General features: G+C 36.1%; 6 protein-coding genes across 14 annotated transcripts; 2 read left to right on the forward strand and 4 right to left on the reverse strand.

The window, feature by feature from the left end:
• The first annotated feature begins 2,717 nt into the window (after positions 1 to 2,717).
• Positions 2,718 to 9,162, forward strand: LOC122282869 (dihydrolipoyllysine-residue succinyltransferase component of 2-oxoglutarate dehydrogenase complex 2, mitochondrial-like). Its single transcript, XM_043094928.1, has 15 exons — positions 2,718 to 2,876; positions 3,313 to 3,378; positions 3,507 to 3,581; positions 3,925 to 3,985; positions 4,068 to 4,095; positions 4,777 to 4,847; positions 5,397 to 5,471; positions 5,583 to 5,638; positions 5,766 to 5,810; positions 5,944 to 6,213; positions 6,338 to 6,432; positions 6,932 to 7,022; positions 7,480 to 7,590; positions 8,375 to 8,569; positions 8,758 to 9,162. The coding sequence occupies exons 2-15, from the start codon at positions 3,325 to 3,327 to the stop codon at positions 8,947 to 8,949; spliced, it is 1,419 nt and encodes a 472-aa protein (XP_042950862.1). The 5' UTR covers positions 2,718 to 2,876; positions 3,313 to 3,324; the 3' UTR covers positions 8,950 to 9,162.
• An 882-nt stretch (positions 9,163 to 10,044) lies between these two features.
• LOC122282051 (imidazole glycerol phosphate synthase hisHF, chloroplastic) lies at positions 10,045 to 16,871 on the reverse strand. The gene is made up of 19 exons (XM_043093970.1): positions 16,589 to 16,871; positions 16,390 to 16,472; positions 16,084 to 16,178; positions 15,583 to 15,686; positions 14,844 to 15,013; positions 14,629 to 14,743; positions 13,660 to 13,715; positions 13,527 to 13,565; positions 13,328 to 13,426; positions 12,944 to 13,006; positions 12,790 to 12,852; positions 12,604 to 12,686; positions 12,353 to 12,461; positions 12,200 to 12,253; positions 11,861 to 11,948; positions 11,333 to 11,370; positions 10,915 to 11,020; positions 10,463 to 10,629; positions 10,045 to 10,296 (listed from the first exon to the last, which is right to left on the reverse strand). The coding sequence occupies exons 1-19, from the start codon at positions 16,779 to 16,781 to the stop codon at positions 10,237 to 10,239; spliced, it is 1,785 nt and encodes a 594-aa protein (XP_042949904.1). The 5' UTR covers positions 16,782 to 16,871; the 3' UTR covers positions 10,045 to 10,236.
• Positions 16,872 to 17,823: 952 nt separating this feature from the next.
• On the forward strand, positions 17,824 to 18,629 carry LOC122282113. The gene is made up of 2 exons (XM_043094068.1): positions 17,824 to 18,169; positions 18,303 to 18,629. Exons 1-2 carry the CDS (start codon positions 17,887 to 17,889, stop codon positions 18,413 to 18,415), a joined length of 396 nt encoding a protein of 131 aa, XP_042950002.1. The 5' UTR covers positions 17,824 to 17,886; the 3' UTR covers positions 18,416 to 18,629.
• Positions 18,630 to 19,587: 958 nt separating this feature from the next.
• LOC122280835 (mitogen-activated protein kinase kinase kinase 18) lies at positions 19,588 to 22,532 on the reverse strand. Its single transcript, XM_043091895.1, has one exon. It carries the CDS (start codon positions 21,809 to 21,811, stop codon positions 20,414 to 20,416), a length of 1,398 nt encoding a protein of 465 aa, XP_042947829.1. The 5' UTR covers positions 21,812 to 22,532; the 3' UTR covers positions 19,588 to 20,413.
• A 2,227-nt stretch (positions 22,533 to 24,759) lies between these two features.
• Positions 24,760 to 30,925, reverse strand: LOC122281420 (aspartic proteinase-like). 6 transcript variants are annotated; one of them, XM_043092881.1, is made up of 14 exons: positions 30,771 to 30,925; positions 28,692 to 29,071; positions 28,528 to 28,588; positions 27,924 to 28,018; positions 27,714 to 27,826; positions 27,445 to 27,613; positions 27,312 to 27,351; positions 27,096 to 27,160; positions 26,502 to 26,615; positions 26,258 to 26,322; positions 25,970 to 26,126; positions 25,747 to 25,866; positions 25,269 to 25,357; positions 24,760 to 25,098 (listed from the first exon to the last, which is right to left on the reverse strand). In XM_043092881.1, the coding sequence occupies exons 2-14, from the start codon at positions 29,061 to 29,063 to the stop codon at positions 25,014 to 25,016; spliced, it is 1,545 nt and encodes a 514-aa protein (XP_042948815.1). In that variant the 5' UTR covers positions 29,064 to 29,071; positions 30,771 to 30,925; the 3' UTR covers positions 24,760 to 25,013. The 6 variants fall into 6 exon arrangements, with proteins under 6 accessions (XP_042948815.1, XP_042948816.1, XP_042948819.1 ...); XM_043092882.1 differs by having other exon boundaries at positions 28,692 to 29,078; positions 30,771 to 30,903; XM_043092885.1 differs by lacking the exon at positions 30,771 to 30,925 and adding an exon at positions 30,740 to 30,755.
• A 904-nt stretch (positions 30,926 to 31,829) lies between these two features.
• LOC122281560 (VPS35 endosomal protein-sorting factor-like) lies at positions 31,830 to 48,359 on the reverse strand. Of its 4 annotated transcripts, none has more exons than XM_043093155.1 (23): positions 48,156 to 48,359; positions 47,052 to 47,258; positions 44,285 to 44,315; positions 43,928 to 44,112; positions 43,405 to 43,564; positions 41,757 to 41,853; positions 41,175 to 41,344; positions 40,315 to 40,481; positions 39,798 to 39,986; positions 39,386 to 39,475; positions 38,882 to 38,962; positions 38,480 to 38,632; positions 38,238 to 38,320; positions 37,539 to 37,671; positions 37,342 to 37,425; positions 36,334 to 36,495; positions 36,169 to 36,256; positions 35,305 to 35,379; positions 34,451 to 34,517; positions 34,255 to 34,354; positions 33,240 to 33,356; positions 33,108 to 33,164; positions 31,830 to 32,242 (listed from the first exon to the last, which is right to left on the reverse strand). In XM_043093155.1, exons 1-23 carry the CDS (start codon positions 48,261 to 48,263, stop codon positions 32,090 to 32,092), a joined length of 2,757 nt encoding a protein of 918 aa, XP_042949089.1. In that variant the 5' UTR covers positions 48,264 to 48,359; the 3' UTR covers positions 31,830 to 32,089. The 4 variants fall into 4 exon arrangements, with proteins under 4 accessions (XP_042949089.1, XP_042949087.1, XP_042949090.1 ...); XM_043093153.1 differs by having other exon boundaries at positions 37,539 to 37,677; XM_043093156.1 differs by having other exon boundaries at positions 37,539 to 37,677; positions 38,480 to 38,623; positions 48,156 to 48,358.
• Between the last annotated feature and the right edge of the window lie 2,212 nt (positions 48,360 to 50,571).

A 50,571-nucleotide genomic window follows, 5' to 3' on the forward strand; every position in this document is an offset into this window, starting at 1 on the left:
AATATGGAGGTTTGGGAGATGTTGAGCCAGAGTTTTTTCTTGAGATCAACAGTAACATGTCCAAGATCCTTCTGTATTTGCAATTCATTTATCCAGCATCGTGAATAGCAACAATACTTATTTTAAATCATAATAGTTGCAAGTACTGGATTTTAAATCTGGTATCCGATTCTCATACCCATAACCACCTTATGGATTGGGTGATGCGGTTTAAGGACCAAATAAAATATAATATAAAAATTGCATCCGAAATCTAGTTATCCGAATTTCATACCATGCCAAAAAAAATCTGTCCCAATTGAACAGTCTTACATTTAACAATGCTAGATAAATTAGTCTCAAATATAGAAGGATCTTGGACACGTTGTCGTTGATCTAGAGAAAAAGCTCTAGCTCAACGTCTCCTAAACCTCTATATTGCACTCATCCTCATCTTTGTCTTCGACCATCTCATTCTCTTCACGTTTAGCCGAGGGGGTGGCGGCTCCAAGGCTTCTTTACAATGGCAGTGTCGTCTATGGTCAAGTCCACCAAAGATACCAATTCAAGCCTCGTCCTACATGCATATAATAAATATATAAATAATTGAATATATGTATTATATCTCTATGTAGCTTTCGTAGAGAAAATTAAAGTAACGGGGATTTATATCTCGAGGTATCATATGAGCAATGGTGGTGATGGCCCAATTGGAGTTATGGGAATCCATATTACCTTTTTTTTTTTCGTGTGGTTAACTACTTAATAAATAATGCATACATCGTGCAGATAGTATACAACTCGTAAAATGGTGTTTTTGGGCATATTTTATTTATTTTTATTTATTTGATGGTAGAATGTGTATATTGTGCAATGTAGCCTTGTAAATAGTGTTTGGGGTAGATTATTTTTATTAATTTTACTGTTTCTAGAAACTTCAAGAACTTATAATTTCAACTCCCTCTCTCTCTCTCTCTCTCACATACTGTACACAATCACCTTTTGTTTTCAATCATACCATCTCTTTAATTTATTGTTCTGACTATACTAAAAAGCTACGGGGATTCTAGTTTGAGGTTTATGGCTTGTTTCTTTGTTCCAATATCTCACTTTAGAGTCAATTTAATGAGCATAATCTCCTCGTCAATCATGCAAGCATGAACAAACACATGGGCGAGAGCGAACAATGACAAAAATGAGGTCATGATTTTTTGAGAGGAAATATTGCACAATAGTAGAAGAGGCAAATCTAGATCTCGAGACTAACAACACATTGTCGTAAATTTTGGTATCGGATTTTCGAGTTTTAAAAATCTAAATCTTACCAAGTATCAATCTAGGTTCTTGCTTGGATTAATTCGAACTAGAACCCGGATTGCATTTGACAACCAAGGTCTAGTCTAGATATCTGGGTTTGCACCCAATGAACAGCCTTACGTGAATGACAACAAGACTTTTTAAATCATAATAGTTGCAAGTATTGAATTTTAAATCCGATACCTAGTTCTCATACTCATAACCAGTCGAGGTAGGGGTAGGTTAGGCGATGTAGTTTTCAGTTCGGAACGGGATAAAATCTGGCCCGGTTGAACAACCTTAATTAAGGAGATATTTGGAAACAATTTTCGTTTCATCTAAATTCATATCATCTCATTTTTTTCACAAATATCATTTAAATAGAAATACTTTCAAACTAATTATTACAACTTTTTCAAACTAATCATTACAATTTTTCCAAACTTCCAAATTAAAACAATTCAATTTTTTAAATCTCAAAAATAAATTATATAAAAAAAAGTATATTATAATAATATTTTAATTTTATAATAATTTGCATTCAACTTTTTATCTTTAATTTTTCAAAATCTAATAAATACTTAACTTGAATTATCTCACTACTATTAACATATTATCTAATTACTATTTACAAAATTATAATCTCATCTCATTCCCAAAATATCATTTAAAACTCTAATTTCCTCTACCTTCTTACATTTGTGTTTTAAAACTTTTAATTTCTTTTAATAAACCACGTGACACCACATTAAATAGACAAAATGAATGATATTAATTATGGGATATAGTAGCATTATTATTTGTTTATTGCCGAGTTTTGCTTGTGATAGTTAATGATCTATAAGCCTATCTGAAGGCTGATTATCAAAGTTTGTATGGGGCACGTACATTAATATTAATTGTACCATTATCAATGTAACACTCAGGTGGTATCAATAATGTGACATATATGTACTATGTTATAGTTTAATCCTCGAATTTTAAATCTGTTTTTTCAACACGTGCCTACCACATCAATAATGTTGTCTAGATATATAACATTGGTGATGTTACAAATATACTTATTTTTATTTGTTAAGGTTTATCTTATGTGAAATATAGGGAATCTCGAAATAACAAAACTACAATCCTAAATCTATTAATATTACTTTTGAATTAAAAAAACTATTATTATTATTATTTTAATATTTTTTCATCACTCCCTATTATAATTTCAAAAGATTAAAAACTATATTATTTATAATAACACAATTTGTTGTCATCACTTTTTTGTTTATAAAAAATACACAACAATTTCTCAATTTTGTTTGAAATGGATGGCATTTTTATGGAATAATAATATTCTTATAATCTTAATTTATTAAAAATTAAATATATTAGTAGGATGGTAAGAAAGGTTGGATTTGGATCTCCGGAAGCTTCCAAACGAAAGCGAAAAGAGAGAGAGAAAAGATACGCTTAAAAAAAACAAAAAAAAAAAAGCAACGGAAGACGTGCTTGAACTGCTGAACAGCTTCGCGGCTGGCTCTCTGTGACTGTGCGTGTGGAAACCCTATCTTTGATCCACTGCGTCCGAAGAAATCTCGGTAGTTTTCAATCAGGTCGAGCCTATAGAATCACTGATTCTCTCTGGCATTGTTTTATGCAATACTGGGATGGTTTTTATTCTCTTATTCCCCTGTCTGGTTACTAATAAGAAACTGAGGAAAAATTAAAAATTTCAATTTTTTTCGTTTCTTTTAAGTGGAAAAAGTTATACCTCAGCTAAACCGGACAGTTCATATGCACGGTTTCGATTGCGAAGGCTCTTCTTTTCATATATTGGAAGATTTCAGATTCAAACTTTCGATTTATTTCATGTTCCTACGTTTCCTCAGTAACTAAACAGTACGACAATAATCCTTTAAATGATTTAAAAAAAAAAATAGAAATCATTTATATATTCACGTATACTAATAGACATGCACAGATTCATTTCTTATGAGCTTGTGTTTATATTTTCATCGATGTTGATAAACTCGTTTACCCTGGAAACAGAGATCAACACAAATGATGTTGGGTGTGATAAGGCGAAGAGTCTCTTGCGGTGGCTCATCTGCTTCGGTAACAGCTGTCAATGTTTCTGTCATTTTTTAATTCATAACTCCTTGTTATGGTTTTTACTTCAATAGTTTGGGTCATTGCTTAGATTTTGACTCATTTTTCAAATCCAATGTGCTTCCGTGTTTCAGTTTTTGGGGCAGTCATTGCGGGCGGGTCGGTTTGTGGAGTTTACTTCTAGACATTCATCCATTGTGGAGAAAAAGGTACTTATTTATTTGCAGCTGCTATTTCTCTTAAACTTTCTTATCAACTCTAATCGTTCATGGTGTCTGTAGTTCAATCCATAGAAACTAAAAACAGCGATATGTTTCGTTTATGAAGAAATTGAAATTTATGGTAACTTGTGCTAGTGATATGTTGTTTTGGCATGACCGATGTTTGGTTTCTGAGGTTTATTTTATTATATTTTTTCAGCCATGATTGATTTATTAGATATTTAGCTCTTATATTTTTCCTTCCTGCAAATTAGTATTGATGTTATGGTGTTATCTTTTCAATTATTTGCCTAGAGAGATCCCAAGAACTATTTTTCGATTTTTTGAGCAGATTTTGCTTCAGCCAAGAGGAATTGGGCATGTCCGGGATTTTTGTCACCTCATTTTACCAAGTAATCTTTTGTGTTCTTTATGCCATTTCATCACCTTATTTTCTTTGTGATTAGTGCCTTTAACAATTTCTTGTCATTACAGGTTGTGCCGTTAGTTTAAGGCCAACAAGGTTAGTGACTCCATTCTGTCCCTTCACTAATTTAAGTTGTCATGAGGATTAATTTTTTTTGTTGGCATCGGGTGTCTGGAAACAACGTCCCGACTAATCTTGGGATGTACAGGCCCTTAGTAAGGAGTTTCCCTCAAGTGCACATTGGATAATTTAATGAAAAAATCCCTTAATCCAATGGCTTCTAGAGATTGTTTGCAACCATAGAGATTTGAACCTTAGACCTGGGGGGAGCATACCACCAAGCCCAAGGCCTTTACCACTTGAGCTAGGCCCTAGTTGTGTCCTGAGGATTAATAAAGTGAATGGTAATGTGATGGGCTTGGGGCCGTAGTAAAAGTTTAAAAAAATATGTTTGTACACACTTGCATAATCTGTAGTGTAAGAAGTTGTGTGTGGAAGGTAATAAACAATGCAGCCGCTAATATGAGTTGCCCAGAATAAACTTCTTTGGAGACTTGCCTGGATTAAAAATTTCTAATGCACTCCTGACTGGTTTTTGATTCCATGACCCAACGAGGGTGGACAGGATTTGTTTCCTGCTTATAATCATATGTGAACAGAATTCTTAAAAGTTTCTATCGTTAAAGGAGGACTCAAATAAATAATTTTTCTGCAAGTTGAACTGCTACTCTTGGTTTCTTATAAGGATTTTTTTCTTTGAACTTTTGTGGGGTACAGGGAAGTTGTTACTGGGATTCAGCGAGAAGCTACAATGCAAATTTGGAGTAGGCCATTCTCTTCAGACAATGGTGTGATATTGACACGTTTCTCCTGGAGATTTTCTTGATTGGTTGATTTGTAGTGTTCTTTACATCTGCTATTGTTTAAGGATTGATATGTACCTTGCCTCCTTTTGGAATAATTTTATTGTTGCCAAAAATAGGATGTAGACTTTGTTATTTGGAGAAGCAGTACATCACCTATAAATGTTGTTAAATAAAATCATTTCGTAATGAGAAATTGGCCAATTGGATTACTGTGCTAGGTGATGTCTTGTCCTTGCATTTTTTTCTTTCATCTAGAAGTTAGATATTGAATGGCCGGTCTTTGTCAGGAAGCTTGTATGCATGACCGTTTGTCGATACCTATGAGTCAAGACCAAAAAAAATTTGATGGAACGACTGAACAACTAGTGCCAAAAATAAAATTATGGTGCATGCCTTGGAGAGTGTAGAATCCTGATATTTGCACTGCACCACTTGAGAGTGTCAATCTTGGAGCGTTTCTAAACTTCCGTTGCTTGTATTTATTTTATTGTTGTTATATATGATAACTTCTCATATTTTTGTGTGATTAAGGGGATTTGATTGATGCTGTCGTCCCTTTCATGGGTGAATCCATCACTGATGGGACTCTGGCAAAGTTTTTGAAGAGTATGTTGTCCAAGTATTAGCTTCCCAATTCTATCATTTACTAAAGTTTTCATTTTCATTCTTTGTGAGTTTAGCAATTAATTGTATGTTCTACTTGTGTTTTGAGAGCAGATCCTGGTGACAAAGTAGAAGTTGATGAACCGATTGCTCAAATTGAAACAGATAAGGTGCTCACGGGATGAAATGTTTAACTGTGTTTGAATCTTTCTACAGGCACAGATTGTTATTTTCTTCCCATGGAACGGTAATAGGGGATATGATTTTGATACTTGAATCTTTTAACTTTTCCATCAGGTGACAATTGATGTTGCTAGTCCTGAAGCGGGTGTGATCCAAAAGGTTAGATGATAATGGCTTGATTTTACTTATTAGCTACTTTTACAAGTGCATGACTGCTATTTCTTTGCTTCTCAGAAACAGATACAATGTGAATGCTTGTCTTGGCTTCTGAATTTAATTTAAATGTTGGCAGTTTGTAGCCAAGGAAGGAGATACTGTGGAACCTGGTACAAAGATTGCTGTGATTTCAAAGTCTGCTGAAGGTGTAGCTCAGGTTGCTCCATCTGAGAAGACATCACAGAAAGCTGCTTCCTCACTGTCTCCCCCTACTGAAAAGATTGAGACGCAAAAGCAGAAATTGGAAACTGCTCCTGTTACTAAAAAGCCTAAATCATCTTCCCCACTACCTCCCAAACACGCAGCTACAGAACCTCAGCTGCCCCCTAAAGAAAGGGAAAGAAGAGTAAGTATTTTCTTGTTCTCAGTACCAAAATGCTGTTCTTTGAATGTTTTCTTATTGTGTATAAGATTTGATGTAAAGAACAAAGTTTGTCTTCCTAAATTGTATAGAACCTGCCCAATTGCAGGTTCCTATGACGAGACTCCGAAAACGGGTTGCTACACGACTGAAAGATTCTCAAAACACATTTGCAATGTTGACAACATTCAATGAGGTTGATATGTAAGTACAATTAAATTGTGATGTGTACTGAAAGCATATGAGTTTCCCCTGCTTTTAGGCTTTGCTGGTAGTAGGGCCATTTATCTATTGACTTGGTCCGACTATGCTCAACCTGGAATTGAACTGATTGGTATTGAATCTTATTTTCTCTATTTGCATTGATATAAATAAAGGACAAAGTAGGCTTAATTCAAGCTACTAAATAACGTGAATAAACTTGAATGGATTTTAGGTTGGTTTTTAGCGTGCTAATCTGGGTTTGAAACCTGGTGCTCAGAGAACTTAGTTCCCAATTATTTCTTGGCTTGTAACACAAAGTTTTCTTTTAGTTGATGATTAATCCCCCGTTTTCAATCAAATTACTGACAACTATAACAATATGAGAAAAAGAAAATAACTAAATATTTAAAGTATTAATGGACTACTTTTATTTTATCTGTCACGGGTTTTGTGCACTCCTGCTCTACTCCTTCAGCTAAATGATTGCTGCTTCTTGTAGGACAAATTTGATGAAGCTCCGTTCTGATTACAAAGAAGCTTTTGTTGAAAAGCATGGAGTCAAGTTGGGATTTATGTCGGGATTTGTGAAGGTATGAAACTTGCAATATGTGTGGATTTTAACATCTTTTACTTACCAAAAAACTACTTAAACAAGTAATGCTAGTTCAAGCCCCAAATAGACAAGTGTTATACAAACCATTTGTAAAAAAGTGGGTCCCACTAACCCTGAGGGGTAGCTTAGTTGGTCAGATCTTGAGTTTGCTCTCCAATGGTCACTAGTTCAAGTCTCTTCAGGGCCACTGGAGGTTTACCTGGCCGTTAACTTCAGGGCCCCGTGAGATTAGTAGAGGTGCGCACAAGCTGGCCTGGACACTCACGGATATCAAAAAAGAAAAAAAAAAGTGGGTCTCACTAATAAAGAATAGTTTTTTTTACACTTTTTAAACGTGGGGTCCACTTTTTAAAAGGACTTACATGGAGCTTGTCTATTTGGGACTTTTAAAAATCATTTCTCATTTATTTTATTCTTTTTCTCCTCATATTCAGGCTGCTGTCAGTGGGCTCCAAAATCAGCCTATTATAAATGCCGTCATTGATGGGGATGATATCATATATAGAGATTACGTAGATATTAGTATAGCTGTTGGTACACCAAAGGTTTGTCATCATTTCTATGTTATATTGGCTATTGAATATATAATGGTCACCTTCGTTTCTATACCTTTCTTTCTGTCCTTTAGTAAATTTTTAATTAGTTATTAGATAATATGATTTTAATTATTTCTTGAATCTTTTTTGCATATAGCTGTGCCGCCTTGTTTGAATAAGTGAAATTATAAAATGGTGATTCATAAGCTATGTTAGATCATAGGGCCTTAGTTGAGATGAATGGAGGTTTGGATGGTGAGTTGAGATGAGATGAGAAGAGTTGGTTATATGAGGAACAAGGGGCTGTGGCTGGGGCTGGGAAGGTGTGTTCCATTCTAATTCGGGCTTGGAGTTGTTTGGTAGTGTTTCACGGGCTCTCTAGTATGGGCTAGGTGTTTTCTTGTATACGTTTAGTGTACTTGGTTACTTCTATTGATTTATATAGTATTTTTACTTATAAAAAAAATATTGTTAGAAGATAATTTTTTAATATTATTTTTATTTTGAAATTTTAAAAAATTGAATTGTTTATCATTTTTTGCTTAAAAGTTTGGAAAAGTTGTAATGATGAGATGAGATAAGAGTATTTTTGAATCCAAACATGCCCCAGTTTTTTCATAAAATCCTCTGTGGCATGAATACACTTATTCACCCTGAATTTATACTATGAATACATGAATAGATTGAAAGCACAATAGGGAGCTTCTTACTTAGTAGGAATGTCACTGTCTCAAATCATAAACCTTGTATATGTTAATTGCTACTTAAGTATGTTCAAATTTTCTCCTTCTAGGGCCTTGTTGTGCCAGTTATCCGCAATGCTGACAAGATGAACTTTGCTGAGATCGAGAAGGAGATCAACACACTAGCAAAGAAGGCAAATGATGGATCTCTATCTATTGATGAGATGGCCGGAGGTTCATTTACAATATCTAATGGTGGTGTTTATGGAAGCCTTTTGAGTACCCCCATCATCAATCCCCCTCAGGTCTGTGCGATTAATAACATGAAGTTTGATGATCTTTAATTTATTATAATTAGCTTTTCCTCCTTTGTCTATTGGGCGTTCGTAATGTGTGCATGCCATTCCTTTGTATCTGCCTTCTTTCTAGTCAGCTACTTTTTTATGTGGTTAAAAAGAGAAGAGTTTCACAATTATGAACCTTTCATTTGCAGTCGGCAATATTGGGTATGCACTCGATAGTGACCCGTCCCATGGTTGTGGGAGGCAACATAGTCCCAAGGCCAATGATGTACATAGCTCTAACCTACGATCATAGGTTGATTGATGGAAGAGAGGCAGTTTTCTTCTTGCGTCGTATCAAAGATATTGTAGAGGATCCTCGCAGGCTGCTTCTTGACGTATGAGCACCAAACTGCAGCTGGTATATGATCATGGTTTTCGGGTATACCTTGAATTGGATACAATTTGAATTTATAAAAACAAAAATAAATTTCCCCATATTCAAGTTTTGTAGGTCTCATTAGTTAGCTTGACACCCCCAATAGTGGGTTCTACACATGCGGCTTCTTATAATTAAATCGGTAATGAGATTTTTCTGTTGTAATGTTTTTATTGAACAGGGATATCAAGTTTTGGCCAAAAAAAGTTGTACGGAACTAATATAAGAATCATTTTTATGGAATCATCCCAAAATAACTTTACAAAACTCATCAATGTTCTTTGGGCTTTGAAATGCGTCGATGTTTTTGGTAGAACCAAAGCTCATTTTTCTGTGTCCTGGCAGTATTTGTTTATGAAAAAATCTTCCCATCACCCCACTTTTTTACAATTTTTTTAATATTTTTTTTTAATTTATTCTTTTTAAATTAATTTAATTATTTTATTCATTATTTATATATTAAATATTTGATAAAAGATAAAATAATAAAAATTAAAAAAAATGTGGGGTGTTGGGATGTTGTGTAGCAAAACCCATTTTTGGTGATAAACTGGCGAAACAGAGGCGTTAGGTACTCGAGAAATCAAGAATGCATGGTATTTTGAGTCAAATATAAACTCTAATACTCGTGGATTGACGCGTTTTACAAGGGCCTAATAAAACGACTTGTCGTTAGAAATTGATTTAAGCCTGTGTCACATTAGAGAATCATTCCCTATCATATTCTAAATACTAAAGATATTTTTATTAAAAAAATTATATATAATACTTTAAAAAATAATAATTACGAAATTAACAGGTCGAACTTATAAGAGTTTGATATGTTTAATAAACGATCCTAAACTTTCGTTCAAACTTTCATTTATTAAATGAACCAAACTCTAGTTGAGTTTATATAAGTTAAGCTCGAGTTATTCATGAACAACCCTTTTGTACAGGCTTTCAACCTGTAGTTTCCACAAGGCTTTCAATTACACATCATGCTTTTACTTCTTGCAAAGTCCCCCAGCCGCATAGAGCACCTTATTTATGAGTAGATAAGGGAACTGACGAAAGTGAATTGTGTAATGAAAGGAACCTTTGGCAACTAATATTTTTAAATCATACTGAAGATTACAGAAGCAAAAATCTTCAAACTACTGCATTGATTGGTCCGCGATAACTTAATTATTGAGGATGAATATAAAACATGGCCAATTATAACCTCAAAGTCCCATCTCGTTTAGGCAGAAAACTCTTCTCAAAGATTGGATTAGATTCTGACCTCTATGCCTTCCTTCGACAAATGCTCTTTAACAGACCGTAGAGGCACCTGCAGCAACCCCCATATATATATATATATATATCAGATAATATGAACCATTATTGCAGGTAAGAGGAAGAAATACAAGCTGTGCTCGTTGAATGCTTTTAATGTGTTAAGACGGTTATCAATTTGTTATAAGTCAAGTCAAGAGAAACATTTGTACAGTTGTTACCTCCTTCCTATGGAAGATGCCAGCAGCAAGGGCAGCAGATGCACTTGTTTTCATGAACACCTCTGAGAAGTGATCAGTCGCACCAGCACCACTACTTGCAATCACAGGGATGCTCACAGCATCTGAGATCAACTTTATTAGATCTATATCAAAACCTTTCCCTTGACCTGAAAAGGAGGAAACTTAACCATGAAACAGGAAGAGTAATTTACGACTGAACCAATCACAATTATGAATGTTGCTAATAGAAATTCCATCTGATAAATTGATCAAATCACTCTTTAAGATATCAAAAACCACATGCACAATCTGTTTTTTAAAAATGGGATCAACATAACACATAAATATATATTGTAAATATCAATGAAGGAAAAAGGCACTCAAATGGTGATTTGATGCTCGAAATCATAATAATGGGGGGATTTTATAAAATGAACAAGAGTTAGATTCACCATCACAATCAATGCAGTTTAGTAGTATTTCTCCAGCTCCCAGCTCTTCAACTGCTTTGGCAAGTTCATAAGCTCCAATCGGTCGACCTTCTCGCCCACCGTTCACCTTATTAACAAACAACTTAACTTGTTTACTAGATTTAAAAAAATCTTTAAAGATGGAAGCAGCCTGGCAAAAATTTATAATTGCCATGTACAATGACATAAACATGCAGTAATCACAAACTACAAATGCCACTGTACCATCACCAATGAAGACACTTAGTAGTCCTGGTGTTATGGCATAGTGATCGCCTGATAGATTGAGGCCAATTGGAATGAAGCAAAAATTATGCGTGATAGCTAGTTCGTCAACACATTTCATGGTTGAAATGTCTCACCAAAGAGTGCACTCATGCAGAAAGAAAAGTAGGCTTACCGTACACTGATACCAGGCATACTCTTCTCCATTTGGACCTAAACCAACATAAGACAGATGGTTATAAACAACCTTGGAAAATTATGAAAAAAAGAAGGATTTCTTCTCCATTTGGACCAGCTCAGCCCTCTCTCTAAAGCATGGACATAGCTTCCACCAGCAATGGAAACTAACAATCCCACCACGCTATGGGGTGCAGAGAAAGTGTTAAGAATACCAAGTTTCCTTTTTCTGCAGTGAAAACTAATCATTTTAACCACTCAATTTGATAAAGAATCTACTAGGTACACCGATAATGTTGACTAGCAGTTACTTATAAAAAAATAATAATGTTGAATAGCAGTTTCCTGGAAGATTTGCAAAATTTTGTACCGACACCGAGCCAGACAAGGGGATCCAATAAGAACCTAGCACTAGGATGTACAAACCCATATCAGATTTTCTGAGCATGCAGTTAAATTTTGAATTTATATAGCAAACTGAGAACAAAATTTTTTTTTAAAAAAATCTTAATTCATTTCCTTTTACCTGACTTTGTCAACCTTACAGCCTTGAACTCCACATCATTGGGATTCTTGAGGTACACCCTACGAGGATCAATACTTACAACTACTGCCTGAAAAGTGAATAAATAAAGCAACCCCAATCAAAACTTCTTCATTTGTCTTCCCTTTCCATGTTACCTTTATAGATCAGCTTAAAGAATACATACAAAGAAATGCAGAAAAATCAATGGATTGATTAAATGTGGAATTAGTCTGCCGAGGATATTTTTTTTCTTTGACTTGTGCAGATTAGCCTCAGAAAATGTACATACATGGAAGAGAGGTATGGACATGCATGCATCAACAATGGAGACATAAGTACCTGATTTCCATAAACCCTAGATATCTGCTCTAAGCTACTCTTTCCAGTCTTTACCTGAAATAGGTCCAAAATTATTAGAAGGGATACACATGCACAACCATATGCATAGGCATGCATATATCTGCTAAGGAATTAAATAATGGGGAGGCATACTCCAGTTCTTAGATATTCTTCCGCAGCGTATACAGCATCACTTCCAATGGAAATTTTATCAGCCCCAGATCTGAAATATTCTGAAGCAACTTCCAAACTAGTATAGTGCCTTCAAAAGAAAAAGAATTCGTTGTAATTCAAGACTTCACAACACTGTGAATGGTCAAATAAATAATATTGACAACTACATATCAAGATCATTTCCAAAGAATCCATTGGAAAGTGAAATATATAATCGTAACACTAAGTACCTGCCGTTTGCATCTGTGAAATCTCTAATGCCACCTCCAACAGTTAACGGTACAAAAACATTTTCTGAAGTGTATCTCAATACCTACAATAGCAAGAAAACAGAATCAACATGTAGGGTTTGTAGTAAAGGCAATATTACTTTTTATAGGTTCACATCAAAAGATTAATGTTGGACAGTGACAGACCTGCAGCATTGGCAAATCACCTAGAGGGAAGTCTCTGAAACCGGTAATGTTCAAAAAAGTTACCTGCGGTTTAATTTTGATGCTTGATTTAGAATCTATGCTGAGCATAGAACAAAGAATAAGCACTCGATTCTGTAACTCTGTTCAATCCTACCTCATCAGCCCCATCTTTGTAATACTGTCCAGCAAGCTCAACTGGTTTGCCAAGGTTTCTCACCTATAGAAGTTCAGGATTTTTTTTTTTTTTTTGGATAAGACAAAAGTTTAGATCTTCTTTTTTTTTGATAAATAAACAATTTATATTGATCAATGGCAAAGCCAGTATTACAACTCTAACGCCCTAACTAGGTAGGCACATTAGAGACAAGAAACAAAAGTCTAGAACATTGTGATTACATTATAGCAAAACACAACTGATTTAAGAGGGAGGAAGAGGCAGCTTCAGTAATGGTTGAATTACTTCTCTTCGCTTTGATAATGACTCATTCAGTGCCAGTGTCCGTAACCACCAATCATATACCAAAAAAAATCCCAATACCTCATTCTCTTTTGTATGCTCTCTCACGTCATATTGGTCCCCTTTGGTTACAACAAGATCCCCTTTATCATTTGTCCTCACATCAAGGCAGGCAATTACCTAGACATAATTAAGCATGGGACCCTTTTGTCAAAATATCAAAATTATAATGTGATGGCATAGCCAGAAGAGGAAAAGGTTTAGGTTCAACTACTATTACCCTTTTTGCAAGTTTTGAAGCTTTCCCTTCATTAGGCTTCTGTCTTCACATCAACATTTGAGGATGTTAAATAGTTTAACCGAGAGGTTGAGAAACAAATGAGATGCATACACATCAAAAGTATGAAGGCTACCGTCGTTATGGTTGACTTAGGATACAAGAATCTTCTCAATATTGAAAGACCAACATCTGAAAAATTCATTTCAAGTATTACCGATGTCAATGGAAAGATCCACACATTTATGACTCATCAAAACCATCTTTTAATCCATATAAGGATATGAGATTTGCATCCAAAACTATTTGGTAATCATATAGTAGAACATATCTGGGAGAACTGACTATCTAAACCCTAGGAAGACATTTTACACTAGGATCGTCGGATCTTGGAAACAATGTGGGAAAGAAAAGTTGTTTTTTAGCAGTTAGGAAATTTTTTTGATAAGTAATAATCTTTATTGAATAGAAAGAAACTAGGCAATGCCCAAGTACACAGGAAGTATACAAAGTGAGACACCTAATTACATTCTAGTAAGCTGTAAAGAAAATAAAAACTCATGAACATTCCCGCCCTTCAAAACAATAGCAGAAAATCATTGAAACAGAGAGAAAACAACAAAAATTTCCAGATATCCCCCACTACACACTCCTTATTGTTAAAGCACCTATCATTCCTTTCAGACCATAGACACCACATTAAGCACAAAGATATCATCCACCACACTGCTGCCAATTGAGCGCTATTGTGAGGCCTATTCCAGCATGCTAATTTCTTATGCAGTACAACACTCACTCTCTCTCTCTCTCTCTCTCTCTCTCTCTGAGTGCGTGTTTTTTTTTTAAAGAGGTGAAATCTTATCTCCCCCCTTATCCTTCAAAGTGCATTTCCAGGAAGAACTCCCAAGTAAAACATCATGAAAAAGGCTCCCCAAACTTCTACCCCTCTTAATTAAGTTGCTCCTAAAGAAAAATATGGAAGATTTCAGCAATATCCCAAATGCCAACATGGGCAAGATTCTGTACAAATTGAACAGGCATGTAAAGACCAGAAAAAAATTAGACAAAAACAAGTAAGAATGGGTGAGAGTAAAAGATATCTTGCCTCCACTCTTTTCCGGGTGGAACTGAACTGCATGCACATTTCCTCTTCTAACAGATGCTATAAAATCGACACCATAGTTGCAGGTAGATGATACCCACTCTTTGTTAGCATCTGACTGGGAAATAAAAGTTCACTTATAAAATTACATGGGAATCAAGGTATTTGTGGTTAATTATGCAACGTCTACAATAAGAGGAGAAGAATAAAGCACATACTGGCATGGCACGGTAAGAATGAACAAAGTAGACATGGCGGTTTCCAATATCATCCAAGATTTCAGAGTCTGTTTTGATCTGCAAAGCATTCCAGCCAATATGGGGTACTCTGTAACCATTTGATGAGTCAAAACGCCCAACCACACCCGGTATTAAGCCAAGGCCATTTACTGTGCAGATGTAAAGCTGTTAATTGATGCTAAAAGAAAGGAAGATGGAAGTATAGACTATTTTTAGTTATGAAACGTAGAATATTAGAATGCACTCTGTTGAATTCAGAGAGAATTTATCCCCATGTTAGCAATAACAATGCTTTTGCCTCTCTATTTTACTGATTCCAACATCTCCAAATCTTCACACAGCTCCCACTATCAGAAGTTTTTTTTCATTGCTCAGGTTAAGTCCTAGAAGATTATTCATTTTTTTTTTTTTTTTTTGAGAAAATATTCATTTTTTACTACTTATTTTCATCACAACTGAGTTTATTAAGCCATCACCATAATCAACATCATTGGCACCATCATTGTTATAATAAGTCCACTAAACTGCACATTGTAGATGCTGATTATACAAAATGATTCAGAAATGATTATCGCGAGGAAAAAAAACACAGATAAATTACATAATGAGTAATTTCCCTCACTTTTCCATAGGCTTCTAAATTAGATATATGTTCAAGTTACTCCCGAAAAAGATTTTTTAGAGAGAAAACTTTGATATGATTACAGATATGACTTACCAGGTCCATTCTCCTCACTGGACTCAAAAAGTAACTGAAGTCCAAGACAAATGCCCAAAAATGGGCGATCCTTCTCAATATAGGTACATAGTGCTTCAGCCATCCTGTAAGACATCAAAACACCAAAAGCACCGCGCTGAAATGAATTTGCATAACTTAATACATTATTACAAAATGCAAAAGCAATCTTGCATGTATCACTACACGTACCCTATTTATTGCCCAAGAAAACAACTCAGCTCCAACCTTATATTTCTATTCAAGGAAATTGTTCCAAAAATACTGGTAAAATTCTGTAAAGCTACTGTGGTAGTCACTTACCAAAAAAGGATCAATTGAAAGTTTGAGGCACTTTTCAGAATATACACCGAAAAGAAGTATAATTCCCACATTTGAGTCATTACCACCGCTACACGTATATGCCACTAACCCACTTCATTGCAACGGGGAAGAAATTGAACACGACAAACAGTCCATAAGAAGTAACAGAAAAACACATACCCTCTTTTGTTCAGAACATCCATGGCCGCGGCAAATGCTCCAACGCCCGGAAAAATAAGCCGATCTGCCTTTAAAATGTCCTCTGGAGTTTGTACCTACATTTGAAATTTAAAACAGAATTATAACATATGCATCCATTTTAGATTTTTGTACGTTCATTCTCCGTAAACTAGATTTCTTTGTTTACTATATGAATAGCCTCATAGCTAATCATAAAATTCCGCTGAATCACAGTAACAAACCAACATAAAAGTGATAATTAACAAGAAGTGGTATGAATTGAAGAAAAAGGTGAAAAAAGTTTACATCTTTAATATCAAAGCCCAGATAGCGAATCGCATTCCTCACGCTACGAACATTTCCAGCACCATAATCAAGCAAAGTCACAACTGAAAAAAGAAAATAAGTACTAAATAGTAAAACAAATAATTATCACAAAACATAAACATAATGAGAGAGAGGAGAGAGAGCGCTAGAGTAAGAGATATAGAGAGAGAGACTGTACCAGAGTCTCCAGAGGCTCTGATCGATAAGTTTCTAGGAGATTTAAATTTGGCGGCATAGTAATTACAATAACTTCTGCCGAAATTACTGCGACGAAATAAGAGAGATGAAGAGGACGTTAAAGATCGAGCTGTTACAGGGTATGAAGGTAAAAACGGAGCTGAAGAAGAAGAAGCAAATGGTGCCGCCTCCATCGTCAAAGCTAGAAAGTTCAGCTGTCTCGTCGCTACAGAGTCTGGAGTCTGGACAACGGGGTTTAGAGCTGCTCTGCTTGTAAAGTTAGACCAATGAGACAGCGCCGTTGTTAGCTCTGGGTCGGGTGGGCTTGAAAAGTGGCCGAACGTCGCGTTTTTAGACCTGTTGGGACGACTCTAGACCAGTCCATAGTTTAAAAATATTGAAGAACATGAGCTGGACGGCCCACATCTGACCACTCTTCATTAGGATCATCTTTCTAAGAAAAGCCCATTGCTCACTCCTTTTTTATCCATTTTCAGCCTCAAGGCCTAAGCCTGTTCCGTTAGATGTGAGGAATCTTATGCCTTGTACTCTTGTAGGGATAATGTTTTCGCGAAAAACTGTTAATACGATACATTCAAATGGTTTTATATATCAATCATTTAAATAAATAAATAAATAAACTAAAATGTATCAATTGATATAATTTTATCCTTTTTTCTTTGAATAATGAAAATTAAAGGGAGATTCTTGTTCTTCATGCCTATGTTATCTAACTTTTTTTTGTCAGTTTCGAAGGTATTTTAGGATTATGAACAGTAGGCATCATCTAATATTATTATTTCTCGTTCAAATTACTTGCCAACAAGGCATATATACATATACATATATATATATACACACACAGACATTTCTTGATGTGTTATCAAAGGATTAACCCACGAGTAAAATATAACAAATAATCTTCCATAAGTACGTATCATATCGTGGATATATGATGAGAAATGATAAAAAAATGGGTAGCATTACTACGTATACTGTTAAAAAGAAGTTACAAGTAGTGAGATTACAGTACTTTGAGGAGGGGGACTGCAAACCTCGTTGGTTGAAGATATCCTGTACCTTGGTAGTAAGGCCGCGATGGAAAGTATTCTTTGGTTGAACTTGCGACCCCTGCAAAGAATGCGGGTCAAGAATTCTAAAAGTAGATTCCAAAAGTAACACTGAGACCATACGTGTTCTGGCTGCTCACTTTTTAAATCATCTTAAAGCCATCATGAATTCTGCACGTAGGTACATGAAAAGAACCTGAATTAATTTGTTTGTGATTAGAGCGCAAAGATGATTCATCTAATGTTTATGCTTGTATTGGCGGAAATGGCGTTGATTCTGAGCCTCTTGTTCAGAACCCCACTAAGGAAGCTGGTGATGATGGGTTTGGACCGGTTGAAACAGGGACGAGGTCGTTTGGTTGCAAATACTGTGGCTGCAACAATGACGTTGCTCTTTAGCTCCATCATATATCATGCAACCATAATCCATAAACGTTCGGCAGAAGCCAGTATGGTTAATCCAACTGAGGAGGTTCTTATGGCACAACGTGAATTGGAAGCCTCTCTTATAGGTACGACTCATGCAAATCTCCTTTTAATTTTCTACTGGAAAAATGCAGAAAGACATGAACGTACAATATTAATTTAATGATGATCTGTGTTGATTTTTTTTTTTTTTTTTTTTTTTTTTGAACGTTTACGCAGGATTCTCCCTATTCCTTGCACTAACAATAGACAGACTATATTATCTTATAAAAGAGCTGTATCTACTGAGGACGAGCTTGGAAGCTGCTATAATAATGCACCAGGCAGGTTAGTGCAAAAGGCAAGTGGCCAGGCTGGGTGGGGAAGAAGACAAAGGAGATATATATAAAGATTAAGCTGCTCGAATGTAAATCCAAAACAAGGCCACAATGTACAGAAATGCTGTTAAATCTCTTTATGGTTGTGATTCTTCATTTATATAACATGATCGATGATTTATATATATTCATCTGTAGAGGATCTACGTCTAGTTGACATAGATTGATAGAGGAATTAATCATGCGCGATTGCAATAATTTGATGGAGAATAATATTTAAAAATAATAATATTAAATATCATCACTAGTACATATATATATGATTATCCCTTATCAATTAGTATAATATTGCTGTTAGTTTTGGTATATATTTTATTTTAATTAACTTGTGTATTATTCTTTCTCCTTAACGGGCCACAAAGCTTGTACCTATTTTTCCGACCGAATAAAATATTTCTACATACACGTTATTTTATGTTTTCCGGACATGATTTGGCCAGATCAAGTACTTATTTTTTATAGAAAATATTTTTATTTTCAACTCTTATAAATTTTGGGATATAATTTAAAATAAAAAATAAAAAAACTGCATGTCTCATGACTCTCATTTATTTTAAGGCAGAAGAAATAATTTTATTTTATTCGTCAATAAAGTAATGTTATATACAATCGTGGAATGCGTAAGTATCGTGTAGTTATTTTAAAAAAAAGTGTGGTCTTGCATTGTCACTGCTATTATTATTTCTCCTACATGTATGAACAATCTTGTGTGAGGCTCCAAAGTCCAAAGAGACAGAGCGGCATCTTGAAAGGCTACAACTAGTACTGTAATTAAGTTCCATCCCCATTTTAGAGGTCCAAGTCATGATCATAAGGCTTGGTACGATGAAAAATCCACACCTAATTACCCCAAATGGTGCAATTTTCCATCTCAATGCGCCGGCTTAACATGACCTGCTTTGAATGCCTTCTCCCTAATTTCGCACATCCTTCTATTACGCAGAAGGGGAGGCAAAAGTCAACTCACCAACCACTGAGGATAAAAAAGTTCGGTAGGCCTAAACATTTGACCTTACTTACCCGGAAAATGTCAAAATAAATTACATATATTGACCTCCAACTTGGTTCCCAAAGTCTCCTCTGTCCACATAGGAAGTTTCTTTAGTTCAAGAGAGAGAAGTTGACCTGTTAATGAAGTTGACTTTGTTTAAAGTCTTGCCCTTAGATTAGAATAATTAAGAGTTATACACCCTCTATTCTCCCTTCCACGGCCGCCATTGCTTCAATCAGAATTCAGAAGAGACAAATGCCCAGATTCAAAGTTCTAAAAGGAAATTAGATAATGCAGACCAAAACATTTCATGGAGATTTTATCGAGCAGATCTATAACACTCCACATGTCAAAAGATTAGATCTGTGTTGGAAAGATGCTTACAACCACTCTGCATTAAAGCGAGGAGACAGCTGGTTTAATGGTGCATAACATGATATTCAATATATTGGATGCCAGAATAAAGGGATGAGATTCATGTATTCACCAATACATTTTCTGGTTAATTGGCCATTCTGAGTCTTGAGATTTAGGTAAATCCACTATCGTTGGTGGGATTGGTCAACGTCACAAGGGTGAATTAGAAAACAATGAATTCAGAGTGACTGTTTATCCATAACTATCCCACCAAGGGTTGTGGCAGCAGCACTTTGAGAGTGCCTCTTGCTGGCAACTTGCAAAAGCGGATGGCAAAAAGAGTGGAAAAAAAGTGAAAAAAGATCGTCTTGTGGGCTTGGTCAAAAACCACACACAAAAAGAGGGATAATTTACTGAAAGGGGCAGGAACACACCATCCTCACTCTCAAACTTCTATCTAAAAAGTCTCTTCTCCTGTTCCGAATAGAGACAAGTTGCAAAAGCAGAAACTGTCCCATTAGAGGACTCGCTCAAAATCGGTCCTTCACAGCAGCAGAGAGGAATAAAGGGTAAAAAGAAAAGGGTCTCTAATCAAAATCTACAAGCTACCTTGGCTTCGCTGGTAAAATTAGGCAACTAAGAGATCGTAATTTGTAAAGCAAGTATATTGTCACAAACAAGATAAGATTATATTGAATTGGTATAGAATTCAAAGGAAAAGACAGAGTTTCATTGTCAAATTCGGAATCTGAAATAATCAATACAATATCATCCTTATTAACACTCTCACATCCCGTCACAAATCCCATCCTCATACTAATCCAGCTAAAAGTACTTGTGCTGTGATCAGCAGAGTATTCAAACAAATCCTCATCAAACATCGAACTTCCCAACACTTCCAATTGAGTACCAGGACTCATGATTAATGCAGTTTCAACTGAATTCTCATCTTCCTCGTATTGGTCGGAGAATTTCTCTTTTTCCTCTATTCCATTGCTTCTCACCGTGATCCAATCTTCATTCCAAGTCCAATCTGATGGCATGGTCCCACCAATCAACATCCTGATCCTTTCAGACGGAGAATTAGAAGAAGTGCTCTCCTGGGTCTGATTCCCAGGACATTCTAACACATTCGTCGACTCCCAGAAACCATGATCCAATACACTATTTGGGGAACTCATAGTTAATTCCTTGACTTCTATAGAATGAGAATCGTTTTCTGCAAGAAATGGATGCTCAAGAAGCTCTGTAGCTGTCCAACGCTCCCTTGGATCCCTCCTAAGACAGTTGCTCAAAAAGTCCTTGGCCTTCTCCGACAACCATCTTGGAAGCTCCAGCACATCAGCGGAAAATCCAATCCTGTAAAGAACTGAGACCGGGTCATTCATCTCAGGCCATGGGGAACTGCCGGTAGCCATTTCAATGATTGTGCATCCAAGAGCCCATACATCAGCTGGAAAACCCTGCTCTTCTCCACGCGCCACTTCCGGAGCCATAAACATTGGTGTGCCGGAAAGTGCTGACATGGAAGAATCTCCATTTCCAGCAACTTTTCCTACCAATTTAGCGCAGCCCAAGTCAGCAATTTTGGAACCTTCCTTGCCTATCAATATGTTCCGACTCTTTATATCACAATGCACCAACCCATTGGCATGAAGATATTCCAAGCCTTGCAGAATTTGCTTTGTGTACGCTCTAATCATAGCCTCATCCAGCCGCCCTTGGTGCCTTTGAATTGCATCGTAGAGCGTGCCACCAGGTACATACTCCATCCAAAGATTATACATAGGCTTATTACCTTCATATGAAACATCAAAGCCTATGTACTCAACTATGTGAGGACAACAGAGTTGAGACAGAAAATATTGTTCTTTCTGCAAGAACATAGAGCGGGAGAGCTCGGCGGACTTGACCGCAAAGAGCTCGCCAGACGGGACGATGGTGGCCAAGGAGACAGTGGCGGTAGAGCCGCGGCCAATGATGGACCCTCTAATCCATTCCATGGAAAGAGATGGATAGGAGCGCAAAGGAAGAAGACTAGAGGAAGAAGTTTGGCTTTTGCATATGGTTTGGTGGGTTTATACAAATGGGGAGAGGTGCTACGGTTCAAATTTAAATATGACTTTGTCCCTATGGCTTTGGTATGAACACACACCCAAAAAAAAAAAAAGGGGGATTACATCTAAAAAAATATGCTTTCTTGTAGACTTGGTAGTTGGCCAATGTTGCTGCACTTTTATTTGCTATCTTCTTTAGAAATACGAGAGATTGAAGAATCTTTGAGAGATAGTTTACGACGTGGCAAAAGGAGGGGGATAGATGACAGCCCACTTCGGCCGTCTTCTAGCGGCCCTTAAATGGAGGGGCTTGGAATAAAGCCATCCACATGTTGACACGTGAGCATGTGCAAAAAATTGCACTATTTGAGTGGGGAATGTGGGGATATTAACAAGAAGAAACCACATAGTTAGGGAAGTTATTTTGCGGCGGAAAAAGGTAGTAATGTGACGGTGTGAACACTTTACTTTTCAACGCCCAAATGATGTGGAAATAGCTTTAGTCGTATTCATTACGTAAATCTTTTTCTTTTTCCCGGCATATTCATATCTAAATCAACCGAAATAACACGTAAATTACTACAATATTTGGTCCTTTAAAAGTTTTATATTTACGTGAAATATAAACCCAGATTTTTAATTTTTAATTTTTTGAGAAATCTAATTTTCATGTGGTACGTTATATAGAAGGTGTTTAAAAAAATAATCCCATTTCTTTTGGATTGTGCAATAACTTTCACTTTTAAGTCATTAATTTCATTTATCTTAATATCTTAACTGTAACGAGATTTTATTAAGGATTATTATTTTTTATAGGAGCTTGATTTTAGAATTTCTGCAACTCTCTTAATCCTCTTTATATAAAGTATCCATCTATTATAAGTGAGGGCTAATAAATAAAATTATAAATATCTTTGATCTGTTGTTCATTTTCAACATTGCTAATAGGGTTTTTGAATTAAATATCTAATCATTTACGTTTAATTTCCAAGAAAAAAAAAACAACCACATATAGGAATCTACCTAGCTAGGTAGGTGAGTTGTATGCCTAGTGACAGAGGAAGGTTGGCATTTGAGGCAGGATCTTCGAAGCAAAAGCAATGTGATATACCTAGGTGAGTTGTGATCTGCCAAGTGTCAAAGCCATGATCTTATATATGGTATTGCTCTTCAAAACCTAGGGGAATTAGCATCGTTTTTTTTTTAACGCCGATTAAATTGGAAGATTCTTTTGTACAAGTCAGTGGATAAACGCGTAGACCGACTCCCTAAGAAAGACCCGCCTGCATGAGGTCCAGCTTTTGCCTTTTCATGGAAGTAATCGAAGGAAAAGCAAGGCACATTAAGTTAAGGAATTAAACCAAGACCGGATGTAAGGATTCTCGTGATCTGTATCACAGGAGGTCCAACGAAACAAGAAATAAATAAAATAAAGGAAAGTAAAAAGCTTTGGTTTAGAATAATGCAAGGCGTTTTGCTGCTAAAAGATTGCAGCGGTATTGGATGAGTACCCTCTAAGCAATGCCAAATGGGGAGAAAAATGCTGGCTTTAGTTCATTGCCTTCCGGCCCACATTAACAAATTCTTTCTCATTCATTCCCTTTGCCTCATGTCATGTGGTAGAATAAAGTACGTACTACGATATTGTATTACAACGTGAACCCTGTAGAAGTTGTTAGCATTCTGTAACTTCATGAACCTGATTTGTGTCGGTGAACATATCCTTTAATGTGGCTGTGCCGACACCAATCATAAATTTACAGCTATACCGAGCTGGACAAACGGGAAACAGCTGTACGTCCAAGCAGAAAACAAAAAGTTCACTGTTTCTGCTGCTGGGTCTCATAATGCATCCAACATACGGCAGAGAGAGCCGAGAGGAGATCAACAAGGCTCCCCTGACCCTGGCCTCCTCATCGGACCCTTGATGCAGTAAATGCACTACTCATAATACTCATGGACACAAAATCTACACCACAGAATCCTGCATTCTTCATGATTAGAATACTTTAGAAGTCTAATGCATGTAACCTTACAAAGGTGGGTTATATGAACCCTCAAAATCATTTTGTATTTAATTCATAGTCCAGTTTTTATTTACTCATGGATTCTGATCCTCTTTATTGTTGGTTGCCGCTCTTAACTCGTGCCTAATAACTCCTTGATAGAATCCTTGCAGCTTTCAACTTGGCCACAATAACTGCTTGGTAAATGCTCTAGAATTTCATCCATCACGCCACCACCAATATTATTAAGTTTCAACTCTTAACTTCCTACAGATATATTTACTCTCAATGTTTCCTTTAATGTTTCGCCGATTATCTACCAGAAACTATGAACGAACACATCGATTCCAGGTCGAAGAAATTAATTCTAAGTTGGTCCGATTCTCATCGTTGCAGCTTTCATCTTTGCGCTCAATTACTTCATGGTAGATGATCTTGAATTTCATCTGTCACGCCACCGACAACTATTACTTTCCTACGCGCACATCTGATACACCAATCACCATCAACCAATTGATGGAAAAAGTAATAAATTAATCGAATAAATTCTTCTATCATCCTCTTACCACCACATCTTACCATGCACGATCTAATCAATAGGTGTCCGTTCTTGTCATGTCACTCAACATTAAGAAAACATCTGCCAGCCCTGCGACCTGTGCTCAAGCATTGGCATTTTCATATTTATTCGTTTCAAACTTGTCAAATTCATTACTGTTTTTGCCAATGCATCGATCGTATTAAATAAAATTCAGTAGGAAATTGTCTTCTCACTGCCCATTCACATCGTATCGTTTCCACGTCTGATTTAGAATAAACGGGTTGCTTTTAGAAAGGAGTAAATATGAGAGAGAGAGAGAGAGAGAGAGAGAGAGAGAGAGAGAGAGAGAGAGAGAACCATAGATATTGTATGTGTGTAGTGTGATGTAGCCATATGATCCATTTTCTTGATTACAAGTTTTGACATGTAGGGGCAGAACAAACTCCACAAAACGACACAGTATACCCAGACATATTTACAAGTAGTTTTCCGGTTTGAAACTCACTTCCAACACGATATAGGTTACTACAAGTCTTTCAGGATGCAGATGTGTTCAGAAAAGAGATGGATACAGAAGGAAACGTTAATGGTAAAGATTCATTTAGGCAGCTTCTGCAAACCCAATTCTCTGATTCCCGTAGTCAAATACTGTATGGTAGCGACCCATGAAAACATCCCCCAAGATCCTGTGTTGCATACAAAATATTTAGCGAGGATAAGATTCCAGACCAGTGTACCAGCATTGAGATATGGCATCTCAATTGTATGTCAATATTCAGTCGAATCACTGTATTGACTCAATGACAGAAATGAAGATGCAAGGATTAATAAAAGTACAACAAAATTTAGATAATACCAGAGAGGTCCACGAGGAGGTGGCACATCCAGAGCCGTAAATCCACTAATGCATTGAGCTGCATCACCCTCGCCAACTTTAAGGACATACTGATTGATCATCCAAAAGAGCAGCAAAGATAAAAAACAAATGTTAGGCGTGAGCCTCACGTCCTTCATAGGCCACAATGCATAAAAATAACAAAAATAGCTACTAACACATTACACGTTTCACATTTCACATTCACAGTCACAGTCGGAAAAGAGAATAGCCATTTTCGTCACCTGAGTTAACATTTTATGCCAAGAGGACTAGAAAAAAAAAATCTAATTTACGAAGGCCTTGATAATGAACATGTGGTAACAGGAAGAAAATATTGTTATGACATCCACTGAAATACATGAGGAAAACCAACAATGTAACACTTTAATGGCTGGAAAAAAAAAAATCATGCAAAACTAAATTCCAGGACCATTTGAAAAAACTGAGAATATCGCACCTGCTCAGGCCTGAGGTCAAAAACCCTGCCGCCAATTGTAAAGGAAACATTTGGCATTGAAGACAAACTGGCACAATCAACTGCTGATTCTCCCATTGGACTAGGCAGCCGGTCACAGAGCTGCAGTTACTATCATGTATGAGAAGCATAAAAGACAAGAGAAGGAAAAAATAAAAAATAAAGAACAAAAAAAAAAAAAGGCTAGATAGGAGGGTTGTTTCACATCATTGGCATAGTTAATAATACGATCTTGTGTTTGATTCTGCTTAAGTTGGTTCTGCATCCAAACAACTGCCATCTCACACGTGGAGCACATTGTGTCACGCAAACTGCCAGATGCTTTTCGAGTGTCGTCATCAACAACACTCTCAATGCCAATACTGACAACGACACGTTCAGGTAAAAAAAGAGAGACATATTAGAAGTTGAAAAGAACACCCACACAACAAAGGAGTGGAGTAAGTGTTAAAAGTTTGATATTTTTCAAATTACAGGAAACCAGTTGTCTTACCTTACACCTCGTGTCCCATCAAAAGTGCACAAACCAATCTGTGAGCAGATTTTCTTTGGTTGGTCCTGGCAAAATATAATGTTGGTTATTGGAAAGTTGCACAAGCAGATTGATAACCTCATCAACTACATGGATGAGTTTGATGGCATATCAACTTTGCACATACCTTTCTAATAGAACTAATAGAATCTCTCATCAATCAAATGGAAGTATGAGTTTAATGGCATGTCAACTTTACACATACCTTTTGTAGTAGCATCTTGATTATGGTTTCCCCATATTCTGCAACTACAGCCTTGCATTCTTGACTTACAACTCCAGTGGCTCCAATTGCATGATTGACTTGAGTAATAATAGTCTGCATATGAGATACAAACCAATATTGAAAAAGCATGGATAAACACGACGGAACTCTGCATGTGTAAAATGTTCAATGCATCCGAACAGTGTGATTGTCATAGACAAAAGCTCAGTCACCTATAACTTATATTTTCCATTAGAGTGATACGGAAGAGAAACTTAAGCTGGAATATGCATTCAACAGCCTTTGAAGAGACATGCGAAAACGGGCGAACTAGAGACGCAAAAAAAAGGAATTAAAAATAGATCAACTCCCTTAGTTTTATGCCAGCCAATATAACAGATGGTTAGTGAATCATGAATAATAAACATTATTGGGCAACAATTTTGTAAGGACAACAAAGAACAGGAATGAATGAATGTCTCAGATGGACAATAGAAAAAACAAGGGATTCCATCCCATAAGCACGTTGAGCATATCAAAATCAATTGTATCCACCACACGATGTTGCAGCTACAAGCAATGCGAGTGACATACCGTTGGGCCGGCCAGCAAAGATGTTCCAGAATCAGCGATTGCAGAACATCCACTGCCACAAAATCCTGAAATAGACATGCTTGTACCATGATGGAACTAATAAAGGCTACAGGAACCGCAACATAAACTAATGGAAGCTAAAACCATGGTGTCCTGGGTAACGCAACTCCATACTCCCTAAAACAAGAAAGCAACCACAAATACCATCATTCTTACCAGTTGTTTCGCCATCAATCATGACATCACCCATGTCAAACTGCCAACAAAAGGAACAGCAACTCATTTAGAAAACCAAGATAAAAAGTTATTGAATATTACAAGTACTTCAAGCAAAGTTTGGAACACCAACCTGCCAATAGCCTTTCTGCGTCACCGGAACATATGTGTGCTCACCCTTGTAATGATTAGGATCCACCCCACCAAAAACAATCTCACCCCCTTCTTCTTCATCAGCATTTCGGTTAAACCAAAAAGAGAAAACTGGTTCTTTAACAAGACCTTGATTGACCATGTTATACCTGGAACAATTCAAGATTACCATCTTGAAACTAGAAGGCAAACATAACAGGAAAAAAAAATCGTTAACATCCCACATAAGTTAGAGGTGCAATAAGATACCACAGAGGTACAGCATTTCCAACTGAGATCTCTTGAAATCCAAGGCCAAGTATGCCATCAAACTTGGCCACCAAAAATGTGATGCTTGGTTCCCTAGTTGCCTCAATAAATTCCTGCAAAGACCACTTTTATCAGTAAAAGGGAAACCGCCGAGAGCTCAAGTATAGATGCACATATATGTATAAACTAGTACCAAGACCTTGAAATTACCTGACCCTTGACCACAAGATCACCAACTTTTACATGGTCTTGACTAAAGTACCCAGAAATAGCTCCAGTTCCATAATGGATATCAGCTGGCTTACCTGCGTCATGTATTAAATAAAAATCTTACTGTCATTTGTAGGAAAGTTTCACCAATCATAGTACACATCCATTCATTTATGCACCATCGTGAAGAACTTATAAAGAGATTCGCCTGACATCTTTTACTTGGCAATTTTTGAGGCAAGATTAAAATCATGGGGCTGAAAATTTATTTCCACAAGAGGGGGCATTTAAAAAGATTATATATACAAGCGTGACAAGGCAGTTAAGGGTAAGGTATTGAGCAAGAATGCTTATACTGCTCAACTATAGAGCTTAAACCAGATTTACACACGAAATCTTGGTGCCCATTAGTCAGTCACAACACACTCTCGTATGAAATAATATAACCTATAACGCGGGATGTTTACAGTTCAAAGATTTCTAGATTACATTGGTGAAAATCAATTGCAGTCTAAAAACTTGGAAGAATTCCAATGAGAGAAGACAAGCATTTCATGGCCATTAAATGGAAAGGAAAAAAAAAAAAAAGAACAAACAAACAAACCATTCTTCTTGTAGGTACTCGAACCGCTTGACTTGTACTTGGAATGGAAATAGCATGCAACCTGGACCCAGATGAAACACATTAACATTCTCTCCCATTAAAATTTACGTGAAAATTAATTTCAATGAATCAGATATCCAATAGAAAATTTAAGCACAACTCACCGAGAAATAACACTTAGAAGAAGGTACCCACAAGTTAGAACTACCAGTGTCGAATATTACTGTGAACTTCTGAGGAGGAGTACCGATACCGATCTCACCAAAATATTGGGCATCCATGTAATTCTTTAGAGCTACAATATCAGTATCCTCTGGATCTCCTGAGTTCCCACGAAGATGATATTTCCTAACAGAAGCTTTCCGAGCCTTCCCTTCCTTTGACTCAAGCTGAGCAGCAACCCGGTCATTTTGATCAAACTTCCTCTTTTTTATTTCGACTCTAACCAACCCACCATTGGAAGCCGAAAAGACCAAGGGAAACAAAAGCAAGCAAAAGAAGAAGGAAGCCACAACGGGCTTGAGTTTGGCACCCATGTTGTTACCTGTGAACTGGGAAATTCAATTTCTTCATGAAGAAAATATACTAATAAAATGCAGTTAGTATTATCATAGACAAGCTGCAAAACCAATCAAGCTGCAGTTAGTCCACCACTGCTTGAGTCAAGTTCCAATCTCACCCACCCACAAGCGGTTACTACTTACCATACCAGCTCAAGTCCACACATGAAACCTCGGAGATATAACCCCATCTGCCAGCATTTTGCATCAAGTAATCTAGCATAACTTCTAATGCAGAACCAAGCCCGGGATGTCTGAGCAAATAGCTCATCCCAAGCCTGCCCCTTGACCACTAGGCCGCACCCTAACTGGTGTTATAAGTGGAGAATCTAAAATGCGAGAAAAAACATGTAATCAACGCATCACTCCATCTTTTTTCAACCTCTATCATCTTCATGAGGTAACAAAGAATTGAAAATAGATATAATAATAACTACCACAATTTCTCTTGTTTGTTCTCTAACAAATGCGACACCACGTAAATAAAGCCATGTGGTTGCAGTACACAACTAAATGAAGGCTTAACTTCTCTCTGGTCACAAAAAGTGCAAATTATAAGACTTAAAGAAATTTATTTTTCCCAGTTCCAAAGCAGACAAAAGTAAGAAAACGCCTAACAGGATTTCACCCTTAATGACAAAGATAGAAATCCACTGTGCAAAACTAGAGCCTATTGTGAACCCTAAGCGGTAGTTCAGTTGGTCAGGCCTTGGGTTTGCTCCCCAATTGTCACCAGTTCAAGTCCCCTCAAGGCCACTAAAGGTTTACCTGGCCGTTAACTTCAGGGCCCCGTGGGATTAGTCAAGGTGTGCGCAAGCTGGCCCGAACACCCACGGATATCCAAAAAAAAAAAACTAGAGCCTATTGTGATTGTTATGATTAAAGCTATTTCAATTCTTTATTACCTCATGAACAAAATAGAGGTTTAATCGGTACTGCCATATGCTACAACCGTACTACCTTAATTTGTATAATTTTTTTGCTTATTTTTCTGCTATGTGATCTGTTTCGGCTTCAATTGAAACACTAGCTTAGCATGCAAACACGGTAATTCCCTAACCCTCTGTTTCTTTCCAGAGGAGGAAAAAAGAACAAAGAAAAAACATAAATAGATAAAACTATGAATAACACATACTCTGTCATTCTGGTTTCCGAAATCTTAAATTCAAGAAAAAAAATCTATTTATCATCATTTTTATAGTTATCTCCTGAACATCAAGATATGGCATCATCAATAGATTGACAGAAAGTGATACATATCAAACAGTTTTCAATCATTTAATAACACATCATGGGATGATGATGATGATAAAAACAATGATCAGTAGCATTACTCTTCAAGTGGTGATAATTTCACTCAATTATGTTAAAGTTTCTCGGTTTCTCCGCATGAATTATCGAAGTCCTGAAGCTAGAAATCTAAAATCGAAGAGTAAATAACTTTATTTACCCCCGAGTTTCTCAGCACCCAAACAGAATAACAAAAGAGAAACTCAAACTCACGTCAGAAAAGGAAAAGCTACAGTTTTAAGTATGAATCAATCACGGAGAATTGCAGCTGTCAATTATAAGGAAAGGTAGGGTTTCGATCAAAGCCGAACAAGTTAATCTTGGATTGAAAAATTCGAAGAGAAAATTGCACAAGAGATTACAGAGAATAATCGATGAGATAGAACCACTCACAGGTCTTGAAGATCAACCGCACCGGACAACTAGAAATGTAAGGAGTAACGAATCTTTACGGCTCCTTTTAAAAGGAGATATTTTAGACTTTTTAGTCCAGCGAGAGACTTTGAGCCTGAACTGTACACGTGGGCTTTGATGCTGAGTCGACGCAGGAGGAAAAACATATTCTTTTCTTATTTGGGAAGGAGAATTAAAAGGTGTATTAATAACATTATATTTATAATTATGTCAATATAATGGTATCGAAATTTTGATTAAAGATTATATTTAAATTTGGAAATTAATTATTTATTTTAATTTTGTTGATTTCAATGAGACCAATAATAGCATGATTTTTTATTTGATATATATAGCATGAGAAATATTATAGACAAATTTGATTATTTTAATAAATATTTAATCTTTTTTTTAGTTCATTTCCATTATATTATATTTTGTAAATTTTATAAAGCGTGATATAATCAATGTCAATTCCATGTTAACATCGCAAGGTTGACTTAACGCGCGCATGCAACCAATGCTTTAAATATGATCATTTTTTTCACTGCTCCATGTTAGTCTTTATGATGACGAATGGCAAAAGAAAAAAGAAAAAGGTTGCGCCCAAAATCAAATGTCCTTGGCAACATGTATAAGTCGATGAAATTTGGTCATATACATAAAACTATTAAATCTGACAATCAAATCTGACATGTTATACCATCAAACTATTAAAAAAAGGATAGCTCTAACACTAGGCGGCCCGCTAGCACAAATGTAGGGATTATTTTTCATAAATATTTTTTTAACATCTTTAATCCTTAAAAAATATAAATATAAAAATTACACAATTTCACTAATAATCACTTACTTAACCATTAAGTAAAAAAATAAATTAAAAAAATTAAAATATATGAGTGGTAAGTTTGAAAGACTTCACTAACATTTTCCTTAAAGAAAATGACACTTTACACCCTTTATTAAGATTTAACAGCGAAGATTATGCCGCATTACCTTTCTTTTTATCCTTCTAAATGGTCATAATCGATTGGGAGTGTAACGTGTTAGGCTCTATAATTTGAGCGTGCAAAGTATATTTATCCTTTCTTTAGAATCTCCGAGGTTCCTTGACTTTTCCAGGTTTCCTGCGAGGCTAATAAACCTAATGGCAACTATAAAGGTGTTGCTCCCGATATATACACATTATATGAACAAAATAAAGGTGTTCCTAACAGATTTTTTAGTCTAAAACGAAGATTACTCACAATCAAAGAAAGGCAATGAACATCTACAGAGCGAACTTCCGATTTAACAATCACGAGACCTTTATCTGTCTATCAGACAGCAACGGATGATACAGCCACTACAGGAGCTCGCAAGTTTTTGTCCAAAAATTTAATGGTCGACTGTAGATATTTGTCGTTGGCACTCAAACAAGACTTGGCAGTTTCTATCAGTTTGGAGCAGATTTGAGATATTTCGGGACTTACCTGCCATATAAACAAGAAGAAATGTCATAAAGTGAGAAAAGAAACAGAAAACAAATACAGAAGTAAAGCAAAAAGAAAAGAGAAACAAATGTGAGAGAGAGAGAGAGAGAGAGAGAGAGAGAGAGAGAGTATCGCATAGCAGCAAAGTTTTAGCAGATTCATGACAAAAAGCCATCATTTTTGCATATCACATTGCTTCCGGATCATCATGGGAAACCATGTTGAGATATGCTTTGATGGAATCCAGGTTGCGAATCAAATAACCTAGCATTTGGAATTTTGGATACCATAAAATTATTCAAGGTCACCCCTCCAGCTATAACCAATTTTGGTAGAGATAATTGGACAAGGGAACATAAGGTCCTATCCTGCAAAAGCGAATTGGATCCTAAAACTTTGTTCACTCTCTAGGAAGGAAGCCGGAAACTCAACATCCATCTGCAATATAGCCAGTGAAGTGGTCAACCATTAATCTAAAATTACTATTCCTGAATTTAAATGATATATATTACCTAGGGTACAACGTGCGTCATGATGCGAGTCAATTGCATGGCACATGCAATCCTTTTAGAGAAGGGAATAAGATTCCCTCCATTGCACTGGAAGTTGATCATACTCATTTTGGCCATTTCATTAGTTGATCCAAACATTATTAGAAACACAATGACCAAAACACCCCATGTTTTGCACTTAATGGATACAATTGATTTCTAGTGATATTGACAAAATTGTATTCCGTAGGGGAATTCCAAGTGCTGTAATTGCAAGGATGAGAACTTTGTGATGTACCTTTTATTTTGACCTTTGATAAAATTATGGCTACTAAGATCAACAAGTCAGTCCAAAAGATGGCAAAGGAACCTACCACGAAAGATGATGCAATACAGTTGCAAGCTTCAAGCGCTATGCATCCACGACCAGCCTTCGATTCAGCATCACACATCAGTAAAACATAATATTGGTAATTTTATATAGCAACATAGTGCAACATAGTTACCGGGGATGGCTCTTTCTGAATGGAATCAACCACGTTCTGAAGAACAGACTCAGATAACAAGACAAGTTCGTGTAAATAGGATGAATCACCAAAAAACAATAGGTCATTGCCAAAAATCTGGAGGGAAACACAAGGCAGAATAATATTAGGAAAAATGAGACAGAACAGAAAGTCAGGCTCTTGTTTACAATGACTACAGCACCCATTGATGCAAATTGCAAGACCCAGTATAGAGCATTTGACTAGGAGAAAAATTTTAAACTAACGTAAAACTTTTTAAGTTTGGAATTTATATGCAGATTAAGCGGTGTCCTTGAGGAATAATAAGCCTAATCAAATCATTTGAAGTTTTTAATTCAACTAATATATTCGCTTCTTTTTCTTTTGTTCGGCTTGTTTGTAAACCATCGGTCATAAAAGGTCTGTTGTTGTTATCTAATAAGATGATGCTGATTCCACCTGGTAATAACATAATGCAATCAGCAGGATATGAATCCAGTAAATCACTCAACACTTCATACTTATGCAGGGTGGAAGCCATTAGGCCTAAAGACCACTAACTAGCAATATCCCATATCATAGAAATATACAAAAGCCTCGAAAAGCTTATCGAACTAATCTATTTACACTAGATGGCACCGCCACACCAGCAAAAAAATATCTGGGATTTACAAAAATTATTTTCAGAGCAAGTTTCAGATATTTTTTTCTTTTGATTGGCACCGGGTGTCCAGGAACAACGTCCCAACCAATCCCGGGGGTGCACAAACCCTCGGCAAGGAGTTTCCCGCAAGTGCACCTTGGGTAATTCAAGGGAAAAGTCCCCCAGTCCGATGGCCCTAGAGATTGTTTGCACCCAAAGGGATTTGAACCTTAGACCTAGGGGGAGCATACCCCCAAGCCCAAGGCCTTTACCACTTGAGCCAACCCCGAGGGGTTAGCAAGTTTCAAATATTAGAATGTTTGCATTTTGAAAATATAATTCACACATTAGTAAAGAATACAGTAGATGTACCTCTCCGTGAACTGCATGGTATGGGAGCTTATTTTGAGATAGGGTAGCTGTCAATGTGAGTGTCGTACAAAAAATTCTTGTTCTCATTGCTGGTGTCATCCTGCAACAAAATCTTCAAGTATTAAACTAGGATCTATAGATTAGAAAATGATAATGGTGCAATATTTTGATATTAAATATGCAATGGAAGGCTCACCATGAGCTTGAATTAACAAGTGCTAAAATGTTGTTTGCAAAGTAGGTGACTCCTTGCTCAGGATTACCTTCAGATGGGAAATAAGTCAGGAAAAGAAAATACTAAGACTGTGATCTTGAAAAAGTTTCCAAAAAATATTAAAATGTTAAGCTCATGCATCAAAACCATCTCTTCAGAGCATAGACTAGCATTAAGACAACTTTATATCAATGCAGTTTATTCTTTGCATTTTTATATATCCATTCTTAAGAGCTACCTCGATGGGTGTCTATTTATCATCTTAGACCCAGTTACTACAACTGAGCTAGATTCACCAGAATAACAAATTCAACGGGAATTGATACATTTCAGCATCCTCATTTTTGCTTTCTTTGTTTAGTGTGATACCATCCCTAACTTCTAAATAAGAGACCACCAACTCTAAAGTCAAGTATGTTCCTTTTTCAATCTCCATTTCTGGAACAGGTTATTAGTAGCCCCTCATTCCACTTCCATTACCCAGCGTAGAAGTCCTTATCGATTTTGTTTTGGCAATTTTTTTTCCTTAAAGTGACAAGGGGAGGTTGGGGACCTTATGTATAGAATAAACGAACCAAAGCATGTTTGCCCAGAAAACAAAAATCGAAAAGGAAAAATAACTGCTCGTCAGTGTTTCTGATAAATCAAAAAGACATTATATTAGGTGAATGATCTGAGTTTCAGTTTCCATTTTCCATTCTTTTTAGATAAGTTTTGTTTCTACACATATTAACAGGAAACTAAAACAAAAATTTTAGATCCATTCATGTGATAACAAGGATAGTCAGGAAAAGGGAAAAATAAACAAGAAGATGAAAATAAATGTTTTTAATTACCTGGAACCATAATCAAGAGACAAAATAATTTCTGAATTGCAGACAGTATGCCTTCAATATCAGTTGTTCGGGAGCCTACACAAGCGATTAAGCAAAGTCAGCCATAGATTTAATTTGGAAATATCCATCTCGGATAGCATATACAAGCAAATTGACCATTAAAACATAACGTATGATAAAAATATAACTGCATGCAATCGTAAACAAACAAAAACACACTAAAAAGCTAGCAAGTTAGCAGATTAGAAAAACATATCTTAATAGAAACATATCTATCAAACACGTTTGATATAGATGTTATTATTCTAAGAAACAATGAGATCTTTCTGTAACAATTATGAGTACCGAGATGCAAAAGACAATAACTCATAGAAACTAGAAAGTAACCCTTAACTTCTAATCAGCTTATATAAATTCACATCAGGGCAACTCATCCAAGAAGCATCAGCTTATTACTTTCTCAAACATTTCATGTTTTGGAAACTCATACACATAGCCTTCTCTATGCACTTTATTAAATATTTGCATTTCTGGAACAAGATTGTGATCATTACAGATCAAAGATTTGATCCAAGATTTTCCAATAGATACTAGTGAAAAGGAGAGAAAAAAGGTGTTTTGGGGTTGTGGGTTTGTTTTTGTTTGTGTGTGTGTGTGTTGGGGGGGGGGGGGGGGGGGGACGCGTTTGAACAGCCACTAGGCAAAAGAAACGCCCTCCCCTATTTCTTGGATCCCTCATCCTTGGTTTCCACACAACTTTTAGAAAATGATTTTACACCTTTAAACTCACAAATGCTGGTGAAAACCTGGCAAGATGCCCTGATGCAACTAATGCAAAGTTTCACAAAAGAGGGATGAACTAACCATCCACGCAGTCCAAACTTAGCAAACAGCTGATTGCAGAATCTATCAGTCCATCTGAATGAGAGACTAAACCACATACCAAGGCAACCTGGTTTGCCAAAATGAATGAGCCAATATGCAGAGAAGCTTGTATAACATTAAGATGCCAAAGGAAGAAAAGATTACCTCTGCAGTCTCAAGATAAAGATTTAACTGCTTGATCTGAGCTGAGATAGAAGGTAATGTGACTTCACCAAACGCTATGCAAGATTTGACAAAACTAAGATGTTTTTTGGCATCTTTCAAAGCCTTGATGGCTAAACAATTGCTGGAGTGAACAAGAGTTTCCTGCCAGATTTAAGTGCTGAATCAAGCATGAGAATAGTAGGGACAAATCTTGTAATATGTCTTTAGTATGCAACACGCTGGTGTCTTTTTAAATCAGGACTTTTCTATCCATCGAATCCAGTTAACTTCATGGACATTCTTAACTGTGTCCTTCTTACATGCAAAACCATAAATGATGCTATGACAACATTTAGAACTATTCAAGCCCACATGACCCTGTTTAAGTTTTTGGGTCTAAATCTTCCTTTTTCATTCTGCTAGGTATTCTTAGTCCTGCTGGGTGGGCCCCCCGTATCCGGCCCATCCATCCACAGCCACCCACTACCAGGCAGGCGGGAGGGTGGGCAGCAAATTATATTAAAAAAAAAAGGGTGGGGGCCAAGTATGGTTCCCGCCCAGCACCAGGATATATATATATAAACCTAGTTTTCTCTCTCTACCCTCACATCTTTTCAGCTTTAACTTGCCCCAAAAAGAGTGTTCATGAAAATTTTTTAAGTGCTTGAATATCCTCAAGAATCCTGCTACCTCAACTGAGTTGATCCTACTACTTTTCTGCAGCAACTCATCAAATCCATAATTTTCTAGACAATTTGGTCAATGGCATCAGTGTTTTGAGTATAATACTATAATTTATCAAGATTAACATCATAGTGCATAGTGTTTGTAAGTATGTCAAAAGCTTCACAAGAGGATCAAGTAATGCCCTGGTACCAGAAAGAACAACATAATTTTCATAGAATGCCAATTTTTTTCTTCATTTCTAACACATATGACAGTATCAAAGGTGCTGTAAGATTAAAATAGCTACTCATCCATGTTATAAAAAGCAAAATGATTACATGCCTTAAGTTCGTTTAAGTTACCAAAAGCTCCGCGACATTCAACTAAAAAGGTTAAATGGCGTTCCAACTCTGAGCTATAGTCAACCTAACAATGAGGGGCAGCAACTCAAGTCAAGCTAGTATTTTTGGTAACCACAAAGTAGTCCACCTTAGAACTTGACATATAGGTAGAAGCAGCATGGAATTGGAATTATTTACCATATGCACAAAACGGGAAATCAAACGTGCCGGTTGGTTATCATCACCTTTTGCATTCAAAAAATCAAGATCATCATGAAGAGCCTGAGAAATTTCAAAAAGCAACTGTATGGTTGTTGGATCACTAATAGAACTGTTCCTGCCCAATGAAATAAGCATCACATATAACTACCACCGGGAAATGAAATTGAATACTTAAAACACAACATATTTATACAACATCCACTATGAACCAGAAAGAAGTCCATACTGTAAAGGTATATGGAAACATATCTACATGTAATGAAACCAAAATAGACATCTACATGTGTGCACTCAGCATATTTTATCAACCATAAAACTACTAATATATCAAATCATGAAACTTAACAGATTTGTAACCAGCATCTCCAGGCATCTGAACTTGGAGTCTCCGTAAATTTCCTCTGTACTAGAATACTTTGTTTTTCCTTTTTGTAAAAAGAAAAAATGCCAGATATGTGAACCGATAACAATCAGGCCAGAGGATCACATTTAGGTTCAACCTGAGAGCTCACAGAGACAGTTATTGACGAAATCTGCCCAACACTATCCTCCTTGAGCTTAAGGCAGGTGGAGCCAATGCAGGCAGAGGGTGTTCTAGGAGAGTAAGGTGCAACAACATAAAAGGTCAGGATTTAACTAGACAAAGGGCAAATACATAGTTATGGAGACAAGTACCTTGTCGCCAGGTTAAGTATATGCATATTGACAAAGCTCCGTGAACTCCCATGCATTATATCTAAAATCTCCAGAAAATGGTTCTACAAAGTAACAACAATAAATCGGCTCATTTTGTTTGATAAATTTTTATTACCACCATGAAAAAAAAATAGAATAACTATTTCTTCATGGTTTTCTGGCATGTTTGTAGCAAGAGCACTGAGGAAGAGAGGTATCTACCACAAGAGTGAGAAGATTACCAAAGCGAATACATCTTCCAAGCCCTTGAAATGATTAAGAAGCTTCATCAAGATGGTTTGCAAGCTTTCCAATTCATCTTCAGCAACTGCTTTATTGCATGCTCGGTTTAAAATACCTCCTAAAATGGTGTTCAGATGGTTATCCTGGCATAACTGACAAGATTCAGAGGAAAGAAAACTAACATATATTTCTTTGTAGATAGAAACACGCTCATGTCCATGCTACAAGAAGAGATATCATATAACCAAGTCGATATTGCAAGGAGAAAGCCCAAAAAAGGTTAGCAAAAACACAGCCTGACATGTAGTCTTAAAAAGCATCACAATAAGAAAATTAAGGAAATTATACACGGAGTGAAAAGCAACAGAAGTGAGAAAGTGTCACAACTCAAGCAGACTAACCATCTGATTTTGAAGAACAATATCCACGTAAGCATCCACAATCTTCAGGTACTCATCAAGGCTGCTGTTTTGACTGAGAACCTGATTCGCAAATCAAATTTAACAGAAATATCCTATAAGCAACAAATCATTGGGAATCTAAGGAACTAAGACACATGTAAATAGCTATTATTTCAACCATATTATTATTTTTTATTATTATTAAGCTTGTAAAATACCACAAATGGCACTGAATAATTGCATAAACAAGCCACCAGGCAACTTTACATCCAAAATGGATACTAAGTTTTTTTGGATACTAAAAATATGATTCATAGACAATTGAATGCAACATATCTCCCAAAGAAGCAATAATGAGCAAGAACCCCAAACCTAAAGAGTACTCATAATGCATCCAATAGAGATTAGGATTTATATGGGAAAAGACTACCTAGATTGTGAAGAATAAATAAAATAAAATAAAATTCTGAAATCAAGCAAATAGTAGTACATAACTCTAAATACCTGAATAACTTTATCAACCACATCATGGATAATGTCCATTTGAGATCTCCTTTCAGACAGCCTGAATCCAAGCAACCTGTAATTCAAGCACTGTTCCAACACAAGAAAATTTTAAAAATTTGAATGGTGAATATCACAATAAAAAGAAGGGCCAAAGAGAAGGTTATAGCCAAACAAGTGTGACACTACTTTTTTTTTATATGTCAATTTATTAAAAGCACAAAGGGGCTCAACCCGCACAGACATGGTATATATAAGAGAAAGCTCCCAACTAGGAGGAAGAAGGAAAATTGAAGGACATAGAATCAAATATAACTAGATGGTATTATCATATGAATATAAATGAGCATGGAATCAAGTACACAGTGCGACACAACAAAAGTAACCAATGTCATTACCATATGAATAATACCTGATCAAATGAATAATCATTGCTGCATTCAATGATATGAAGGATCTCCATGGCATTTGAAGTAACAACTTCAGCAGGAAGTTCCTTGAGTAGATGATGAAGAACCATTGAGATACATTGCAAACTCCCAAACAACTCCACTTGATTCCTTCTTGATCCAAGCTCCACAAGTACATTACTGACTTGACTCTTGCAACACATACAGTATAAAGATCATCAAATCAGATCTTGCAGAAAGTTAATAGTTCATGTGAGAGAAACTATAATTCAGGATAAGATAACTTCACTAGCATACTTTTAGTTTTAGATTCCTGAACAGAAGAAACGTAAGCAGTGGCTTTAATACTCAAATTGAGACTTTGAAGAAAAGTCTTACAAAGACCAAAAATCAATATTTTTCAATATTTTTTTACTGATAATGGATACTAGAGAAATCATTTTTTTTTTCATTCTTGTGTTTTAGGATTTCACAAAAAAAATAGTGCTCTCAACAATAAAATTTGAAACTCAAACATACCTTAGATGCATCCTTAAATATGCTTTTCATGATATATTCAATGGTTGGTTCCATCAAAGAAAAAAGCAATCTCTTGTTGTCTGTAGAATTTCTATGTGTCATTTCCCTGGCTGATATAATCCGCATCAACTGAATATTGATATCATTAACACATTTAACCAGATATCCTGTCAAATTGTTGTCAGGTATACCAGTGTTAAAAGGATTGAAAACAGCATATGAGTAGGTTGCTACACATGTTCACAAATGGAACAGTTCTGACGTGGTTATCACTAACAAAATGTAGAACATAACATGAAAAGTTAGACCCAAGATCAGCTGTCACCTGGGTCCATGAAAGACTCTTAAAATCAGGTCAAGTCATAGGATTTGAGCACAGCCATGACTAAGCAGGATTCCAGTTAAAACTTTAGCCAAATTGCCTCTATAAAGTGGAAAGTGCATTGGGTTGCACCAGCTAGCCATTTTTCTTTAATGAAGTTACTTGCAAACACACAGGCAAAAGATGGCAAGAGCTGCAGATGCTAAAAAATTTCCATTAACTCATTAACCGACAAGCAGATTTCCAGACGTTCCTAAATATATTTTTGAGACATGGAGTATCAAGATAAGTCATGATGCCATGCAAGCCAAAGCAAGTATTACTTCAAACATTTTTTTTATAAGTATTACTAGATCCGACTTGGTCATAATTTCGTTTCAATCCATAGTTCTGCACCCAGCCCAGCCAGAATCTGAACAGAAAACTAGGACTTATGAACCTGGACCAGACTGGGCCAAATTGCCAAAACTTTGCATATTATGCTCTATCCATGGTTACTTGCTAATAATATTTGCATGCTTGAACACAAAATGTTTACCTGTATCAGATCTGGGCAACTTCTGGGCACAGTGAGCCATATAAAGACGACAGTAAGCAGATGCCAATGGATCTGATAACCCTCTCGTCATCATAACCAAACGGTGGAGACTGTCTTCAGGTTGGTCAACCAGGAAGCGCCAGCAGGGCAATAAAGCCAGCTCTAAGTAGCTGAAGTACAACATTGAGCAAACAACCAGCAAAAGAATATGCTCAGAGAGAGAAGCCAATGGGGACAAATATAAAGAGACGTTCTGCAAAACAACTTTGGAAGTCAATCTGATTGCAACCACCAAATATACAAAATTAAATTGTGCATGAGTTGCCCATGCCTGAATAAGGATGATTTTCATATGTATTAGTTAATCATAAGCAAAACGCTAATTAAAAAGAATCATAAGCAAAACAACATTATCTTTAATAAAACATAGGTACGTGGGGAAAGGGGAAAAGGCATGGGCCAAAAGCTCAGAACAAATAAATTAGCAGGGAAACTAAAAGAGATGATAACTTGACATGACTAGCATCAGTTAAAAAAAAAGGATATGGAAATGCATAGAGTATGAAAATAAAGAGACTTTACATGCGTGGAAGAAGCTCACAGATGGAACCAATCTTGCAGAACCAATTATTGCAAGTTTCCTTGGCATCAGAGCAAATGTCTCTTGCTTGAAAGTTCTCTGCCATAAGTACAACAAAATCTTCAGGGAAAACTATCAAACAGATACAAGACACCAATGCTTTGTTGTGCACACCTAACTTGTGAAGATGGTATAGATTAAAATACTCTGCGACAAAGTTAGGAGGGGGGAAGAACAATAAAAGGGAGAAAAAGAAGAGGTGCAGTTAAGATTGCTATTTTCTGCTCGTGAGGCATTGGCAATCTGTACTCTGTTCTCAATGTTACCAGTACAAAACAACAACACCCAACTGGCTCTTGCTGAATTCTTTCATGCATGACAGTGCAATAGTAAATGTTGCCTGTAACCATATTGGCATCAAAGAACCATGCAGATATTTTCAAAACCACTTCAAGGCTTCTTAGCTCATAAAGTAATAAGAGTTCTGATAATCGTTTGACTCAAATAGTTCTCTGTAATGGTTAACAGCTCAAAAATATCATTGAGAATTCAGATTCAACTCATAGAATTCCATACTCTCGTGTATTTAATTCTTGATTACCTATAAAAAAAACTCTTGCGTGAAGCCATTATGGGCCTTCTCGCATTTCCTCCGTGCAGACAGGGAAAGTTGAATGTAAGTGTGATTTTACTAGAAACTAACACTACATTATAACAAACAAGAAGGAACTTAAGACTAGCTCCTAGCTCCAAAATTTTGTAGAAAAAAATTGTAACTGCCATCTAATCATAAAGTTTTCTAGAATCTAGAACTTAAGCTCCACCACGGACATCACACAATCTTCAAAAACCTGAGCATTTTCTCCTTCCAATGCACCATAACACATACAAAGGAACAACTTTACATATCCCATCACTGCAGTTTCCTCCATACTCTACCATCCAGCATGTCAATAGTTAATACTTTTCTAGGCATAGTCCACATAATTCTGAACAAACAGAACAGAAAAGACCAAGATACCTTGCTATATTACAATGAATAAAAAGATGGTCCATTATTTCCACGCTAACTTTGCATGGGCAACATGGATACACCACAGCAATCCTTCTCTTTCTAAGATTGCCCACTGTTAAATTCCCCCGATGCAGCAGTACATTGACATCAAGATACACTCCATAATAATTACTGTGCAGTTTAGGCCGGAAGCATCATCACCCTAAATATATCAGGAACTTACCCGAAACTGTGTTTTTAAATGATTCAATCTTATCACAGGCAAGATGAAGCTTAGTATGCTCAAGGAAAACCATCTAAATATGAAATCCAAACCACCCAGTTACATAAAACCTAACCAGTTCCATGACCCCTGCAAAATCCAGATGGATCGATCAGGTTTCAACAACTTTTCATCATAGTCTGTCACATTAGCTAGCTGGAAACATTGGAAAAGCAGAACACCAGATTGCCAGTTCATTGGACAGTTCAGTCCACGTCCGATAGTTACATACTAATTAAGATGTTATTGAGTCTAAGTAAACTAAACACAAACAAAAGACATGCATAAATCCTGCCTCAATAATTTTAATCCTTTACATGCACAAATGCAATTGCATTACTATGAGAGAGAGAGAGCCAAAATGTAGAAAGACCTGGTAAAGAGAAGAGTCTGGTTCCATCTTCAGCAAATTCCGCTTTCCACTTGATGCGCTCCCATACCATATCCCCTAGCATGTCCATTATATCCATAGAAAGAACAAAGAGCGTAGGATAAAAATGTAAAACAGACGTATCCATCAAAAGCCTAGCAACCTACAGCAAGAAGAAATATGATATCACCCCACTTGATGACATGTATTTTTTGTTTCTTTATATCTTTCTCATTGTAAGGAAAAATAATGGCTTAACATGTCATATTGTGCATGAATAATCAAGCATAATTGTAGACTGATTAATTGGAAATGGTCATCTACAGAAAGATGAATCATAACAAAATTCAGCAACTCCAATGACTGTTGCATGGTGAAGGAATAATAAGATAATGTTAAAAATTTATTTAGAAGAGAACCCATTAGCAATACAGAAATCCAATCTTTTCTTTTCCACAAATTCTAAGAAAAATAAGTTAAAGAAATAATATATAGAGGAAAGTCCACCACATCATCAAAAAGTCACCTTTATAGCTAATTTTAAAGATGTCACACGATCATTGGCATGCCAAGCACGATTAATTTCATCTTTGAGCTCATGTAGTCGAGAGATATACTCCTGCCTAGTGACGACCTTGACACCATCTTCTGCGCATTTCTCTGGATCTTCTAGTTCCTCCAGATGCGTACTCGTCAAAGATTTCTCAGCCACTGTGTATTGGCAAACATCACAAAACCAAAATTAGCAATAATCTAGCTGTTTGGGACCTGTAACTTAATCAATTTGGAACAAAGCATTCTTGCCACTTCTGCAATTTGATGTGGATTGAAGGAAAAAGAACAAAAGAACAAAAGAACAACAAGGGAGAGTAAGCCACCATACCCTTTACACCTTTCATTATCACATTGGACATCTGTAATTAAGGCAAAAAGAGGGGCAAGTGAAAACTTATAATTAGAAACTTGAAGAGGAAAAACAGCAGCTCGACTTTAAATGGGATAACCACATTAACGATACATGCATATATAAACATATATACACACATCTACATAACTGCTGCAATTTTTGTTTAAAGTTAAGCAATAAACTGCATGTTTGCATTAGATAAAGATTTTTCCAATCACCATTAGATTGCATGTTCTCTAGATGCTTATCATGTGATTGATCAGATGTCATTTACTTGGAACATACATTCATGCATGTATTAACATTAATCAAATGTTACACCGCCTGCAACTTGAATTTTTTTTTTTTTTTAATTGGTAAAAGTAAATTTTATTGATATAAGAGGCATAACCCGAGTACACTAGTGGTATACAAAGAAATTGCCTAATTACAACTAAGTACTAGTACGAGAACTTGAATTTAAGCTTATACGATTCAAGTGATAATTGTGTGCATGTGTGTCTGTATTCAAACACATAATTCAAGTGACACAATTGTGAAGGAAAACCATATGCATTCCCTAATTCACCGAGCAAAACCAAACCAAAAGTTACACCTTGAATCTAAGCTTGTGTATGTGTGTTTACGAGTATGTGTGTGTCTATCTATCTTTATACAAACACATAATTCAAATGATCTAATTGTTGGTGACAATCATTTGTGTTCCTACTTTACCAAACATAACTTATGGCATGTAGTTTCCCTAATGTCTTCTTGACAGAGATTTACTCAGTTACAAGTTATGTAGGGAAAGTCACACTTAACTAGGTAAGCTAGAAAGGAAACTTCCATAATGATAATGATAATGACCATGATAGTGGTGAAGTCATTGTCACTATAATGACACAAACTAAACCATTACTGCCCAAACAATAATGAAAACATGAATTCCGAAAATTCCTCTAACATTTAAGCCTTTTTGAATTACAAAAAACTAACATCTGTAAGTACATTGTTTCCCATGTTTTAAATAATGCTTTGAAGATTATAAGATTTTTATCCTAGTTTGAGTCCCCTCAGAGCTACTGGAGGTTTAACTGGCTGTTAACTTCAGGACCCCGTGGGATTAGTCGAGGTGCACGCAAGCTGGCAAGGATACCCAAGGATATAAAATAAATAAATAAAATAAAATAAAATAAAGATTCTAAGATTTTTATCTGACTTTCTACCATGAATGAATCATGGTAAGTCCAATATCTTCAACATTGTTGTGACCACATAACTTATCCAGGATCTTTTCGTAAGCAATAATGAATTAAGATACACTCGCATAAACGAAGGAAAATCTTAACTAACATGGTTACTTTCATCACCATGGTAGTCCTTACAAACCTAGCTTGAAAATAATGAAAATAGTAGCCCCTGTGATAAGTGATGACAAGAGATGATATTAATTTTATATAACTTAGTAGCCTTCATGATTCAAAAACCAAAATTGGCCAATAATAAATGAAGAACCTTTAATCGGGCACTACTCGGAAAATGGCTGTGGAGATACCATAAAGAACCAGATGCGCTATGGAAGATGGTAATTGAGAGCAAATATGGTAGCCTTTGGGGGGGATGGTGTACCAATGAGGTGAGAGGGGCATATGGAGTGAGACTGTGGAAATATATAAGAGGAGGATGGGTGGTGTTCTCTCGCCATACAAATTTTCGTCTAGGAGATGGGACTAAGATTAAATTTTGGCATGATACTTGGTGTGGAAACAGTGCCCTAAAGGACCAATTCTCGGCCCTCTTCAGGGTCGCAAGGGATAAGGAGGTTTCAGTAGCGGAGGTCATGGGGATGGTTGGGGAACAAATCCAGTGGAACATCAACTTCAGCCGGGCGGCACATGATTGGGAATTGAACAGTTTTGCAGCATTTTACAGCCTCTTGTACTCACTCAAACGGAGCAACCAGCATGCAGATTTACTATGGTGGAAGCCTACAAGTAAAGGATGTTTCTCGGTTCGCTCGTTCTTTACATCTCTCTCGCAAGGGTCCCCCATCCAGTTCCCTTGGAAAAAGATTTGGAGACATAAGGCGCCTCCCAAAGCAGCTTTCTTCGTGTGGACCGCGTCCTTGGGTAAGATTCTCACGACAGACAACTTGAGGAAAAGGAGGGTGATCATCGTAGATTGGTGTTGCATGTGTAAGAAAGGGGGGGAATCCGTAGACCATCTTCTACTACACTGTGAGGTAGCTCGAGGATTATGGAATGAGATATTGAGTAGACTAGATTTAGGCTGGGTAATGCCGGAGTCAGTGGTGGCGGTTTTGGATTGTTGGACAGATTTGAGGGGCATTCAACAGATCAAGGCTATGTGGAAGATGATTCCCATTTGTATAATGTGGTGCATATGGCAAGAGCGTAATGAACGGACCTTTGAAGACAAAGAGAGATCTACGGAGGAACTAAAAGCTTTCTTTTTTAGAACTCTTTGTACATGGGCCATTGCAGTTAATTTTAATGGCCAAACTTTCCATGATTTTCTGGTAGCTAGTGAGCCTATGTAGTAGGGCATTCTTTGTACTGAACATGGCTTTTGCCTATTCTTTTCATTAATATACTTTGATTTTACTCATAAAAAAAAAAAAGAATATATCATCCTGGAAACCAGTAACTGCAGAACACGCTATTTCCCATTCAAGCTCTACAAAGTTTAATAAAATGGCATTGACGTAAATTTCACCACCAAAATGGCTTCAAATGCTTACTGAAGAAATTGAAACCATCTTGGAGACAGGAAATTTCTGCATTAAAAATCTCTTGAAAGACATCCATTCTTTCGTGGGGAGTTGAGAAGATGCTTCACGAGAAGTACTTTCAAGTTCTTGTACATCCTCTTTACAATCCGTTGCATTGTCAGCCAATCCTCTCAGCGGATCAAAAAAGTCATTATGATCATTATCCACAGCATCAACCTGTAACGCTATAGCAAGATATCACTGAACTGTCTCACATGTTTTTTTTTTTTTTTTTTTTTTTCTGTATCACATGTTGGTGGCCCAATTGTGAACCACAAACCAATACATTTACAACATCATGTCGTCTAGAGAGTAAAGCCTCAAAAGTCACCTTGAGATCAGAAAATATAAAATCATTTGCAATCATGCAGATGCCCATATGTGTGTCCTATATACAATGAAGCACTTAATAAAGTGTGACTTATGTATGGTAGTTTAAATCTAAATTATTAACCATTTTCCCAAATCAATTAAAGGAAATGGAAAGGCATTCCCTGTACACGGCATAATGTCACAGATTTTATGTTGGCCGTCAAAAATGCGTAAAACATACCTCAAATTACACTACACCAGTATTGCAATCTCCTGGCTTACTCCACAGAGCATATTCTCAAAGTTTTTTCAAGTTTATGGCCTAGTTAAGGCTATAAACAGTTGAATAACATTACAGAACCTACAATTAATTTTGTTACAAGTTATCAAATAAAACTCATATGTTTTTTTCTCGTGTCTTATATGAAGAAATAACTAATGCCATAATTGGTTACTGAGAAATTTTAATGCGAAGAAAATAAATCAATGGCCTGAACCTAAAGCCTTCTATTGTTACTTGTTTTGAAAAATAGTAAACACGACTCAATTAAGCCAAACAATTGTACTAATGGACGCTGTTTGGTAGTGGAGAACGAAAATACTTAGCCAGATGACCGTTGGCTCTACGAATTAAATAATCTAATGTTTGATTTATTGAAATGCTAAATATATGATTGCATACATTATCTCATGAACCAAGCAGATGCTTAAGGTGAAAGAAATAGAACAGAGAGTTGAACGGGTTTGTGATTTGACTTGGACCTGAGGGTGGTGTGAGGGTGGAGCGGAGAGGGGATGGCCATCGGTACGTACAAGAGGGAGCGCGTGTGCTTCCCTTTGGGCATTGTAATTGCGAGGTTTGAACTCCATGACAGCCTAGAGTAGCTTCTTCGGGCAAGATGGGGGATTCTGAAGGAGGTTTTGGCTACATATGGATCCTTTTCCTCTCGTACCCTCGGTTAAACAGTCTTGTTATGACGAAGGCGACATTTGTCAGACATTTATAACTAGGACAAATGATCTTACCTGTTAAAACGAAGCTTCAAATTATTAAGTTGTATATTTTCGCCGTAATATCTGTCGATTGAATGTTCAAAATTTCAAATCCTTCACTCAGAGTAAGAAAAATGAAAAATTATGCTCATCACCCTATATTCTACACATAATCGCAATTAGCATAAAAAAAAACCCATGCCGTCAAACATTTCGTCGTAATTACTTTACCCAACATGTTATGTAATGAACTTTTTTGAACCGGGTTGGAATTTCTCTTAGTGGGCCACTATCTTTGGAGAGATATTGGATGTTATTATAGTTTTATATTATTTCTCATTTTATTACGTCTTAACATCTAAATATAATTCAAATATACACTTTTAATTTCAATTTTTCAATTTTTTTTTATAATTATTATTTAATTATTACAATTTTTTTAAATTTATAAACAAAACACAAAAATCAATTTAATTTTTTTAAATTCTAAAATAAAATTTATATTAAAAAATTATATGTTAACTGTAAGGGAGTTTTTCCCTCGAGTCGCCCAAAGTATAGGCCCAAATACAGGAGGGGTCCAAGCTGGCTAGGCAACCCACGGGCCCATTGGAGACACCAGGTCTTAAAGTAGAGGTTGGCCCATGACCTTAAATCCACGGGAAACCTCCCATAACGCAAGGAAAATGGTAACATGCTACCTTAGCATTCATTTACGAATCTAGCCTCAAATAGTACTGTACAGGCAAAGGAGCACAAAATGTTGGGAGCCTTTAATAATCTGGCAGGTAAAGAAGGAAGAGCCTAACAGCATGCACCCGTAGGTTAGATGGGACTAGGAGCCACGCTCCATTGATTGCACTATACCAGAAGTCACGCTGCATTAAATGAATCTGACTAAATGAGCTGTTGAAATGACGCATCCCTCTAACACAAGGTATGTGTAGTTGAACCCCATAAAGTCGGTATAAAAGGTCGTCCCCATGTACAATGAAGTCTCTCTAAACTCTCTATTCCTTCGCACAAAATTCTAAGAGAATATTGACTTTGGCATCGGAGACTCCTCGGCCTCCACCAGGGTTCTCATCTCTTTGTGTTTTCTCAGTATTTGCAGATCCAAGACGGAAGACCCAATTTGCTGAGAGCTCGGCCTAAAGGTGTGTGAAACACGACGTTAACACAAATATTTCTTATCTCATTTCATTCCCCAAGCATCCCCTTAGAGTTTATTTGGATGTTGATATGAGATGAGAAATTAACTAAACACCACTTAATTTTTAATTTTTAACTTTTGTTATCTAATAATTTAATCATTACAACTTTAACAAATTTTCAAACAAAATACAAAAAAATAATTCAATTTTCTTCAAATCCAAAAATAAAAAATTATATTCTAACAATATTTTAATTTCATAATATTATTATTCAGTTTTTTCTCTCTCCTCTTCCAAACCTTCATAAAATATCTTAAGTCAAATCATTTTATTACTATTCACAAATTTTTATTCATCCCATCTCAACATATAATTGTTAGAGAAAAAGACATGACAATATTTTAATTTCTTTTTATGAAAAAATATTATTAATTCGCCTAATTTTTATCTTCTTGTTCTAAGTGAGGTGTTTTTTTTTTTCTTTTTTTTGGGGCTTTGCTGCACACTATCCTATTCTATACACCAAATATATTTTTAATTTTTTTGCTTTATTCTTACTAAACTAATAAACTAATCATAATTTATATACCATATATTTAATAAGGAAATAATAAAAAAAAATTATGTATGATATGTGGTGTATAGATAATGAGTAAAAAAATTTTCATTATTTATTATGTGTAAAAAATAAAAAATCGAGTGCATGTGTCACAGTTCAATAAATAAATAATTATATATCATTATTATGGCACTATTGGAATATGAAAGATGTTTTAACCACTAAAAGATCTTATAAAATATTTATAAATATTTAATATGTCTTAATGTGATATGCTAAATTATAAAACTATATTTATTATAAAATATATATCATATATATTATATAAAATCATATTAGTTTATAAATTTAATTTTATAAAATACCTTAATTTGTCGCTATAGCTTTTTCTTAAATATTTGGCTAGACATTCATAATTTCGTAGTCGAGTCGGTCACATGATTCACACCATCAAGAAATCAAGGGGTACCAA

This window comes from Carya illinoinensis, chromosome 11 (genome assembly GCF_018687715.1).
Source record: "Carya illinoinensis cultivar Pawnee chromosome 11, C.illinoinensisPawnee_v1, whole genome shotgun sequence".
NCBI classification, from domain to species: Eukaryota; Viridiplantae; Streptophyta; class Magnoliopsida; order Fagales; family Juglandaceae; genus Carya; species Carya illinoinensis.

Bases quoted from the DNA above. Each gene is read 5' to 3' on its own strand.
- LOC122282051 (XM_043093970.1), bottom strand. From the start codon at position 16,781: ATGGAGGCGGCACCATTTGCTTCTTCTTCTTCAGCTCCGTTTTTACCT. The intron at 15,687-16,083 runs GTATGTGTTTTT...GATGTCTTACAG, and splicing joins GATGTTCTGAACAAAAGAGG to GATGGCTGAAGCACTATGTA. The intron at 10,297-10,462 runs GTAACAACTGTA...GGGTTGCTGCAG, and splicing joins GCATCTTCCATAGGAAGGAG to GTGCCTCTACGGTCTGTTAA.
- LOC122281420 (XM_043092880.1), bottom strand. From the start codon at position 29,358: ATGAGCTATTTGCTCAGACATCCCGGGCTTGGTTCTGCATTAGAAGTT. The intron at 25,867-25,969 runs GTGAAACAACCC...TAGTAACTGCAG, and splicing joins TTATTAACTATGCCAATGAT to CTCTGTGACCGGCTGCCTAG. The intron at 25,099-25,268 runs GTATTATCTAAA...TATGCAACACAG, and splicing joins CCTCCTCGTGGACCTCTCTG to GATCTTGGGGGATGTTTTCA.
- LOC122281560 (XM_043093153.1), bottom strand. From the start codon at position 48,263: ATGGAGTTCAAACCTCGCAATTACAATGCCCAAAGGGAAGCACACGCG. The intron at 37,426-37,538 runs GTAAATAATTCC...CCTCATTGTTAG, and splicing joins TTTCCCGTTTTGTGCATATG to GTTGACTATAGCTCAGAGTT. The intron at 36,496-37,341 runs GCATGTAATCAT...TAAATCTGGCAG, and splicing joins GTAACTTAAACGAACTTAAG to GAAACTCTTGTTCACTCCAG.
- LOC122282869 (XM_043094928.1), top strand. From the start codon at position 3,325: ATGATGTTGGGTGTGATAAGGCGAAGAGTCTCTTGCGGTGGCTCATCT. The intron at 3,986-4,067 runs GTAATCTTTTGT...TTGTCATTACAG, and splicing joins TTGTCACCTCATTTTACCAA to GTTGTGCCGTTAGTTTAAGG. The intron at 7,591-8,374 runs GTTTGTCATCAT...TTCTCCTTCTAG, and splicing joins TAGCTGTTGGTACACCAAAG to GGCCTTGTTGTGCCAGTTAT.
- LOC122280835 (XM_043091895.1), bottom strand. From the start codon at position 21,811: ATGGAATGGATTAGAGGGTCCATCATTGGCCGCGGCTCTACCGCCACT.
- LOC122282113 (XM_043094068.1), top strand. From the start codon at position 17,887: ATGATTCATCTAATGTTTATGCTTGTATTGGCGGAAATGGCGTTGATT. The intron at 18,170-18,302 runs GTACGACTCATG...ACGTTTACGCAG, and splicing joins ATTGGAAGCCTCTCTTATAG to GATTCTCCCTATTCCTTGCA.